We start from the raw sequence: 54,133 nt of genomic DNA on the forward strand, positions 1-54,133 counted from the left end.
ACTTTTAAAAATCAAATGCAGTTATTTTACGCTAAAGTATACGATCTCTCACTTACCCAATCCTCTCCTTTTCAATCTCCTTTAGACGCTTGTCTCTCTCTAGAACTTCAACAACAGCACGTGCCTCTTCATTGCTTAGGAAACCGAGATCCAAGTTCAAATTATACACTGTCATAGTTCCTAACTTGGCAGCAATCACTAACTGATTCCACTACAGGTGAGGTGATAAAGGAATTAGAACGTAAGTTGAAAGGAAACTGAAAATCAGACATTTAGATAACCAAGCCACTGATGTTCTACAGCCTGCGTCTTCCCATTGCAGAGTACTCCGTGTTTTAGTCTGTCCCTCCCTTCATGCTAGAAGAACAAACATAACTCTATGCAGGTGGATCCACGTCGCTGGTCAGCTGAGAAAAGAGCAGGTTACACCCTCTCACTGCCAGCACTCTATTTGTCTCCCGGGCAGTTTGCTGATGTTATCTACAATCTGCCAGATCCTTGGGCGTGTCGTCTAGCCGTGGTGAAAAGCATAGGACACATAATCCCTGTATTTTGCACCTGGCGTGCAAAGCAACACCTCTCTCAGAACAGTGACAACATACACTGAGAATACAAAACATTCAAAACTGCTCTTTCCATGACATAGACTGACCATGTGAATTCAGCCAAAAGCTATGATCCCTTATTGATGTCTCTTGTTAAATCCACTTCAGTCAGTGTAGATGAAGGGGATGAGACAGGTTAAAGAAGGGTTCTTAAGCCTTGAGACATGGATTGTGTATGTGTGCCATTCAGAGGGTGAATGGGAAAGACAAAATATTTAAGTGGCTTTGAACGTGGTATGATAGTAGGTGCCAGGCAGATTTGTGTCAAGAACTGCAATGTTGCTGGGTGTTTCAAGCTCAACAGATTGTGTATCAAGAATGGTCCACCAACCAAAGGACATCCAGCCAACTTGACACAACTGTGGGAAGCATTGGAGTCAACATGGGCCAGCATTCCTGTGGAACGCTTTCGACACCTTGTAGAGTCCATGCCCCAACGAATTGAGGCTGTTCCGAGGACAAAAGTGGGGGTGCAACTCAATATTAGGTGTTCATAATGTTTGATACACTCAGTGTATATAGTACGTGAGCATTCTAATTATTCAGTCCCAACTTTTACCATTCAATGACTTGAAAAGGAATAGGAAATATGTAAACATTTATTGACAGTAAGAAGGTTTGTCTCTGGTGTTAAGATCAAATGCATACAACATCACTGTAATTCACAAGGCATTGTGGTGTGAAAAAAAACATATAATATCCAAAACATAATACGCAAGATACTGCCATCTTGTGTCATAATTTCACAACATTTAATTTATGCTTCAGGGCCAGCCATGGGAAGTCTCATTTGTGTTGTAGGCACAGCCAGTGATTTTTTTCTTCAGGCCCAGCCATGGGAAGTATAAAATAGCATAGATTTGCAAACAATTATTTTTTACATATTTTGAATATCCCTGTAAAGCTGTGTTACACCATTGTACTTATTCAAACGCATTGATTGATTTAATAACCATGACTGCATATGATCCTAATTCAGGACTGAATATTCTGTTTCCCTGGAGCCTGTAATCCCAGTGTCCCCAGTGTCAGGAGAGCCGTCTGGTCTGGACGACCCAGTCAGCGAACTGGGAGACCAGGGCGTACACACCAGGGCGCTGGGGGCGGCCACACCCCACACCAAAAGAAATCACGCCCACCTGCACCCAGTGGCCATCCTCTTCACACATGAGTGGACCTCCAGAGTCCCCCTAAAACAACAGGATGACACAGTCAGTGGACATAATTCTCACACACTGTACATGGATATTACTAACTGTGGATGGCATTGTGTACAGCTGGCATTGTACTGTACAATACACAAATACCCAAACTTTACTATCCAGTGCTGCCTTGGGGGCAGTATACCATCTTTTGCTGCCCTGGGACAGTATATTATCTGAAAGTTTTCCTGGTGCAGTTCTTTCACAGACATGTAGCGTATTCTGCCCACAGAGGGTTACGACCATTGAAATCCATGTACCTGGCAGGAGTCCACTCCCCCCTCAGAGTAGCCGGCACACACCATCCTGGCTGTAATGTTGTACTCAGGCAGCAGCTTCTGACACTCAGAGCGGCTCACCAGGGGCAGCACTGCCTGCTGTAGCACATTAGGTGTTGCGCCTGGAGGGAATAACAACATTTACAGGCACATACATCAATTATAATGATCAATTTCAATTGTATGGCGCTTTTCATCAACCACATCCTCAGATTAACCTGTTAATGACAACTAACTCAGGAGGCTGAAGAAATTTGGCTTGGCACCTAAAACCCTCACAAGCTTTTACAATTGAGAGCATCCTGTCGTGCTGTATCGCACGCAACCGCAGGGCTCTCCAGAGGGTGGTGCGGTCTGCCCAGTGCATCATCGAGGGCAAACTACCTGCCCTCCAGGACACCTACAGCACCCGATTTCACAAGAAGGCCAAAAAGATCATCAAGGACAACAACCACCCAAGCCACTGCCTGTTCACCCCGCTAATATCCAGAAGGCGAGGTCAGTACAGGTGCATCAAAGCTGGGACCAAGAGACTGAAAAACAGCTTCTATCTCAAGATCATCAGACTGTTAAATAGCCATCACTAGCACATTAGAGGCTGCTGTCCTATACATTGACTTGAACTCACTGGCAACTTTAATAATTGGAACACTAGTCACTTTAATAATAATGTTTACATATTTTCCATTACATCTCATATGTATATACTGTATTCTGTCCTGTTCTACTGTATCTTACTCTATGCCGCTCTGACATTGATCGTCCAAATATTTATATATTCTTAATTCCATTCCTTTACATTAGATTGGGTGTATTGTTAGACATTACTTGTTAGATATTACTGCACTGTTGGCGCTAGAAACACAATCATTTCGCTACACCCGCAATAACATCTGCTAAACACGTGTATGTGACAAATAACATTTCATTTGATTTGATTGAGTGACACCAGAGTCCTAACCTTGCTCTACTTCTGCTCCCCAGCCTGCAATGAAACACTTCCTCCCAGCCTCAAACTGCTGGTCACTTGCTGGCAGACAGATGGGTTGAATGTAATCTGTAAAAGAAGGATCTGTGTGAAGATTATATCCTGTGTGTGTGGATCTGTGTGAATATTATATCCTGTGTGTGTGGATCTGTGTGAAGACTATATCCTGTGTGTGTGGATCTGTGTGAAGATTATATCCTGTGTGTGTGGATCTGTGTGAAGATTATATCCTGTGTGTGTGGATCTGTGTGAAGATTATATCCTGTGTGTGTGGATCTGTGTGAAGATTATATCCTGTGTGTGTGGATCTGTGTGAAGATTATATCCTGTGTGTGTGGATCTGTGTGAAGATTATATCCTGTGTGTGTGGATCTGTGTGAAGATTATATCCTGTGTGTGTGTGGATCTGTGTGAATATTATATCCTGTGTGTGTGGATCTGTGTGAATATTATATCCTGTGTGTGGATCTGTGTGAATATTATATCCTGTGTGTGTGGATCTGTGTGAATATTATGTCCTGTGTGTGTGGATCTGTGTGAAGATTATATCCTGTGTGTGTGTGGATCTGTGTGAAGATTATATCCTGTGTGTGTGGATCTGTGTGAAGATTATATCCTGTGTGTGTGGATCTGTGTGAAGATTACATCCTGTGTGTGTGGATCTGTGTGAAGATTATATCCTGTGTGTGTGGATCTGTGTGAATATTATATCCTGTGTGTGTGGATCTGTGTGAATATTATATCCTGTGTGTACGGACCTGTGTGAATATTATATCCTGTGTGTACGGACCTGTGTGAATATGTGAGGTACATCTACTTAATAATCCACTTTATATGAACACAACATGACCGCTTGTGCTCAGTGTCAATCTGACATAAGGTCAAACTCTCAGGCTATGTCAGACCTTCTCAAATAGTGGGGCGCGCCCCCCTGGGGAGGCTCGGAGCGATGCCAGGGGGGGCGCGTGTGACCTCGGGGAACATGCTTTTTTTTGCCGCAGGGAGTAGGTTTTTTTTGCACCGAACAAGAGCACACAGCACAGAGCAGGATATATGAAGTGCAGATAACAAACCCTTAAGAGACACCATGGAAAAATATTTAACAGGGATGAAAAGAAAGGCGGAGAGAGACGGAGATAATGAGACAAACGTAAGTCTCCCGAAAGCTAAGACGAGGAAATATGACGACGCGTATGTAGCACTTGGCTTCACTGTGACTACGGTGGGAGACGACAAAATGTTTACTGTGTCTAAAAATGTTGGCAGCGGACAGCATGAAGCCAAATAAATTAAGGCGTCACTTAAAGACATTACACCCCAATCACGCTGATAAGCCGCTTGAGTTTTTTCAGCGAAAACGTGCCGAATATAAAAAATAAAAAAAATAAAAAATAAAAACTATGACTTCCTCATTTTGATTTTTTTTAAATCAGCACAAATTGTTTTATTCATTTTTGTTTTATAGGTCAGTGTTTCATATATTGTGCTCCTGAGTTAATGTTGTTGATCAATTTGAATGTATTATTATTTATTGATTATATTTAATTTGATTTTTCAGTATCAAATGGTCAAAAAAACTTACAGTTTAAATAAGGCTTGAATTTCTTTTTAAATTTCAGGCAAATCGATGCACTTTAAGTCTTTTCTGTTACAGACTAAAAAACAATGTTAATAAAGTTATTCTTTGTTGTAAGTTGATCTATATTTCTTTCTTTTTTCTTTTTTTGTTTTCTTTAATGTTAATAAGGATAAAATGTTATGCAGAGGTGTACTTATAACAATTTTATAGACAAATGATACTATTTACAGTCGCGGCGGAGAGTTGGGGGGCGCGAAATGTTTACTTCTTCCTAGGGGGGGCGTAACAGAAAATAATTGAGAAGCACTGGGCTATGTAGAGCAGAGGTGTGTTTGATTGCACACCTGTGAAGTTGACGTTTGTTTGAAGGTGCATCATTGCGATGTCAGCATCCTTGGTCCGTCTGTTGTAGTGTTTGTTCATGATGATGTGGTCAACCTTTCGGGTCTGTGATGGGAGGACATCTACACTGTCCTGGGAGTGAAGGCCCAAAACTGCCTCCCAGTTGGAAAGGTGAATATTTTTCCTGCAGGATAAAAAGACAACCGTCAATGTAGACATGGGCTGTAAAACTCCAAATGTACGGACCAGATAAACAATGGTAGAGCTACTCTGTACTCAAATAGGTCAAACTCAGTTGAGGGTAAATGCACAGAAACATGTGACATGTTGTGTGCAGAGAAAGGTGAGGCTCAGGTGTATACACAGTGTATATTTACAGTGTAGACAAAGTAAAGGTGAATACAGGAGCATAAACAAACAGTATAAATGCAGAGAAAAATTCCTCACCCATAAACGCAGTGTGCAGCGGTAACCAACCACTCGTTGTCAATCAGAGTAGCTCCACACACATGGCGGCCCCTAAAGTACAGCGACACCATCCATGGCCACGCCCCCTTACGAGAGTCTGTCCCTCCCACCACTCTGACAGTTCCACTCTCCTCTGACTCCTCCTCTCCTTTCTCCTCCATCCTTCGTTCAGTGGACCCACTTTGATCCATCTTCTGGGAGACCATGCGAACGCCACACGCTACAATGCACAGCATAGTGTATTTTGAGTGTATTTTGTTCATTTGTCAAAACGTGTCAATGTCTATATGTGAATGAGTACTTACAGTATGTATCATGTTACTATGTTGATGCTTTATGCTTTTCATACTCACGTTGGTTGTCACATTCCAAAGATATAACCTTTTCACCCGTACATTTTTCACTATGGGAAATAGAAACAAACAGGTTGGATGTTGGTATGACTGTGAAATCAAAGTTGAATTATTAGAAGCAGGTAGCCTAGCGGTTAAGAGGGTTGGGCCAGTAACCGAAAGGTTGGATTTCCTCAATTCCCGAGCCGACTAGGTGAAAAATCTGTCGATGTGCCCTTGAGCAAGGCACTTAATTGCTCCTGTAAGTAGCTCTGGATAAGAGCGTCGGCTAAATTACTTCTTCTTTTTTTTACGTAAATGAAAGTTGTTTGTTGAATGTAGTGTACCTGGGGGTCAGGTCCAGGGTACCGTTGGCTGCCACACTCACGGTGGTGAAGGGAGAGTCTTTCTCTGTGGAGGGTATGAGCAGGGCACTTCCTGATCTAGAGTACATGTTAACACAGTGACTGACTTCCTGTCCTTCACGCTGTCAAACATACAAAGAATGACTGTTTCTCACACACACACACACACACACACACACACACACACACACACACACACACACACACACACACACACACACACACACACACACACACACACACACACACACACACACACACACACACACACACACACACACACACACACACAGCAGAGGTCTCACCTGTAGCCCAGGTAACGACACATGAAGTGGGAGAGCTGAGAATTCCAGTGTTGACCACAGGTTGTGTACCGGGTGGTCTGGACCTGGAGCTGCAGATGTCTGACACTCGTACTGTCCACTGATACCTGATGCACTAAAACGCATAGAATCATGGAGAACCACTTTACCAGTCTTTTGGCCCACGTGCCTTTAACTGGCATGAATTGCTGTATGGGTGTGAACAGGGTCACAGCTTCATTTGTTTTACTCACCACAGTCAGCTTCGTCTGAGGAGTCAGCGCAGTCTGGTTGGCCGTTACACACACTGACATTGGAGATACATTCTCCAGACTGACACCGATATTGCCCAGTGACACAAGGCTCTGGAATTTGAAATGACAAAGGTAGTTTGGTTACTTGGCTATTGAAGAACAAAGAGTACATCAGGTAAGGTTCATTCAGAACTACTAATTTTGGACTTTAGAATGTTGAACTGGTTACTTAATATAAAATCTTACTTGGCATGCCCAGTGCTAATCCAGATGTGAAGTTGGCACGGAACCCTCTGCCATACCCTGTACTGTCCGTAAAGAACATCACTGTGATCTGATTGGCTGTGGAGATCACATCTGGAAAGGTAGCATCAGTACCAGTGAAGACACCTGACAAAGAAACACGCATCAATTCACCACAGTAAACCTCACCTGCATTTTCAATAACAACTAACAGTGTCATGGTAACATGACAGAGGCTCGTGTAGGAAGGACGTCACAGTAGGCGGAGGGTCAGAGACTCACCAAGCAGTTCAGACTGTGGCCCCGCCCCATCCCGCACTTCCACCATGTCATAGGTCGATTCAACGTCAAAATCCAGGAAGTGAAGCAGGATGTTCCATCCTTCCCTGGCATGAAGAGTCCACAAACCTTGCCCAGGATAGACAGATGTATGAACACCACATTTCAACCAATTAGGGAAAAATTGAACAAAAAACTAAGTTCATACAAGAAGCCTTGTTTCCATAGGAGTGTGGGTAGTTGGGGGAGCTGAATGTAGAGTTGGGTTCCCAGAGGTCAAAAGGTCCTCCACAGTCAGCTGAGAAAGAGGAAGAAATACACGCTTTAGATGCTACCATGGAAAACAAGGACACATGACATTAACGGACAAAGAACAGTGATTGTCAGGTGAGAGAGGGCGAGTTGGTGACTCAGTGGTAGTGGGTGAGTGTGCTGGTAAACAATGAAGGGGGGGTTCTGTTCGGAATGGACGGCCTGTGTCAGAGTGTTCCATGTGAAGACTATGTGGTTAAGAGTAACATACGAGGTATTGGAGGTGGTGTTGTAGGGGTGGGAACCACTGTTGGGTCTGGTGGGTCCGCCCCACAGGGACCATTTGTCAGACTAATATCATCCAGGGCGATGTCATTCTTCATACCCCCCTTCTTCTGAGCCTCAAAAACCACCTGGAGAAGAACATCACAGCGAAGAGACAGATCCTTATAGACAGACGTAACATGCACAGCCAAGTATAACAGCGTGGCAATTACACCATGTGGGATTCAGAGCGCTCTGACCGTTGCATCAGCTGTGCTGTTCAGGGTGACCTGGCCGAAGTGCCAGTTATCTCCATAGTTCCCCTCCTTCTGGAAGACCACAATGACTGAAGCTTCTCTGACCACAGAAGTTGACCGTCTCTCTACCAACACCCTCAGCCGATGCACATTCTCTCCATACATGTGGTACCTGGAGCAACAAGTAGCATAAATGCACATCTGGTGAGAGGCTATGTGTTTAGAGATGGATATCCACAGACAGTACATGAATAGAGGGAGAGAGGGTCACTGGGTGCTGACTTGTTGCACCCTCGACAACTACTGTGATTATTATTATTTGACCATGCTGGTCATTTATGAACATTTGAACATCTTGGCCATGTTCTGTTATAATCTCCACCCGGCACAGCCAAAAGAGGACTGGCCACCCCTCATAGCCTGGTTCCTCTCTAAGTTTTGGCCTTTCTAGGGAGTTTTTCCTATCCACCGTGCTTCTACACCTGCATTGCTTACTGTTTGTGGTTTTAGGCTGGGTTTCTGTACAGCACTTTGAGATATCAGCTGATGTAATTTGATTTGACTTACCAGAACTTCAGACACATCGGTTCCTTTGAGTGAGCTAATCGGAGGCTGCGGATCTTAAAGTTCTTCTCCCACTGGCCAGGGCTTCCCGGTGTGACAATGTAGTAGCCTGTTTCGTCAGAACACAATAACAGTCAAAGAACAGAAACAAACTGCAGCAATGAGGCTTCGAAATAAAATCGTAAAGTCTCAGCTAAGTAAAGTAATGTCTTGTCACACAATGACACACCTGATTGGTTACCAAATGTATGGTCAAAGTTTGGGCCTGTGAAAGGGGGGAATGTGGGGATATTGGTGCGTATCCAGTCCCCTTCATCCTCAGGCTCCTGCCTCCAGAAACACAGGCCCTCCTCAAAGGAGCAGCTCAGCCTCTCCTCATCTGAGAGGACAGAGAGGAACACTGTCACGGTCATTTCACAGAGACCCAAAACCAAATCCTATTGCAATCTTCCTTCTAGTTTGTTTTGATAAAAGGAAATCTTTTAGTCAGGGTTTCCCAAACTCTAATTCCTCGGGACCCCAAGGGGTGCACGTTTTGGTTATTGCCCTAGGACTACACAGCTGATTCAAATAATAAACTAATCATCAAGCTTTGATAATTTGAATCAGCTGTGTAGTGTTAGTGCAAGAACCAAAACGTGCACCCCTTAGGGTCCCGGGGACCGAGTTTGGGATACGCTGCTTTAAGTTTACTAGAGAGGTTGCTGATGTCTTCTGCTGAGTAGGTGGCATTAAATCCTTGGAAATTGTTGTAATCGTCAGAAGAGAACTCAACAGTGACCTTGTCAGACAGCAGCCACACAGTGCCTGGGGAACGGCCTGACAGCAGGTCTGAAACACAGCCATAGTGGGTGGTAGGTGTGCTATTACCGTACTTTATATAGATATTTTGCTGTATAGAAATTAGTACATATTTGCTCAGGAGTGTTATATACTTACATGTTAGATTTTTCCCCTGTCCTGTGCCCTCATACAGACTGAGAGTATCAATCTCTTCTTCTGTGTCGAATGAGTGGAAATTCATCTTTATGGCCAGTCCTTTCTGAACTCTAAAAATAAAAAATATACAGTACCAGTCAAAAGTTTGGACACAGCTACTCATTCAAGGGGTTTTTCTTTATTTTTACTATTTTCTACATTGTAGAATAATAGTGAAGACATCAAAACTATGAAATAACATGTAGTAACCCCACACCATTACACCTCCTCCTCCTCCATGCTTCACGGTGAGAACCACACATGCAGAGATCATCCGTTCAGCTACTCTGCGTCTCACAAAGACACAGCGGTTGGAACCAAAAATCTCAAATTTGGACTCATCAGACTAAAGGACAGATTTCCACCGGTCTCATGTCCATTGCTCGTGTTTCTTGGCCCAAGCAAGTCTCTTCTTCTCATTGGTGTCCTTTAGTAGTCGTTTCTTTGTGTCAATTTGACCATGAAGGCCTGATTCACGCAGTCTCCTCTGAACAGTTGATGTTGAGATGTGTCTGTTACTTAAACTCTGTGAAGCATTTATTTAGGCTGCAATTTCTGAGGCTGGTAGCTCTAATGAACTTATCCTCTGCAGCAGAGGTGACTCTGGGTCTTCCTCTCCTGTGGCTGTCATCATGAGAGCCAGTTTCATCATAGCGCTTGATGGTTTTTGCGACTGCACTTCAAGAAACGTTGACTGACCTTCATGTCTTGAAGTATTGATGGACTGTCGTCTCCCTGCAAAGTTCTTGAAATTTTCCCTGTTAACTGATCTTCATGTCTTAAAGTAATGATGGGCTGTGGTTTTTCTTTGCTTATTTGAGCTGTTCTTGCCATAATATGGACTTGGTCTTTTACCAAATAGGGCTATCATAGGGCTATCTTCTGTATACCACCACTACCTTGTCACAACACAACTGATTGGCTCAAACGCATTAAGAAGGAAAGAAATTCCACAAATTAACTTTTTACAAGGCACATCTGTTAATTGAAATGCATTCCAGGTGACTACCTCATGAGAGTATGCCAAGAGCGTGCAAAGCTGTCATCAAGGCAAAGGGTGGCTACTTTGAAGAATCTCAAATATGAAATATATTTGTAACACTTTTTGGGTTACGACATGATTCCATATGTGTTATTTCATAGTTTTGATGTCTTCACTATTATTCTACAATGTAGAAAATAGTAAAAAATAAAGAAAAACCATAGAATGAGTAGGTGTGTCCAAACTTTTGACTGGTACTGTATATATACATATTTTTTTTAATTAAGGTAGCACAAAAAGTAGAGAGGTAGCACTGGTATGTCAGGTAAAAGTATATGAAAGTGAGTAGTGTGTAGTTAGTGTGAGAAGCAGGACTACCGTATGACCCAGCGGCAAATCATGCCATTGTTGTAGAGGAGAGGGAAGTTTTCAGAATGGAAGGAGCTCGTAGGACCAAGAAGAAGGAATTGGCCATCGCACTTTGTTGCTATGAAAATATGAGAGATATCCACACAGTTTAAGTCTATTATACTACCAATGCACTCATGACCACATTACCAGACCCCACATTATGCGTTGACATGGCATTCTTGTTACTCTGTACCATCTATATATTCAAGAACAATGTTTATCCACTTCATTATTAATCATCCACCAGCCGGATCTCACCTAGAGGGTTCTAAATGGAACCCCAAAAAGGATTCTACCTGGAACCAAAAAGGGTTATCCTATGGGGACAGCCGAAGAACAATTTTGGAATTATTTTTTCTAAGATTGTAGGGATAAGGTTACATAATCAGCAAACACTGAGTCTCAAACACTCACCACAGAGAGTATGGTTTTCATCTGAGCCATCAGGACAATTGTCTACTCCGTCACAAAACTGCATGGTGGCCACACATGTGGTGCCATCCCCACAGGCCATATGATAAGGTGGGCATTTCCCTGTGAACATTAATCATCATTCGCCATCAATGAAATTTTTATTTTTTTAAATGGTACTGGTACAGTACTACAGTACGACTAATCTATTGTAAGTGTTTCCTATCGATTCCGTTCTCACCTGAAGAAGATGTAGTGGAAAGATGAGGTGTGGTGGTCAGTTTGGTTGAAGAGGTCGGCTGGTATGTAGTTAGGTCCTCTTTCACTAAACAGAAACATCATATAGGTTCAAATTCTCAATGCTGCATTTCACACAAGTCTTCTGGATGAATAACGTGGTAATAGATCTAGATCCCATTTTCCTCCCAATACTATGATCATGAATCGGTATGTAAGGTGTGTTTTACACCTACAGTGCATACTGAAAGTATTCTGACTCGACCTTTTTCCACATTTTGTTACGTTACAGCCTTATTCTAAAATGGATCGAATAAAACATTTTCCTCATCATTCTACATAAAATAACCCATAATGACAAAGTGAAAACAGGTTTTAAGAAATGTTCGCCAATGTATTAAACCTAGTTACATATTACTTATTTACATAAGTATTCAGACCCTTTGCTTTGAGACTTGAAAAATTTAGCTCAGATGCATCCTGTTTCCATTGATCATCTTTGAGATGTTTCTACGATTTCATTTGAGTCCACCTGTGGTTAATTGAATTGATTGGACATGATTTAGAAAGTCTATATAAGGTCCCACTGTTGACAGTGCATGTCAGAGAAAAAACCAAGCCATGAGGTCGAAGGACTTGTCCGTAGAGCTCCGAGACAGGATTATGTCGAGGCACAGATCTGGGGAAGGGGACCAAATAAATTCTGCAGCATTGAAAGTCCCCAAGAACACAGTGGCCTCCATAATTCTTAAATGGAAGAAGCTTGGAACCACCAAGACTCTTCCTAGAGCTGGCCTCCCGGCCAAACTGAGCAATCGAGGGAGAAGGGCCTTGGTCAGGGAGGTGACCAAGAACCCGATGGTCACTTTGACAGAGCTCCAGAGTTCCTCTGTGGAGATAGGAGAACCTTCCAGAAGGACAACCATCTCCGCAGCACTCACACCAATCAGGCCTTTTTGGTAGTGTGGCCATACGGAAGACACTCCTCAGTAAAAGGCATATGACAGCCCACTTGGTGTTTGCCAAAAGGCACCTAAAGACTCTCAGACCATTAGAAACAATATTCTCTGGTCTGATGAAACCAATATTGAACTCTTTGGCCAGAATGCCAAGCGTCACGTCTGGAAGAAATCTGGCACCATCCCTATGGTGAAGTGTGGTGGAAGAATCATGCTGTGGAGATGTTTTTCAGTAGCAGGCACTGGAAGACTAATCAGGATCAAGGGAAAGATCAACGCTGCAAAGTACAGAGAGATCCTTCATGAAGAACTGCTCCACAGCGCTGTGGAACTCAGACTGGGGTGAAAGTTCACCTTCCAACAGTACAACGACCCTAAGCACACAACCTAGACAATGCAGGAGTGGCTTCGGGACAAGTCTCTGAATGTCCTTGAGTGACCCAGTCAGGGCCCGGACTTGAAACCGATCGATAATCTCTGGAGAGACCTGAAAATAGCTGTGCAGCGAAACTCCCCATCCAACCTGACAAAGCATGAGAGGATCTGCAGACAATGTAAGAAACTCCCCAAATACAAGTGTGCCAAGCTTGTAGCGTCATACCCACGATGACTCGAGGCTGTAATCACTGCCCAAGGTGCTTCAGCAAAGTACTGAGTAAAGTGTGTGAATACTTATGTAAATGTGATATTTCAGTTGTTTTTAATACATTTGCAATAAACTATAAAAAATAACGAGTCACACACTTCATATATAAACTCCCAGTAATTTATAACATTTGCAAAAAAATCAAAAAACCTATTTTAGCTTTGTCATCATGGGGTATTGTTGAGAAAAAAAACGTTTTCATCCATTTTAGAATAAGGCTGTAACGTAACAAAATGTGGGAAAAAATTAAGGGGTCTAAATACTTTCCAGATTTACTGTATACCTGTGACCTGGATGCTATTTTGGTTAACCACCAGGCCCCCAGTGCTCTGAAGCCCAGCCACCAGCTGCTGCTCTGCCTCCTTCACCTCCACACTCTGACGAAACTGCAGGTCAAAGTTCACCACCACACTGCCATTGCTGTCACATGGGGGGATTCATGGTCAGAAATGGTATAACGACATTGTCACTTTCAGTATATGTAACTATGCTACGAGGTTGTCATTTGTAAACATCATTATACACATACTGTCTCACCTGAATTCTAAAACTTCACAGGCCTTGAAGTCATTATTGAGGGAGCCACGGCTGTAAGCGTCAGATATCTGTGAGAAAATACAGTATTTATAATACAAGGCTAAAGTGTGTAGGAGAGTGGACAGGAGAATGATACGTGTGTGTATGGTATCTCGACATACCAGATGCTCTGTGTCGAAGGCCAGGGACTTGAACTGCAGACTGCTCCTGTTTCTCAGCTTCTCAGTAAACACAGCCCCCCTCGTAATGACCAGCCTCCCACTGAACACAGACTCAGTCCCACCTAGTCCACACTGGTCCACTGTGACAAACACACATACTGTAAGTGACTGACACTTGTCACTCCATACAAGACCAACAGATCAAAAACGAAACTATGGCAAATGGATATATTTTACCCAGAAGTTATATGCAGCATAGAGTATTACATTTGATTTCTATACAAACATACTGACCGTTTTAGTGACAGAAATGGGAGGAAAGAAAACAAAAGTCTGGAGTGTTTTTTCTCACAGTCAGTCTGCATGGCGAGCCAGGTGATGATGATGAGGCTGACACACACCGCCAGCAGCGTCAGACACAGGACACTCAGCAGCACCTCCGTGGACGACCAACGTCGCTTCCCACGCCACATGGCTCCCTGACGTCCTCACACGCTCACACGGTCTTCTTGTCCTTCAGCTGACACCTCAATCACTTTCACTGTCATGAACTATCACAGGATTCTGCACTGTGGAGTGAGTCTCCAACTACGTCCTAAGTTTTCTGTTGTATCTACAGCCTGCTTCTTTGACTCTCCGCCGAGGAGAATTTCTCTGCTCTCCCATGAGCAGGGCTACTTATTCATGAGAGCTTGGCCCTTTATCTATGTGAGGGGCAGCAGTAAACCTTTTATTGTGCAGTCACTGGAACAACAAAGTGATAGCCAATCTATACTGCATCACTGGTGATCTCACTAATGAGTGTCCTTAATAACAAGAGCACTGAGAACGACAAAAGAAGTAAGTTGGTTTAAAGGACGGGGGTTGGGACAGTCCCTTCTACATGGTGTCAAAAGCGTTCCACAGGGATGCTGGCCCATGTTGAATCCAATGCTTCCCACAGTTGTGTCAAGTTGGCTGGATGTCCTTTGGGTGGAGGACCATTCTTGATATATACAGGAAACTGTTGAGCGTGAAACACCCAGCAGCATTGCAGTTCTTGACACAAACCGGTGCGCCTGGCACCTACTACAGTACCATACCCCGTTCAAAGGCACTTAAATATTTTGTTTTACCCGTTCACCCTCTGAATGGCATACATACACTATCCATGTCTCAATTGTCTCAAGGCTTAAAAGTCCTTCTTTAACCGGTCTCCTCTCCCTCGTCTACACTGACTGTAGTGGATTTAACAAGTGACATCAATAAGGGATCATACTGTAGATTTCACATGGATTCACCTGGACAGTCTGTCGTGGACAGAGCAGATGTTCTTAATATTTTGTACACTCAACGTCCACGCACAAACTATCAAACACATACACACTACAAGAAAGGTATATTCTACATAATATCCATCGCAGAAGCATTAATCCACTCCTGTCTTTAAGTAGACTTTGAACACTGATATGTGAGTGAGCTATTAATGCCACCTTATCACAGAAGGTACCCTCTGATAGTGACATGACTCTTGTCGCCCTCTCTGACATGGAATTCCTTCTAGAACATCAGACAACATGCATCCTCATAGTAAATGACTAAGGCTCAGATATTGCCTAAGTCAGAGTTCGCTACTTATTTAATCTATGCGCTAAATTCAGCTTTCACTAAAGCTGTCAATCAGAGTTCCTACAGCATTGTTTATTACCAAAGCAATAAAATGAAGGAGAACCATACCGGAAGTCCTCCGTCATAAACATTACATCAGAGCTAAGGTAATTCCATCTAAATAGATCAAAGGTGATTCTAGCTAAATAGAATATTTCGATAGAATCTAAGTATAATCAGGTGCAAGTATCAACACCAGATTTGTTTAAGCCCTATTCTAAATGAGCTACATGATGCGAGGTCAGAAAAAGGAATAGTTTCTGCTACTAGAAGTGACCATCATCCTTGAATCTACCTACACATCCAACTTAAAACAAAGCAACAGTAAACATCGTCCCCCACGAATAATGCAGCCCCCCTTGGCACAGTTGAGATCGCATGTGACTATCACATTTCAGTTAATTACTATCACATTTCAGTTAATTACTATAGCTCCCGCCTTGGGCCAATCAGTGTAATTTTGTAAACGCCAGATCTCTATGGCAAGACACATCATTCAACCAAGTTTGGTCCAAATCAGGCAAGTGCTGTCTGTGATATTGCGTGTAACTAACGTACTAACGGACGAAGACACATCCACAGTCCCCTCCCCGATTTCATGGTGGGGACAATGAGAATGATGACAGTTATGCCTAATTCTGTCACACAGTTAGAAGTGCTGCTTGCGTTCCAATAATCTGTGTGCAAAAATCACGTGAACTCATAAATCAAATTGCCAAACATTTAAGTTCCTTTTCCTTCAGGAAATGTGCAATTTATTTGGTGTAAACACCAGACGACCAAACAGAAAAACAGTCAGAGCATATGAAACAAAACTGCGTAAATAAATAAATACATATATTTGTACAGGAATATTCAAAGGAATACTGTGGGCTATATTTAAGAGCAGCCAGTCTTTAACGGTTGTACAGTGTTTGTGCATTGGTAAAGCTGAGAAAATGACCATCCTCACAACCACACAGCTTGTGGGCATCTTAGTATATTAGGGTCTTGACTCTTGAGCGTATGCTACACGTTTAAACTTGTATGTGGATGATCAACGCCAGTCGTTTATTTGGGTGTATGTGCTCCCTGTTTGCATCTGCTCCTGTGCCTCTGCAGTCTGCTCTCCCTGCTTCTTCTGTGTTTGCGTAGCTTCGCAGGCGCCACTTCTCCTTGCTGAGCTGTCTGCCTCTTAGGCCCTTCACTTTGGTGAGCTGTCTGCTTGTTGGGCTGGGTAGAGCTGGGAGGCAGGGGGAGCAGGAGGGCCTGACCCTGACTGGGACAGGGGGGTCGTGTAAGGGTCCATTGGGGATATCCTGGCATTGGCCAGGGAAGCAGGGGGGCAATAGGGGGACACAAGGGTGACGGGGGGACATAGTAGTGAGGCTGGGGAGGGATGATACTCAGAGGGTACTGCTCAGAAGGGTAGCCACGCACCTACAACACACAAAAAAAACTGCTAGTCAAGCACCTAATTTGTTTTACAAGGAAAGGGGGATATCTAGTCAGTTGCACAACTGAATGCATTCAAAGTACTGAATGTTGAAAATATCTCCCTCTAATTCCCAGTGAGTCCTCACCATGTTGCTCCAGTGTAACTTGTCCTGGCAGGAGACGCTGCCATCAGCACGCCCTGTGAAGTGGAACACAGATGACTCTGGGAGGCCTACGTTCATACTAAGAAGAATAAACAGACGGTCAAGCATTAGATACAATCTGTTCATAACATTAGCCAAAACGAAGATGCTCTGAAATGACATGGTCTGGCCCGATTCACCTGGGTGTGTCATGTGAAGGGTCATCACGGTCATCCTCTGTGCCTTGAGGTCCAGATCCCCCATCCTGGTGGGAGCTACCTACAGGGGGGCAAGGGGGAGGGCCTAAAAACCTCCACCCTACCTATCTACAATGCACTGATATCCCTAAGTAGCTGAAACAACAGTTACTTTAAGAACACAACCTGCTTCATGTACAGAGCAAATTATGAATTAATAGGTTTTGGAAACGTCCTGATGCTAAATTGCTGCTCTGCAAACTTCATAAGTCCAAATGGGTGAGTTGAAAGCTGCAATTCTTAATGATGATACAAAACACTGGCCTACCGGTGCCGTACTGCAGCCTGATTTGACGGCCAAAGAGCCAAGTGCCATTCAGCAAGGCAATGGCATAGGGTACAGCTTCAGCATGCTTGTAATACACAAACCCATATGACCTTTGGCGACCCTCGCGGTCTCGAGCGATGGTGACCTTCTTCAGTGGCCCAGCCTGGTGGTATGAAACAAGGCACGATGTAAACGTGAAACACCAGATGCAGATAATGATTTATTTTTTTACAGATAAGACATTATATTGCTGTGCAACTTCCTTTTTGTTGCATTTCACCTGTGGCCACCAACATCACTGGATGTGGCCTTATCCTGATTCTCAATCTTATCATCTCTGTATGTTTTTCACATTTAGTGTAAAAAGTGCTTTGGCTTGATAGAAATCAAACCAATGACACTACCGCATGAAACAGATGACAAAGGAATTTGGCCAACATGTATTTTAAATTGAAAACACAAATTAATTTCCACCCACAGAGAGCCAACTGCAAGACCTGCTTAGTTGGGCTGCAACCACCGTCACCAGGGGTGTATTCATTATGCCAATTCTGTTGCAATCGTTTCTTAAACGGAAGAAACGAAACGGTGAATGACATAACTCAATTTGTCGAATAGAAACTCTCGTTTTAGTTGCAACTGCTTGGACTAATGATTACACAGACAGGCAGACAGCTCAGCTGGAGTAAACGCCAGTGGTTTTATTTCACACACACAACCATTACCATGTATTTCGTCAAGTTTTAGAGCCTGTGGAAAATAGGAGCCTACCTGCAAAAATAGCTCGAAAAGAATTTCCTCATTAGCTGAACTGCCTAAATTAGCCACAAAGACAGTTTTGTCTGCCTCTTTATGGATCTGCATAATGGTCCTCGGAACTTGTTGAGTTATATTTCACCAGCTCTGAAGACCACTAACCTGCTGCTAGATCAAAATTACATTGATCGGCGTTTGCCGTAAAAAGGATGCCAATAATAGTACATTGCGACATCTGAGGTACACAATTTGTAACACTAGGGGACGCTGTTGCTTATCCGAAGGTCCAGGTGACATGCTGACCATTAGTAGCGAAAGTTTTCAGAGCGCAAAAGGTTTATCCTGTGCTAAACATTAGATTATACTTTATTGATCAAAAGTGAAAGTTGATTGCAAACAAAAATTATAACAGAAAAACCACAGAATTACTCCAGAATAATTCTGTGTTCCTTATGCTCAATGTTCAACTTTTGACAAGAGTTTTAGGATGTGGAAAATAGAACTCAACAACAGCAGTAGAAAGGTAAGTCAAAATGTCAAGAACAGTTCTGATTGTTCTACTACCTGCTTGGAGAATAACTGACTATCAGCCCAGCCAGAGTAGGAATTTGTCATTTATATTCAAGATGTCCTGGGGCAGGGGGGTGTGGTCAGGCCTGTGGGAGTAGAGAGAGGCGGGGAACAGTGGGAGTTTACTCTGATGTCTTACCTTGTCCACTTCCTGGAATGAGCACCGGCACACAGCTATGCAAACATGAAGAGTCTGGACCTCTTGACACACTGAGTCCGGGGAACTAGTGCTCTCAAGGTAACAAGGTAAGACTTCCACAATGTCAGTTCTTCTCTGCTTGTCTCTCCCCCACTCTCTATATGTCTTCCTTTAAAGCTTCTTCTGAAGTATTCTTGTGTAATAGAGAAGATTGTTGGCAGGCTACAGCCTGTACAGTATGGAGAATGGCATTTTCTCAGTGTTTTTATTCCTTTATAAAGACTTGCAGTCTAATAATAGAAATAAAGATGTGTCTGTGAGCAACATGTGACAGGGATTCGTCTTCTGCTTGTGTGAATTATTAACTTTTTGTTTTGGTGATAATATAGTTCAGTGCCAGTGGAGGCTGCTGGGGGAGACGACTCATAATAATGGCTAGAATGGGAGTCAATGGAATGGTATCGAACGTGATTTCCATGTTTGCCGCATATGACAAATACATTTGATTTGATACCATTCCATTGAATCAATTCTAGCCATTACTATGAGCCGTCCTCCCCTCAGCAGCCCATGCGCATTTCCATGCGAGTTTTGAACGCACCCACAAGGATTCACACTGATAACCAAGCAATCATTGTCACAGGGTTAACGGTGTCATTGTCGGGAAACCTGTTTTTCCTCTCTTGCTCTCTCTCTCTCTGTACAAAAACAAAGATTATATGGCATTCCCATGCACACACAAAGTGAAACTGTAAAGGAAGGGTGAGGCAACTTGGAAGAAACTGAGTTCCAAAGAATGCAATGATAATGTGCATGCATCCATGCTGCTAATTGGGAAGGTGTCTGTGCTGATGTGTATGCCAATTAGTGGTGGGCACCAATATCAATAATTGGATATGATATCGTTTGAGCATGGCATATCATGATATCGGTTTATCCTTGCTTTAGAAGACTGCCTCTCTCGAGCTGTTCTCACTCTAGATGTGACGTCACTTCATGCACAGCACACACGCAAGTACCTTCCGACATCCATAGTTATAGATCAGTGGTACAATTTGTAGGCTTCCTAGCGATCAAGCCATATCCCTGTATATACTGTACCTTTATCAGTGAAGCAGCTTAGCAAATCAATCATGCACTTTGTGATAAAAGCACCACATTTGGCACAAATGTAGATTTATATACCCTGAAAATATTTAGATATGGAGCCACCCCAGATTTGGACCCGGGGGGCGTGGCAACTATCTTTCAAAATAGTACCATTATTTTACAATTCAGAAGGACTGTTTTGAGATGATGGCACCACATTTGGAACAGAGGTAGATTTATGGAAACTTAGAAGATGTAGGTATCGAGATACCCAGATTTGGCCCCTGGGGGCCAGTGGTGGCCATTTTACAAAATGACAACTCTGTAATGCAATGTTACATTTCTTAAGGGCTTTTTTTTTAGATAAATCTACCTCTGTGCCAACTTTGGTGTATTTATGTAGCTTGAAAGTTCTGCAATTGGAACAAATTAAAGGCACAGTTTAGTATGTCAGGGACTTTTGGTGGTGACTGTTGATCTGAGGCAGCATCGGGTAAAGGTGTACTATACACCCTTTCAGAAGAGATGAGTACAACATCAAAAGCCCTGGAATTAACCAGCTAATTTACTAGTGGCTATAAAGCAAAGGTAACTCATGGCCTTGGATCGGATCTGACATCCTGTATTCATGTACATAAACCAATGCTGTACATCAACCAATGGCAGGCATGTTATAAAAATGTTAGGATATGTACACAAGGGTCTCTAAACTATAACATACATTATAACATCTAGCCTAATTGGGTGTCAATGGCATTTTGTAAGATGGCTGCCATGGTCCCCAGGGGCCAAAGCTATGGTGGCTCCATGTCTAAAAAAAAAACATTAAGGACACCTGCTCTTTCCATGACAGACTGACCAGCTGAATCCAGGTGAAAGCTATGATCCCTTATTGATGTCACTTGTTAAATCCACTTCAATCAATCACATCTACATATGTGTCAGGCGGTGGGTGTAGCTGGTGCATGAAGTCAGGCGCAGGAGAGCAGAGATGAGTGAACAACGCACTTTACTAAACGACCAGGATCGTGGTGTTACCCTGTGAGGGAGGTAGATCGGTCAGGAAATCTACCGACAGGTGCGACCACGGCCGTAAGGGTTGTAACTTACCTCTGGGCAGGTGCCTAGGAGCCTTGCACTGGGTGCACACCGTGCAGGAGGAAACATAAACCCTCGCGTCCTTAGCCGAAGTGGGTCACCAGTACTTCCCACTAAGATAGCGCACGGTCTGACCGATAGGACACTGGAGGGGTTCGGGCTCTGTACGTAACGCCTGCTCAATGTCCACGTCCAGCTCCCATACGACCGGCACTAACAGGCAGGAGGCCAGGAGTATGGGAGTATGATCCATGAGCCGCTCCTCTGTGTCATACAGCCGGGACAGTGCGTCTGCCTTCACATTTTGGGAACCTGGTCTGTAGGACAGGGTAAACACAAAACGGGTAAATAACATGGCCCACCTTGCCTGACGAGGATTCAGTCTCCTTGCTGCCCGGATGTACTCCAGGTTGCGGTGGTCAGTTTAGATGAGAAAAGGGTGTTTAGCCCCCTCAAGCCAGTGTCTCCAAGCCTTCAAGGCTTTGACCACAGCCAGCAACTCCCGGTCCCCCACATCATAGTTCCGCTCCGCCGGGCTGAGCTTCTTCGAGAAGAAAGCACAGGAGCGGAGCTTCGGTGGCGTGCCCGAGTGCTGAGAGAGCACGGCTCCTATCCCAGCCTCGGACGCGTCCACCTCCATTATGAACGCCAAAGAAGGATCCGGATGGGCCAGCACGGGAGCCGAGGTAAACAGAGCCCTTAGGTGACCAAATGCCCTGTCCACCTCAGCCGACCACTACAAACGTACAGGACCCCCCTTCAGCAGTGAGGTAATGGGAGCTGCCACCTGGCCAAAACCCCGGATAATCCTCCGGTAGTAGTTGGCAAACCCTAAAAACCGATGCACCTCCTTTACCATGGTGGGAGTCGGCCAATTACGCACGGCTGAAATGCGGTCATTCTCCATCTCCACCCCTGATGTGGAAATTCGGTACCCTAGGAAGGAGACGACCTGCTGAAAGAACAGGCATTTCTCAGCCTTGACGTACACGTCATGCTCCAACAATCGTCCAAGCACCCTGCGCACCAGGGACACATGCTCAGCGCGTGTAGCGGAGTACATCAGAATGTCATCAATATACACCACAACACCCTGCCCGTGCAGATCCCTGAAAATCTCATCTACAAAGGCTTGGAAAACTGATAGAGCATTCATCAACCCGTACGGCATGACGAGGTACTCATAATGCCCTGAGGTGGTACTGAATGCCATCTTCCACTCGTCTCCCTCCTGGATACGCATTGACTCAATCTCCGTGGCGATGAGAGGTAGCGGGTAACTGTACCTCACCAAAATTTGATTTAGACCTCGATAGTCAAGACACGGGCACAGACCTCCCTCCATCTTCTTTACAAAAAATAAACTTGAGGAGGCGGGTGAAGTGGAGGACCGAATGTACCCCTGATGCAGGGATTCGGAGACATATGTTTCCATAACCACCCTCTCCGCCTGTGACGGGATATACATGACTCCTAGGAAGTGCTGCGTCTACCAGGAGATTTATCGCACAATCCCCCTGTCAATGGGGTGGTAATTGAGTCGCCTTAGAGACAAATCGGCATATTCTGGGGGAATGCGCATGGTGGAGACCTCGTCTGGACTTTCCACCATAGTACTGATTCTCTCCTTATGACCCTCCTGCGTCACCATGCCCAGGGGCGCGGTGACCTCCCTAATCAACCCGGACCCTAATGGTCGACTGTCTAGGGTGTGAACTGGGAAGGGCATATCCACTGGAACAATGGGGATCCCTAATCTATGGGCAAATGATCTGTCAATGAAATTCCCAGCTGCGCCTGAATCGACGAGCGCCTCATGCTGGGAATGCGGGGAAAACTCAGGAAAAGTAACATTCAAAAACATGTGGTTAACAGAGAGCTCTGGGTGAGCATGGTGCCGGCTCACCTGGGGTGATGCAAGAGTGCCCTGGCTGCTGCCTCAACTCCCAGAGGAACCTCCCAAGCACCGACTGGCAGTGTGCCCTCTGCGGCCACAGATGGTGCCTGAAACGGAACCTCCTCCGGTCTCCCGAAGCGCAGCCCCTCCCAGCTCCATGGGCGTCGGAGCGGTGGTACTGGGGGATGGAACCGACAGACCCTGATCTGGACGTTCGCGGGTAGCCAGCAGGTTATCCAACCGAATGGACAGGTCCACCAGCTGATCGAAAGTGAGGGTGGTGTCCCTGCAGGCCAACTCCCGACGGACGTCCTCACGCAAACTGCAACGATAGTGGTCGATCAGGACCCTGTCGTTCCATCCCACGCCAGCGGCCAGGGTCCGGAAGTCCAGAGCGAACTCCTGGGCGCTCCTCGTCCCCTGCCTTAGATGTATAAGACGTTCACCCTCAGGCGGGTGGTCGAAGACTGCCCGGAAGCGGTGGGTGAAATCTTCGAAGTGGCCCAGTGCCGCATCTCCTTCCTCCCACACGGCGCTGGCCCACTCCAGGGCTCTCCCTGAGAGGCATGAGACGAGGGTGGACACGCTCTCTCGGTCCGAAGGCACAGGGTGGACGGTTGCTAGGTAGAGCTCCAGTTGTAATAGGAAGCCCTGACATTGGGCAACCGTCCCATCATACTCCCTAGGGAGGGCCAGACGAATCCCACTGGGACCGGGTGAAAGAGGGGTGAGTAGTGGAGGCTTTGTTTGCTCTGGCGGAGGCGCTGGAGGACCTCCCTTTCTCTCCCAGCGATCCATAGTCTTTAGAACGCGATCCATGGTGGTGCCGAGACGATGGAGCATCGCCGCTTGCTCCTGGATGCGCTCCTTGACCCCAATAACAAGGGTACCTGCTCCTGCTGACTCCATTACGATTGAGTGCGTGTTCTGTCAGGCGGTGGGTGTAGCTGGTGCATGAAGTCAGGCGCAGGAGAGCAGAGATAAGTGAACAACGCACATTAATAAAGGCATATGCACAAAGTAACAAACCCAATGTGCAAACAAAATAACGGTTGCCACTAAACACGGGTAAAACAGCACCCGGGAATAAACCAGCCGGAAACGTACTGACATGGGGGAAACAGAGGGCTAAATACACAACACATAATGAGGGAAATGAAACCAGGTGTGTGGGAAAACAAGACAACACAAATGGAAAATTAAAAATGGATCAGCGATGGCTAGAAGACCGTTGACGTCGACCGCCCGAACAAGGAGAGGCATCGACTTCGGTAGAAGTCGTGACAAGATGAAGGGGAGGAAACAGAATAAAGAAGGATTTTTAAGCCTTGTGACAATTGAGACATGGATTGTGTATGTGTGCCATAACAGAGGGTGAATGGGCAAGACAATATATTTAAGTGCCTTTGATTGTGGTATAGTACTAGGTGCCAGCGTAGGGCTGTTGCGGTGACCGTATTACCGCCACACTGGTGAACATGAGTCCTGAAGGCAGTCAAATTCCACGTGACCATTTAGTCACTGTAATTGCGCTTTTCCAAGCTCTGATGCTGCTGATGGTCATTAGTAGCATACCAAACTTGCTAACTGCCTGGTACTCAGCACTCTATTGTCCCTTTAATCACTCTGACATCAATGCAAATGTAATCGATGAGCTCATGTTGTGCAGCATTTCTATAGGCTATGCAATTGTGTGAGAAAACAAAGTGATGGCCTCTACTAAAAATAGGAGGATCCCATCAGCTTTCTATAGACTAGGCTTACTATATTTATTTCTCAACTTTCCTAATATTAAGCACATTGTTTATCTTTACAACAGGAGTATAGCCTACCTGGCTGGCATGAAAATTAACCACAGGAAAAGCAACTTTTTCTAATCATAGTCGCACACCTCATGTAGCCTAGCCCAAAGTGGCCAAATAACTTCTTAAAATGAAACACATTAATCCGCTTACAAGGGATTTAGAGCCTAACTGGCATACATAAGCAGCACGTGAGTTTCAGGATTGGGAAATATATTTTTCACCCTAAAAATTAACCTTTATAATAAAAGCATTACATGCATAATCGCATTTGCAGTCACTTTTGATGATGGTGTTTTGGGATATGTCACGATCGTCTTGAGGATAATGAGTGGACCAAGTCGCAGCGTGATATGAATACATCTTCCCTTTTATTTATAACGAAGATGAACACGAAACAAAACACTTTTACAAACTATACAAAACAACAAACGACCGTGAAGCTACAAAACGAAAGTGCACACACAAGCTACTAACGTTTAGACATAGACAATTACCCACGAAAGCCTACTGTCTATGGCTGCCTTAAACATGGCTTCCAATCAGAGACAATGAATGACAGCTGTCTCTGATTGAGAACCATTCAGGCAACCATAGACTTGCCTAGACAACTATACTAAACCCAACCCCATACACTCAACAAAACCCCCTATACAATACAAACACCCTAAACTAGACAAAACACACAAACATCCCATGTCACACCCTGACCTAACTAAACTAATAAAGAAAATCAATATAACAAAGGCCAGGGTGTGACAGGATAATGGAACATTGGCGCTTATAGCCTACTGCCATGTTCGCATTGTTGCGCTTATAATGTCAAGAAATAGCCTAATGGTTTATCAACATTTGAAGTTAAATGTTCGGATCTGTTGCGTCGGCCACCTTGCGTAAAACAATTTTTTTTATGCTAGTGGTTGTATTAATTTGGGATTTATTGCACCCCACAACTGTCTCAGACTATGTTTGGAATATTTATTTATTGCACAGAATAGAATAGGTCAACTTTTGTACTATGGGGGATAGTAGATTGACATAGACTAGTGCTTTTGCTGTTCGTTAGGCCTACTCATCTTGTTGGCTGAGGAAATCTTCAATATGCACCTCGGAATTGGATAAGGACGTGTGCAGTTGCGTCCCCGATGTGTCTGTCTTCACTTGTAGCCTGTGAGAAAGACCCGATCATGTGACAGAACCATGTGCGTGAGAGGCGCTTCGAATTGTGCAGCACTGAGGGAGGAGAAAGGCATGGACTTTTTAGGGTGCATTATGGCCACAAAGGGGATGCCGCCGTGAAACTCAAGGCATTATCAAGTGCTTGTCAAATTGTGAATGAGAGACTATCGGAGTATTTACATCCTGCACAAAAAAACAAAGCAGAGTTCATGCCTTTCAAGCGACTTTAGAGTCTCATCATGCAGCCTTACAATGTATGAAAAATCAAAACATATAGCCCAACCTTTGTAGAACAACTAAAGTTACATTAATAACTCTAAATTAAGTATTTAGGAGTATCTATTTATTTGTTAACTGCTCAACACAGAATAGCCACATGTGCACATAGAGATATATTTTATTCAGCTTCGTTCAATTGTATTCTTCATACTATAAAATAATATAAAATAATGCCACGGAATTATAAGGAAATATTGTCTGCTAAACTATTAAGTGTACCCCACAGCCATTTGGCATAGCCACATCAGGACCTAACATAAGGACAAGCGAGTATGCTATTCTGTTCTTCTGAAATAGACTACATTTTCTTAATATCATGCTTCTTTAGACCTGTCTAAAATAAATAATGGATTTATTGTGAAGGTGTAGGCTATATTACATGGATTTCTTAGACTTTTTAACATGCAAATGTTGCAAAGGTCGCCATCAGTGGCTTGTAGGCCCTGTGTGGAAGCCAGGGGATGCTAAATGTGTTTATGTTAATTAATGGTCAATTACCGTGAGACTGACAGTTATTTGCTTGACAATCACCGGCTGACAAAATTTCGGGACCGCCACACCCCTAGCCTGGCGTACCGGTTTGTGTCAAGAACTGCAACGCTGCTGGGTTTTCACGCTCAACAGTTTCCTGTGTGTATCAAAAATTGTCCACCATCCAAAGGACATCCAGCCAACTTGACACAAATGTAGGAAGCATTTGAGTCAACATGAGCCAGCATCCCTGTGGAACACTTTTGATGCCTTGTAGAGTCCATGCCCTGGCAAGTTGAGGATATTCTGAGGGGAAAAGGGGGGGGGGGGGCATTCTTGATGTTTTGTACACTCAGTGTATCTTTCTGTGCTAAATTTGGTGTGTTTATCTGAAAATAGGCCTTCTGAACTGAACTGTGGCCATTTTGTAAGATGGCTGCCACGGCCCCCCGGGCCAAATCTGTGGTTGGTCCATATCTAAATATATTTGATTTATTAAGTGGAGCCCAATTGAAACCAGGGTCTCATTCACAATGGTGCCCTGAGAACAAACAACTCACAACATGATGAATCAATAAAGCAGCAAAAAAGTAACTATAAGATACCACAGATACAGACACACCACATCTCAACAACACTAATAAACCACCACAATCAACCAAAACACACTTGCAGGTCTCAGTAAATTCATCCCTCATCAGCATTCTAAACTGCTCTATTGGCACTAGGGATTCAAGATTTAATGAGATTTCTAAACTATTCCAAACATGGGGGCGTTAAAACTAAAGGGTACCTAGGTTGGTAGAGACCTCAAGAGTTTTTTTTATTTAACATTTATTTACCTAGGCAAGTCATTTAAGAACAAATTATTATTTACAATGATGGCCTGCAGTGGCCTGCCGGGGAACACTGTCTTGTTCAGGGGCAGAATGACAGATTTTTACCTTGTCAGCTCAGGGATTTGACCTTTCGGTTACTGGCCCAACACTCTAACCACTAGGCTACCTGCCGCCCCTGTGAGAGGGTTTGGTGCCCCGTATTTTTATACTTTAACAGGGAAGTGAGATATGTTGGAAGCTTGTGCAAAATAGCTTTGTAAACAAAAAAGGAAGAGATTGGGTGCTCTACGGGAATTAAGAGAGGTCTAGCTCTGTGACAAATTTGGTGCCTTCTCAAAACAGTCCTCCTGAATTGTAAAATAATGTTATTGCCTGCAGTCTTTTTGAAAAATGTCTGCCATGCCCCCCGGGGCCAAATCTCGGGTGGCTCCATATCTAAATCTTTACAGGGAGCATACATCTACCTCTGTGCCAAATGTAGGGTTTTTATCACAAAATGCACGATTGTTTCAGATTTTTCAGCCATGATAGGCTACTGCTTTGTGTTTTGCCATCATTGCGTTCTGACCAACTCCATAAACAAACACCCAAACCACAGCCACACAGAAGTTGATTGACACTCAAAGCTGTCAATCAAGCCATTAACCCTTAAGTGCCTACTAGACCCATGTTACATCCTACACTGCGCTGTGCTGTGCTCTGCCCTATGCTGTGTGAATCCTTGTCTTAATTAAACCCAACTCAACGGTAATCCACCTGTCTTTCATCTGTGCCCTGATCAGCACCTGGGAGCGAACACATTAAGCAATCCCAAACCTACGAATATACAGTCCACCAAGTCAATTTACATTTACATTTGAGTAATTTAGCAGAAACTCTTATCCAGAGCAACTTAGTTAGTGCATTCGTCCCGTGTGGCTCAGTTGGTAGAGCATGGCGCTTGCAACGCCAGGGTTGTGGGTTCAATTCCCATGGGGGGACCAGGGTTCAATTCCCACGGGGGGACCAGGATGAATATGTATGAACTTTCCAATTTGTAAGTCGCTCTGGATAAGAGCGTCTGCTAAATGACTTAAATGTAAATGATGTAAATGTCTTAAAATAGCTAGGTGGTAACAACCACAAATCTCAGTCATAGTAAGTACATTTTCAGTCCTCCATTACAGTTAACCTACACTTTTATGTAAAAGAGCATACATGACTGTTCCAGCAGGCACAAATCCTCTCAAAGGCTCTTAATTTAGTATTTTTAACTGCCTGCTGATGGGCTATCAACAGGCTTCCCATTGTATTCAAACTGATTAGGAAGGTTAGGCCTCCAAAACATTTGATACCTGGCCCAGAGGGCAATTAGCAAACAGTTGTCTGAATTTCACAAGCTGTGGATGTGAAGTCTATACAGTTGTAATGTTATTCATTCAAACCGATATGATCAAGAAAATTCAACTGATATATAGATTTTCCTTATCATTTCCCATCACTAACACCTATCACTATTTATAAAAAGGGTTGAATGCTGGATGAGTCTGAAAAAATGCCTTCCTTCTCTTCAGTCACTTTATTGTAACAACGAGGAAAGCCACACACTGATGGTGATCACACACTACAGAAGACAACCTAGTAAATTACCTAGTGCTAATCTGTAGTCAATTTACATGACCAGAATACTGATTTGCTAATATCCATGACCTTTTCTGATGACAGGGTGACTTTCCAAATAGAGGATACTCCTCATTTCTCCAGTTCAACTGAAAAACACCTCACTTGCATTAGAGAACTCCCCCATCTTGAATGCATCTCCTTTGCATACACTATTAGAAAAAAAGCTATCTAGAACCTAAAAAGGTTATTCCGCTGTCTCCATAGGAGAACCCTTTGAATAACCCTTCTCCCTGGAGTATAACATTTGATTTGATTTGGAACCAACAAGGATTCACTTATGGGGACAGCTGAAAAAACATTTTGTAACCATATTTTCTAAGCGTTTACTCTTTGAGTTCAGACCCTTATGCACCTAGTACTGCATTAACGCAGTGAAAGGAATGCACCATATCGTGTCCAGTAGTACACAAACACACCATAGTCACCCAATGGGGACACAGAGAGGGACAGAGATATTCAGCTCAGTCAACTGGTCTCAGAGCATAACCCTCATGTCAATGTACAATCAAGTAGTGTTGCTTTAAAATAGTTGGAGAAAGATTCACCCTGTTTTTGTAACATTTTGTAACCACTAAACATTGTAACAATAGTCTTATAACTGGCTCGTTGCAGGTCTGAAGGATGTCCTTTTGGTGGTGCCTGGCACTGCTGCTGGGATCTATTGCAATATACAGCGGTATGGTGACCTTACACACACACTTTAACTGCGTCAAACATAGGGTGGGGACATCAAATAATACTCCCCCAGCTGTTGGAAGATCTTTCGGGAAACTTTAAGACATCACAAAAATAGGTTGTTTAGCCAGAGTGGTTTTTGGTGGTGATCATACACACAGTGAAAGCAGTCACTGACAGGAAATACTACTTCTGGAACTTCCCATTCAACAATGACTGTGATTTTCCTTTCTGAATCTTTTTCTCTCTCTCTTTCCCTTTGACTTACTCCGTCTTCAGCCCATGAATGTGATGTGTTCACTGATCTGGACCTCCATCACTCTATCATCGGGACCAGCCTGTATGTGAAGCTGTTGCTGTACACCAGAGCTAATATTATCTGTGGTCACGAGCTGTCCCACCACAACCTGTCAGCCCAGCCCCTGTTCAACGTCACCAAACCCACCACCTTTATCGTTCATGGCTACCGTCCTACGGGCTCTCCACCCGTCTGGATCCATAACATCACACAGCAGCTGCTGGCCCGCGGAGACATGAACGTCCTGTTGGTAGACTGGAACCGCGGAGCTACCAATGTCAACTACATGAAAGTTGTGACCTACACACACGATACAGCAGACAACCTCACTGCCTTCATCAAAAATATGCAGGTAAGAGTGGGTGCTTAGTCTGAATAGTGTATCTCACATACTTATTTAGGGCCATACTTAGGGCCACATGTATTACTATGTAATAAAAGCTTAATATTTATTTTGTCTATTTTTGTCTGTTTCAGGAGAAGGGTGCCTCTCTTAGTTCCATCCATATGATTGGAATCAGTCTTGGAGCTCACATCTCAGGCTTTGTTGGAGCCAAATTCAATGGAAAAATTGGGAGGATCACAGGTTAGAATCAGTGGAATGGATTTTCTGCTCATTCTTCCCTGCTTTTATTATAAATACTGCAAGCTAACACATTTATCCTACAAATGTACTGATCTGATGTTGACCTGATCAGCTCTAGATCCAGCGGGGCCTATGTTCACTGGGAAACCCCCAGAGGACCGTCTGGACCCCACAGATGCACAGTTTGTGGACGTGGTGCACACAGACATGGACGGTATGTATGGGTCTCTGCTTGCATGTTTGGATTTCACTGAATACCAAGGGAATTGTGTATTATTGTGTTTTCTGTTGTGTATCTTCATGTGTTCATTTTCTATTACCAGCATTTGGGTTCAGGAAGCCTTTGGGCCACATTGATTTCTATCCTAATGGTGGAGCCGACCAGCCTGGCTGTCCAAAGACCATCTTCTCAGGTAAGTCTCTTGGTAAGACAGACATAACAATCAAACTGGTTAGCCAGAGAGATCATTCAAAAATCCCAGTTGCACAAGATGTCGTCCTTCAAATAAGACATAGGACATGTGTATCACATAATTAATATGTTTACCGTCACATGAATAAACTATGTCCTCTCCCCTTCCCACTCTCCAAGGGTCCAGCTATTTTAAGTGTGACCACCAGAGATCAGTGTTCCTCTATCTGGGCTCCATTAACCGGACCACCTGTAACATCAGGGCCTTCCCATGCTCTTCCTACACCGAATTCCTGGACGGACGCTGCATGGACTGTGATCAATTCAAACCTGCCGGATGCCCAGTCTTTGGTTGTTACTCTCTAACTCCCATTAGATTCATGAGTTTCTCCATTAGATTCAAGCTTTTTTAATCACACAAACAAAAAGTTTGCCAACTCCCCAAAATCTGTGTCTTAATTGAGCTAATGTACATTCCTGAATCACACACAGTTCTTTCAGGTGAAGGCCAATCCATCTTTGGAAGACAGTGTCCCTTCACATTGACATAACATGGCTGTTTTATCTGTTGTTCCAGGGTATGATAGCATTGAGTGGAAGGACACTCTTGTGCCTCTGAATCAAACCATGGCTTTCTTCACCACCAATAAACAGACTCCATTCTGCAGTAAGTGGACAATCATTGGCTTACATACACATTTGACCTCTATAAGGAGAGACTTGCTGGGAATATTGCTTTGGCCCGTCCTTTTTATCTTCTAACCACTTATTGTCAATGATCAGGCGAAATATACAAGATTAACTAGAATGGAAACATAATGAGATCTCTAAATAGGCCATTGGTCGGAGGAAATTACGCCTCTCTCTCTCTCTCTAAGGGACGAACTATAGGGTGGACGTTGTAACATGGAACCATGATACTCGCTGGGGCTACATCACCATCAAACTACACAATGGTAATGAGGTGACAGAGGCAACAATAAACCAGTAAGTTACAATTTTCTCACCGTATCATTCTCAAAACTACACATTTACACTCTCTGGGGGAAGTAATTAACACTTCACTCTCTCTCCATCTTCAGTAAAGCATCCAAGTTTGAGAAGTACTCAGAGACCAGATTATTGGCCCAGTTTGATAAGGACATACAGAAGGTCTACAAGATCTCAATCAAATTCTCTACAGGGAATGCATTACAGCCTAAACTCAAACTACGAGTGCTCCGCATCCGTCTCACACACCTGGAGCGTAAAGACAGGTCAGTGTTCGTTTGCACCCTCTTTCATCTAGAGCTTCTCTATTTATAAAAAATATTTATACCCCTTGATTTATTCCACATTTTGTGTTACAGCCTGAATTCAAACTGGATTAAATAGGTATTTTTCTCTCTCAGTGAAAACATGTTTTTAGAAATGTTTGCAAATTTAATGAAAATTAAGGAATCTCATTTATGTACATAACGATTTAACACCTCTGAGTCAATACTTTGTAGAAGCATCCATTCTGTTGCTTTTTTATCCTGAAAAACTCCCACATTCTTAATGATTACAAGCATGCCCATTGGGCTTCCGAGTGCATCTCAGTGCAAGAGGCGTCACTACAGTCCCTGGTTTGAATCCAGGCTGTATCACACCCGGCCATGATTGGGAGTCCCATTGGGCGGCGCACAATTAGCCCAGTGTCATCCGGTTTTGGCCAGGGTAGGTCGTCATTGTAAATAAGAATTTGTTCTTAACTGACTTGCCTAGTTAAATAAGGGATAAATATATATATAATGCAGCCAGCACTATACTTGAAAATATGGAGAGTGGTACTCAGTAATATGTTGTATTGGATTTTCCCCAAACATAACACTTTGTATTAAGGACAAAAAAGTTAATTAAGTGCCTTGTTGCAAACAGGATGCATGTTTTGGAATATTTGTATTAGGTACAGGCTTCCTTCTTTTCACTCTGTCAATTCGGTTAGTATTGTGGAGTAACTACAATGTTGTTGATCCATCCTCACTTTCCTCCTGCTTAATGGCTGCTATCACAGCCATTAAACTTTAAAATCACCATTGGCCTGGAGCGATCTTTCCTCTCTGGCTGCCTGTATCTTTGTAGTGACTGGGTGTAATTAATAACTTCACCATTCTCAAATGGATATTCAATATCTGCTTTATTTTGACCCATCTAGCAATAGGTTCCCATTCTTTGAGGCATTGGAAAACCTCCCTAGTCTTTTGTGGTTGAATCTGTTTTTATATTCACTGCTCGACTGAGGGACCTTACAGATAATTGTATGTGTGGGGTATAGAGATGAAGTAGTCATTCAAAAATCATGTTAAACACCATTATTGCACACAGTCCAAACTTTTTCCTAAACGTTAGGCTTGAATACATGACTCAAGACATTTCAGCTATAACTTTTTTATAAAAGATTAAAAAAAACAATTCTTTGACATTATGGGGTACTGTGTGTAGGGCAGTTACAACAAATCTAAATTCAGGCTGTAACACACGTGGGAACAGTCATGGGGTGTTTACTTTGAAGGCACTGTACATATGCCATCTTCACTTATACTTTGCCCTTTGTGTCAAGTCACTGTTTCCTTGTGTAATTTTGCATGAAAGTCTTACCTCTTATCAAACTTCTCTTACACTTTTACTGTCACTCTCTCACACACACAGGCCTCTCTGCCGCTATGACGTCATCCTGGAGGAGAACAAAGAGTTGACCTTCAGACCCATCCCCTGTGAGGAGTCCAACTTCTGAGACAATAGCAGATTTATGATGTACAGAATCAGCAGCGGCCATATAATGGCTCTTCGGGTAAATAGTGAGGCGGTTGACCCGGATAGCTACTCACTGTCAACTCCTTGTATTCAGTGGCTTAAGTCTAGTAAGAGTCCAGAGCATTTTAAATAAGTGCGAGGGTGATGATTTGTATTTATTACAAGAATATTGAAAAGTACTATGATTGTGTCTGTATCACTGTGTGGAATGATATCTGTAGAGGAACCATACTATAAAACACAATATTTTAGGAATGTCAATAAATTCAACAAAAAAAATGGAAAGAGAGCCACGTCAATAGAAATTAAAATGTAATTTAAACCACTGTTGCCTTAAAATTAAAACAATCATGTTCTTTAATTTAAAAAAGTAAAATAAGCAAATATAAAATGTCTCTGTACAAGATGCTCATGCATTATCAACTTCTTAAATAAACAAAGATTATTCACTATAGTTTTTCTGTTTCATAAATTATTGATAATTCATTGTGGGCATTGAGGACAGTGAGGCTTCTTTTCAATCATCTGTCCACGAACGCATCACAACAAACTGGTCAAACAATTGATAGTCTTTAAACCAACACAGCAGAGGCTGAGTCAGATCACCGCTTGTTCAAACTTTGTTGGGGATGTCATGCTGTTTGAGCCTGACGGCTCATTTGGAATTGCGCTTCTTCATCTGTGCCACCTCCATCTGACACACAAGAAAACACACAGACATGAGACCCAGAGGTAACATCAATTGGACCACAGCAAGCAAGCACTGCACAATGATAAGAAATCATTACAACCATTTACATCAATCTGGACTGTAATAAACAGAGCTCGTCTTAAGTCAGGAAAAGTTGCGGTCATCAAATGTATCTAGAAGGCTACACATTGTATTAGGTGCCATCTAGAACCTAAAACAGTTCTTCGGCTGTCCCTATAGGAGAACCCTTTAAAAAACTACTTTTGGTTCCAGGTAGAACCCTTTTGGGTTCAATATAGAACTCTTTCCACAGATTTCTACACGGAACCCAAAAAGAGTTATGGGCACAGACGAAGAACCCTTTCCCCCCCTAATAGTTTAGGTAAACATCTCATCTCTGTTAGGTACATCTCCGATAGTGATATATTCAGTACTTGGATCAAATGTAGATGTCTGCTGACAGACACACAGTACCTGTACTGACAAACGAATCCTTTTCTCCTCATCCAGCTCATTCATCAGCAGTTGAATCTCTTTGCTAACAGAGAAGATAAATCCTAAATCAGAGGCACACTTGGAAAACACAATACAAGACATACTGTAGTTACACGCAAAGATAAAGACTTACTTGTGCTGGCTCTTCATCATTTCTACCTCTTCCCTCAAGTCGCGGAGCTCTGTCTGCACCTGTTCTAGGGTCAGTGCGCCCTGGGCACTTGGCTCCCTCCTGGGCTTGGGGTTAGAGGTGAGGTGAGGGGGCAGGGTCACACGCAGGATAGCAGAGAGAGCCCCAGGGAGGAGGGTGGAGAAGGGGTGGGGAACACTGGCAACAGTGGATGATGAAGAGGAGGAGAGCTTTGTGGGCCTTGGAGGGCGGTGAAGCTTCTTTTCAATCACCTGTCCACCAACGCATCACAACAGCACAAACAATTGATAGTCTTTAAACCAACGCAACAGAGGCCGAATAAGCAATACTATATACCACATCGGGCAGCAAGCACAGTAAGGTGAAAATGGACTTACAGGCAAAACAGGGGTGTTTGTAGGTGCTGTCTGGGTGCTGATGAGTGATATGACAGAGGAGAGGTCCAGCTCCTCTTTCTCTTGTGTCTCTCCCTCCTGTGTAGGGGCTACCTGCACATCTTCCTGTAAGTCAGGGTTAGACTGAGCAGCCTGAGAGGACAACAGCAAACAGAGAAAGAAACATGACTATTGAAAGGAGACGAGAAGGACTTCATCATTTTTAAAATGACAGATATCCTGTTATGCGTACAGGTGGTTATTGTAATTGTGTCCCTACAGAATATTGAACACTTCAGTCCCTTTATGAATACTTAGTAGCACATGTCAAATTTACATGTGTGCATGCATGCTTGCTTGTGCATGGGTGTTCGGGTTGTCTGCCAGCTTAAATGTTAAATTTAACTCAAGGACAAATGGGACACAAACAGATCTGTGAGTAGTTGACAAGTTCCTCAGAGACTCAACAACCATATCACATGCTGCATTACTCTACAATAATAACCATATCAGATGTCGGTGTTCAGAAATATACTCACCGATGACAGAATCTGTGACCGAAATCTTTCGTCTTCCACATGTGCTGCCAATTGATTCAGCGTCTCTGTGACCGAAACGATAGCATCAAAATCTTCAATGTCTTAAGGAGAAAAAAAAAACAAGACGGCATTAGACACTGTTTATTTGATTTAAAGGCTCAATTGAAGGTGGGGTCATTGAAATAAAATAACAGTATCATAAAAACACGTTGTCAGGCATTCTTCAATTCTTGAGCCACTAAAATCATTAAAACGAGTTAAAAAGGAACGTAAGAGAAGATTGGAGAAAGAACGGTTGATTGGCTTACCCGCGGTGAGGGCAGAGCTATAGTTGCCCATGGTGACACAGAAGAACGCCAAGGTGATATGTAGAGTAACAGAATGAAAGAGAGAAAAGAGCTCCAGAAGCTAAGAAATACTATCTAAAATGATGACAGAGTGGAGTGAATAAAGTCAGTGGAGTCTGGTATTTCTCCAAGCACATTTGTCAATCAGAAAATACACTTGCACGTGTTCAAGCCTATTTTGGAAAGCATCACAATTTTACACTTATCAGATACCAAGAGGATAAGTAAATGCATGAATCATTCTTGCCCAAGAAAATAAACAAGGCTGCCAAATATAACATAATTGTAGATACTGTGCACACTGAAAAATCTAAATGAAGAATCAGTGCAAAACATTTGCAGTAACCGTTTGCTACAGGAAAGAGACCAATCCATTGACACGATAGCTATTTTAGTAGGTGTTCAATTTAGGATTTATATTGTACATGCTCACCTTGTTTGGCCAATGTTCCTATCGCAATACAGCTCCATTGGTGGTAACTCTACACCATTCACCTGTTCCATTGTAACCCAAAAGCATGGGAGTGTGTTAGTGTGATGAGAGGAGGTATTGTCAGTGCTAAGTTTAGCACAGGATAGTGGAGCACTCAGACAGGCTCACTACCAGTATCATTGGGACTGTCCACAGGGGCCGTCCCTGAGGACGACAGAACTACTGATTGCAGGGCTAAAGATTTGGGAGCACTTAAAGGGACAGACTACAGGCCATTTGACACTCACGCAATTATCCAGTATCTTCAGAGTGGAGAGCAGGGTGCAAAGATCAATACAATTTCAGTTTGAATGGAACAAGTCAAGAGGAATCTTCATTGTATTTTGAATCAGGAATAGGAAGCGCTGCCAGTTTATCATTACATTTTTACAATTTGATTATATTATTCAGAGACTAGAAAATATAAGCGGAATTCCTGTCTGCCAAAATGTGTGAAACGTTGATTCAAATAATCAAAGCTTGGTGAGTTTGAATCAGCTGTGTAGTGCTTTTGACCCTGATCTTTAAAAAAAAATAAAAAAAACTTGAAGTCTCTTTCTATGAGAAGTTGTATTAGTATAAAATAAATTTTTTGGGGTGGGGGGTATACAATATAGGTCAGTATCTGTATTACTTATTTCATGGTCTTTTTTTGCTGCTTTATCAAGGATGCCAATAATTATGGACCTGACTGTATAAACTTGTCGTGTACTTTCGTCTCCTTTATATATGGTTCTTTCTCACTGACTTATTCTTACCTTTCTACACCGGTTATTCCCCCAGGGCTTCCTTTAGCTGTCAAGCCTTTGTGACAGTTCTGGAATGCAGCTGGACCCCTGCAATCCCCTCCTTTTAAGGTGACGGCTGTAACCAATCACAGGAAAGGACATGGCTAGCCTACACTGAAGTGGCAACAGCTCGTCTGACAGGTGATCTCCAAGGAATGCAAATGGCACACCCAACAGAACAGTTTTCTCCACCTCTCAAACGAGTGCAAACTTTCCCCTTCTTTCCTTGTGGAGTTTGTGTCTTTCACATCAATGTTTTAAATGGTTCTTTATTTTCTTCAGATTGTACCCCTATTTTCTCATCTACAGTGTTACAGGAGTAGGGGGAAGCTAATTTGGCAGATTAAATTATCTACTCAGCCATAACACACAAGCCAAAGTATTATCTCATACAAAACGAAATCATACAAGCCCCATATCATTTTCAGCAAGACTCAATTTACATACAAACCAGCTACACTATTGAATCCATAAATCAGAATCAGTCTAGAATTTCCCAGCTATAGACTGTTCACCGCTTATTCATGTTTTTCCTTTTGCAGTAAAGGGACAGTGTTGATCAAGCCTCTGTATTTCACATAAACCTCAATACTATGAATTTTTATTTTATTTTACTGTTATTTTACCAGGTAAGTTGACTGAGAACACGTTCTCATTTGCAGCAACGACCCGGGGAATAGTTACAGGGGAGAGGAGGGGGATGAATGCGCCAATTGTAAACTGGGGATTATTAGGTGACCATGATGGTTTGAGAGCCAGATTGGGAATTTAGCCAGGACACCGGGGTTAACACCCCTACTCTTACGATAAGTGCCATGGGATCTTTAATGACCTCAGAGAGTCAGGACACCCGTTTAACGTCCCATCCGAAAGACAGCACCCTACACAGGGCAGTGTCCCCAATCACTGCCCTGGGGCATTGGGATATTTTTTTTAGACCAGAGGAAAGAGTGCCTCCTACTGGCCCTCCAACACCACTTCCAGCAGCATCTGGTCTCCCATCCAGGGACTGACCAGGACCAACAATGCTTAGCTTCAGAAGCAAGCCAGCAGTGGTATTGAGTCACTTCAGTTCAAAAGGAATTTTAGTCAATGTGAAATGATAACTAGATCTCCCCAGTCCCATGGACGGGAACATCCCAAAAAAGTACTACGGAGCCTCCTTCGGCACAAGAGAAAATACCACACAAGGCATGTCCAGCCAATTATTTGAAATAGCTTAAAACAAATGTTCAAATGAGCAGGACATGCAAGGGGCATCAGTAGTTTTTACAAGTTGAGAATTATAAAAACTTGACCACACACATTTGACAGAGCATCATATTCAACAGCCCCCGTGGAATAGTCTTTACGGCCACTTTACAGCAAAAACATACACAAAAATCTAAGCATCGGAGAAAAAGTGGTGCTGGAAAATATAAAAAGAAAAGTCACCATTACCTAATTTACATATTATGAGAGATGTAACACGGTTGCGAAATCACAAAACCATGTCCATAATAACTAGTCAGGAAGAATAGAAACAGATGGCCTATTCTCTATATTTAAAACACATCTTATGTAATAAAAATCAACATTTTATGTCTGGTTTTTCTGATGGGCACAGGGACAGTTCCATCTGGGGACCATCTCCAAGACAAAGAGCCAGCCCAAAGCACAAGGCCTGGGGGTGTAACCCCGATCTGTGCAGTCAGTCCCCCCTGTTTGATCACCAGCGGCGGTAATTCGACCCTCTGTTGGGTGGTACACGTTGACGCATCGTCGGCATGTTGCGGTATTTTGATAGGATGCTCTGGCTCTTCCTGAACACTGGCCTCTGAGAGAAGGGACGTGGCACAACGCCTCCCTATAAAAAGGAGGAAGAAATTATTTCAGCCAGACTAGTCAGAAATGCAGTCTTTCAGTGACATACAGCTTAATCCACCTGACACCACCACCTATATTTTCAAAAGGCCAAGGAGGCCCACAACACGGTCCGTGGGCTAAGATAAGTCATACTGACCATAAGTTATAAGAGCTGAATTTTATTTTATTTTTTTAAAGAAGCTTCATACCATGAGTGGCTTCCTAAAGGGACCAGGCAGATCAGGGCCTGGCTTTCTCTGGGGAGGAGGACCTGGTTTATGATTTGGGCTGCTGGGACAGAAGCTGGGTCTCTGTGGGACATAAGAGTAAAGCATGTGCATATATTGTGGAATGGAGTTGATCAAGAAATGGAATTGCACACTGAGGTTTCCAAAATTATGGGAGGCAACATTCAAGGTATTGGCATCCCTTGACAGTTTACGCTCATTACAGTAAGCATGTTAGCACTCCCAACACTAAAGCTATGAACATTCAGTTTTCTAATAGCCCAGTCAAAACCAGGAAGTGCTCCTCACCCGAGGTGGTCTTGGATTCCTGAAGGGTCTTTCAGGCGTGTGGTTCTCCTGTGGCTTGTCCGTTTGCCTAAAATGTGAAACAAGACAAAGTGAATTATCTGGCTAAATAATCCTGACTAAAACTACAGTTATTGCTGTGTGAAGCCTCATCCATTGTTATGCATCATACCATGTAACCCATAACCACAAAGATTTTACACCAACAAAATGGTTCCAGTTATATTCCATTCATAACAATATATTCACTTTACGTCAACTCTTTTACAATAATCCTCATCCAGTTTCTTATATTTAAATTGGCGGATTACCTTTCTGCATATCTCCAGTCTCTTGGAGAAGGGGAAGGACTGGAGTCATGAATTTTAGAGAAGCGTTCATTCAGCGTAAGTTGTTCATCTGAATTGTAATAGGGCTCTGAAAAGTCAGGCGAGAGTAAGAGAAGTCGCATTCTCACAATGATTCATGAATTATCTTTATTCACCAAGAGACGTCACATTCCTGTCGAGGGGCATCAAACAAGCTGTTAGCCAACTATGACTAAACAAAATCTCACAGTTCACTTACCTGTTTTGTTCTGTGGTGGTCTACTTCTATCCCTTGGGGGGCTGTCCTTTGAGCTGGAGTTTGTCCCAGGCGCTTGCCACTGGGACACGACGACTAGGTCACGAGCCAACCGTCGGTCTATAGAGGAAGAGCTGGAGAGAGACCAGCCGAGGTAGAGGATGACAAGAGATGAGCATCCTATTCAGTACAGCCTGAGAGGCCAGGTTTAGTAGGCAGTCAAGCAGAACATTATTACTAGTAGCCTCATCACCAGATGTTGCCCCGTAAGGGACAATTCCGTCAGTCTAAGTAATGCCCTGAAAAGTTGAAATGGTGTCATTCTGTAGAACAAAAAATGTAATATGTAAAAACAGACTAAAACAGATATTGGGGGACATGGAATGACAGGAAGTTACATGGCGGATGAAGGGAGTTAAAGGGCAGGCGGCTAAAGATTCATCTATAATCACTGAGAGTGGAATAATGGTCATAATAAAAGCTGATCGTCACTCGGGTACTTACAAAGAGCATGTAATGTCCATGGTTTCCTAACGCTGTTTTTCAATGAACCCTTCACCGAGTGAAAACTGACGTGTATGAAGTGGACAAGTGATGCTGATCGCTTTGATGACCTGGTCTCTTGGGGTCCACATTTTTACTTGAAGTTAAGTTCAAAGTCTGTCAATCCTCTCCAGCTCATTACTATTAAAATAATGAGGGGGAACAAGAGATTAAAGTATCTAATCAGTTCAGCGAAACGAGCCATTCGTCTATGATCAGTGATCTTCGGTTGATCCTTTTCTTCTCTTCGTTAAGTCTCACTTTCCAAATCGCAACTCTCCTGCAATCATTGGACATTCAATTTCAAAAGGGTATGGTGTTGTGATCTTGCTCTCCTGTCTGGTACAAGCAGTGTGATCAATTCAACTCGAGATCGTCCGTCTTCGGTCAGAACTCAGCAGTAGGCTTCAATAAACAAGCAATCTACAGAGCACGGTGTGAAGGAGCTTGCACTTTGTAGGAATGGATCCCATTGTGTACGTGTAGACATCCAATTGTACTTGTAATGCCACCATCCACTGAAAAATTGCTGCGATGAGATTCAGTGTACTGTACAAAACAGTTTCCCACTGCATATGTTCTGCATAGATGCAGATTTGATGTATTCTTTCATGCAGGAAAAGTCCACTGTTCACTGGCTTAGCCAGGTTCCGTATGATGTTAATGTAGAGGTGTGGTCCATTATCGCTTCGTTTGTTTCTTGTAGGTCTTTTGTGCATTTAATGAGTAATGATTCTAAATCACTTTTTAAATAGTGAGTCAACTGCATGGCTGCATTCTGTCTCTAAGAAATACAAGTAGTATTGTATGCATCTATGTATTGCCAGAGCATAAAAGGGGCCAACAGTTCAGGAACAGCAGCACACGTTGACCTCATCTTTGGACCATTGAGTAAATATTGATATGGAGATTCCTCAGTGGTAGTGTTCTCTCCTCTTGATGCTGTACATCCTCAGAGCTTCTGCCGCATGTTGTCAGTGGCAGTGTACTATCCCCAAAAGTCCTCTGGATGGCATCTTCAAGGAAGCTGCTGCATATTACAATGCCATTTGAATGTTATTGCTCAAACTGACTTCCTGCGGGCCAAATATCCCTTTGTCAACTGGCAGATCGTGTAACCCGAATTAGTATGACAGCTGTCCGTTTCAGAGTCTCCTCCTATATAGGTCACTGCTCATCCAGGATAAGAAAAGCATCTCCTTTCCTACGAGTCATGTTGGTGTGCAACGACTGTGGCATTTCAGCGGATTTAAGGGTATGGTCTTGTCCGCAGTCCTCTTCACAGATGGACCCTTCTGAACTTCTGTTCTGTCTGGGGGGGGCTTGCTGCGTGAGTAAGTTTCTTCAACTCATCCACTTGGTCAGTGAGGGACAGCACCACTCTAGCTTCAGACCCCAATAGCATCACAGAGGAACAGGCCTCCCATCAACAAATATGGATATGGCTTTTCTAGCATCTTTCAATCACATCTGACATTAATGAACAGGCTGATATTAATTCAACTTTGAATGACTGGCACCCAGAAGAAAGAAAAAAACACTTGTGAATTATTCTGTTCACTGCCAGCACACTTGAAAGTGCAACCCCAGAGGACTTTGGACATTTGATTTCAAAACGTAACGGATTCAGGACATCGCCGTAACTCCATTTCCTCCGAACATCATCACGCCCCAGCTCCCAGAGTGAGAAGGAAGATACCGTACCTGTGTGTGCTCAAGGCGCGCTGAGAGTCCACATGTTCCTTGTGTGACTCAGAGTTCCTGGATGACTTGGCAGGTGACTGATGAGGTATGGCTCTCTTCCTCAGCGGCTCAGCCTTTGCTTGGAAACGCTCCTGCCGAAGAGCGAACTTGGATTGTGCATTTTCTCTGGACGCATGCGGAAATTCCTCTTCATGGTTCTTGATATCTGCTCCTCTGGGTCGAAGTGGAGGTGCTTTGAGCCGCATCACCGACTCCGCTCTAATTTTACGCCCCTTCATCAAGAGACTCTTGTCCATGAGAGACAAGGGACGGCCGCCAAATCCCCTAGAGAAGTATTGTGGGATCTCTCTCCGAGGGCACTTTGGATGACCATGCTCCAGACCAAGGCCTGGTCCGCACTCCTGAAAATTCCGCTTGTGAGGTTGTCCACTTGGTCTTCCCTGCGGGCTGTTCTGGTAGAAAGAAGATGAAACGCCTTTCCATGCGGGGGATCTGTGGGGAGGGTGCCGAGAGCTGCCTTCCTGTGCCCACTCAGCGCTGCGGCGTCCGCTGCCCTCCCTCTCCCTTCCCACCACTCCATGCTGTTGCCTGGGATCTCGCTCAGCAGACCACCTGCACATCCATCACAAACAATACAACAAATGATTACATTGGAAGATCCATTATCGGGTGAAGCAGGAAACGGAGGTTTAGCGGTTCTTTATGGTGCCCCTTCACTTTAATGCCATGATACAGGTAAGCGTAAAACCTTCAGTGAGCATATACAAACTCTTTCCAGTGGCAGGCGCATTAACACCAGATCACCAAATTTTACCGTTTATTAGCATTGTAACACTGAACGATAATTTTGACCTCTGTGGTGTAGAGGACTACGTGAGGTTACACTTTCTCTTCATTTATTTTACCCAGCCCATACTGCCTCTTCACTCCTGTACCTCTCTGGATATGGGCCTCTGCCATGAAACTCCCGTGGATTTTTCTGGGTGGTGCCAGAAGGTCCACGTTCACTATTGTGTGGGTGGGGAAAGGGCCCTGGCCCATTCCAGCGCTTCCCCCCACGACCTGGGCCCTCAAACAACCTCTTCCCGGGGCTATGGTGCGGCCGGGCACCCCAGCTCCTATCCTCTTCATGGAAAGGACCTGGGTGCTTGTGGGTGCCCATGAAGGAACTGTGGGGGGATGGTGAGGGTGGTGGCCTCCTGTCAGGGGGTTGGTATGGTGAGGGTGATCTGTGACCTGGGTGTTGTCCATGGATAGGTGCTCCCCTCTGGCCCTGGTGCCATTGTGCAGGACTGTGTGGGGAGGACCTATGCTGGGCTTGGGGAGGACAGTTTGGCCTGGATGGGGGTGCCCTCCTGTGTCCATGATGGGGCTCCGATTGAGAGGGACATGTGTTGAAGGAATCCTGGTTTTGGGACCTCCACTGATTGAATTGTCGCTCCCGCCGTTCTCCTATCAGTGTGTGACTTTTGGCAAAGTGAGCGTGTCCTCTGCCTCTGGAATCTCTCCAGCTTGGAGGGGCCTTTCCTGGGTGGCCCCGGAATCCTCTCTGACCCCTGAGATGAGGGCTGTAATGCTCTTCGTGTGGCATGTTGTTGTAGCCATCCGAGTAGGACCTGTTGAATAACAAAACAGTCTTAAGAATCCATCCACACAATTCATGTTTTTTTTATCATTAGCCATGTCTACACTTAAAATAGTGTTACTTAACCTTCTCATACATGACTTCCAAACCTCTCTAACGGTCACCCCAGCGTGAGAGGTTTTATGCACGTGATGTCAGAATGCACTCACTGTATGTATTTTTGTATTTTTTAAGTTTGAATTGAGGCGTGTTCCCGCCTCATTGATTCACATAGAAGTAGCCTATTTCAGCGCTGCGGACAATTTACGTTTGAGGATTTATCGAGACGGACAAACTTCTCTCTTCGAGGAGAGCCCACGCACTTCAATATGTTTGCGCAGATCAAGTATGGAGATAGTTGGACAAATTTGAACATTTTCTGGCTGACGCTCACATTGCTTTGTACTGGTGAAAAATACATTCCGATTTTTGCATAGATTGTAATGGACAACTACGGAGGTGTGAAAAATACTTTTTAAAAAGGTTGTACTGATTATAATGAGCTAATGCTAAGCTATTAGCCAGCTATGTGTGGCGCAATGTTTGTTGACATTATACAATGCAGTCTGGGTGTCAGACCAAAGACGTTATAATGCGGTGAAGGAATGGTCCACAACATGCATACTATAAACAGACTTAACTCCTCCAATTATTTTTGGTTGATGTGAAGAAAAAAAAACTATGGTGGCACGCACAAACTACGTCAGATTACTTTAGATTTCTTGAAAGTGTTTTACTCAATTATTTCTTTCAGTGGTGAGCTCACCTGTGATGTGATTAATTTTAAATAGTAATTGCTATTAGCTAATTCATATTGTATTGGGAAGGCAGGCAACCTAGTGGTTAGAGCGTTGGAATTGTAACCGAAAGGTTGCAAGATCGAATCCCCGAGCTGACAACGTAAAAAAATGTCGTTCTGCCCCTAAGCAAGGCACTGTTCCTAGGCTGTCATTGAAAATAAGAATTTGTTCTTAACTTCACTAGGGGGCACTATTTTCCCTTTCGGATGAAAGGTTTGCCCAAAGTAAACTGCCTGCTACTCAGGCCCAGAAGCTAGGCTATGCATATAATTGGTAGATTTGGATAGAAAACACAAGAGTTTCCAAAACTGTTAAAATAATGTCTGTCAGTATAACAGAACTGATTTGGCAGGTGAAAACCTGAGAAAAATCCACCCAGGAAGTGGGATTTTTTTATGTTTGTAGTTTTCTATTGAATGCCATTACAGTATCCATTGACTTAGGACTCAAATTGCACTTCCTATGGCTTCCACTAGATGTCAAAAGTCTTTAGAATTTGTTTCAGGCTTGTATTCTGAAAACTGAGGGAGTATGACCTCTGAATGAGTGGACACTACAGTGTCCCAGAGCTTTTTCATGCGCCCGACCAAGAGCGCGCCTTTCTTGTTTACCTTTTATATTGACGACGTTATTGTCCGGTTGAAATATTATTGATTATTTTGACTAAAAACAACCTGAAGATTGATTATAAACATCGTTTGACATGTTTCTACGAACTTTACAGATACTATTTGGATTTTTCGTCTGCCTGTTGTGACTGCATTTGAGCCTGTGGATTGCTGAACAAAACAAGGTTTTTGGATATAAACATGGACTTTATCGAACAAAACTAACATTTATTGAGTAAATGGGAGTCTTGTGAGTGCAACCATATGAAGATCAAAGGTAAGTGATTCATTTTATCACTATTTCTGACTTGTAACTCCTCTACTTGGCTGGTTACTGTTTGCAATGATTTGTCTGCTGGGCACTATTCTCAAATAATCGCATGGTATGCTTTTGCCGTATAGCCTTTTTGAAATCTGACACAGTGGTTGGATTAACAAGAAGTTCATATTTAAACCCATGTATAACACTTGCATGTTGCCTAGTTAAATAAAGGTAAAATTAAAATAAATAAAAAAATAGTAGTTTGTCTGCCGAGAGTTATAAAAATTCGACCGCTTATGTCAATCTTTCCTCAGTTAGCACTAGGACAAATGCAGCCTACATTTTCCGGTTTGGATGATTGTGTTATGCTGCAGCTACTTCTGTGAATGTCTGAACATTGCATTCAAAAATGAACTGGTCTCATTCTTGACATAACTTTGTAAGGACTGTGTTTGTGAAAAATGTCTATGAAAAAATTGTGTGGCCAGCTCAAATGCTGATTGTTGCGTCATTCGAAACTGGACGTTCTAAACAAGTGTTCTAATCATAACGGTTTGAGCGTAAACTGCAGGGACCACTGTAGAATGATCACACCCGTGTTTTGTTGTTATGTGTGAAAAGGTTAAAACCAAATAAGTTAGTTTACTATTAGACTAAACCTTGTTTGTTGCAATATAACTAATATTCTGCAAATACCTGGGCTTGAACCGAGGAGGTCCGGAGTGATGTCTGACCATCTTTGGCATACACGGAATAATCTGTAGAAAAGAAACGTACTTGCATTGACAGAAGTTACAGCGAGTTTTAAACAATAAAGCCTAGCTAGCGGATTTGGCGAAACTACAGGTAGCTAACGTTAACCAATTTACAGATTTAGTTACTACCAACACAAAGTTCTTAACCCCAGAGACGTAACATGGCAAGACTTCCAGGAACCCTTGCGAAGAAGACCAGGGATTGAGTTCGGCGTGAGACGACCTTTAGACCAAATTACGTATTTCTGCGTTTAGCCAGCCAACGTCGCCATGACACCTACAAGCGTGATCGGAGACTTTTATTGGATTAGCAGTTTCTGCCTATCTTCATACTCTACTGTCTTTGCTACGAACTACACCATCGAAATAAGTAGCTCGCTAAATTAACAAGCTAAAGCACATCGACATATGCAGCCATTTTAAAAAGGCAAACATGTTAGGAAGTAGTTGCTTGCTAGGTACATGGGTGTCAGAACAATGCGACTAACTAAGTTGTAGTAACAGTTACTATAAAAAGTAGCTAGTTGCTAGCAGTGCAGCCTAACTATGGGGGAAATGTGGGATAACGTTGACTAAACGCAGCGTGCCAAACAACCTCGACTAGCTAGCTAAAAAGTTGTTCGCTTGTTAGCATTGGCCAGATATCACTAACGTGTTACCTAGCAATCTTTTAAACGATATAGCTAGACAAGTCTCGCCAAAGGCAAGTCGATCGCGCTTGTTGGCAAACGTTAGTTAGCATCTAGCTAAATAACCAACATGGTGCAGTTGAAATTATTTGGTTATGTGTACACTAAACTGGCTAGTCTAACGTAATGGTGTAGCTATTGTTGGCTAGTTAACGCGTTAAACTCCCAAAATCTGTGCTGATGTTAGCTATGCCGCTTAGAAAGGTGACCTATTCTTGGATACATCCACATACGACGAGTTGTTTTTAAATGGGACCTTACAATAAAAACCAAATGAATAATAGCAATAACTTACCTTTCAGTTTGTGTTGAAATGACGTTACTTTCAATCGCCTTCGTCATGCAGTCTGGTCCGTCGAATCTGTCCGGTACAGGGAGGGCAAAGATCTTCTAAACCAAAGATAGACCAACTAAACCAAATATAGACCACAGCCTTTCGTTTCAAAGGGAACAAATGACCCAAAGTGGGCAGAACAAGCATCTAGCGAGATCCTATTGGCGCGTTCTAGCGTCATCGGTATATTTCCGTTAAGGAACGCCTACGCGGTGACGTGCGCGTGTGCAATAACTCCAAACAACGCGATTTGTAAACAACTTTTGCAAAGGGTAAAATCTACAAACCTTAGTCCACTCTGTTCATAATATACTAGTTTTGGGAACAGAAAACTGTATTGAGATTAAATGTTTCAGCAATGAGAGCATTTGCAAAATCTCGTTCCATCTTCTCGTACTGCCCGCCTGTGGGGCTTCCTCTCACTACCATATTTGGTAGTGAGTGGAAATGCCTAGCGGATGCTTCACATTTAAACATCCAGTGAAATATCTGTCTCATTGTTCTATCTATGGGGAGGGTGTGCTGCTGCAAACACTTGAGCTGTCGCTCAGAGCCGTCTTCTTCTATGGTATCATGGCGGTCCCATGCCACCACCTTCTTCTTTTGGGGATTTGGTTGGGGGATCCGTCCAACTTTTAGGTGCATACACCACCATCTACTGTACTGGTGTGTAAGGCCATTCACATTATATTATATTATTAGATACAACAATACAAAATTGGAATTAAGGAAAATTACCCTACCACCTATTAGCCCTCTCTAAAAACCCACCCACCACCCATTCCACTACCACTCAACACCCCCTGCAACTGTTCTGCAGTAAATCCTCTCAACCCCAAGTACTTCTCTGGCGCTGCCACTACAGCCTCTATTTTCTGTGACTTTCGATTAATTTCTGCAGTACAATTAACAACCATGGCTATAAACGCTAAAAAGCCCACCTTACTGAAGCACATATTCTTCCCATCACTCTCTTGCTGGTTACAAGGATCCCTCACCTTGTACTCATCTTCCTCATTGTAGGAAACTGGGAAAAACCGACATCATACAAAAGAGAAAAATACATGCACACACACAAAAATAACATCCCATTCCTTCAGTCACATTCCAATTCAAGTCACATCCCTACAAGGCTCAGGAGCCTGTGAGGGCAGAACATCCTTTGACAGGATTTCTTGCAATGCCTCGGCTGTAGCCCAAGATGTACTCTGAAGGAGCCTGCCAATACTCATTTAGGTCCAAGGATCCAATATACAGTGCATTCGGAAAGTATACAGGCCCCTTGACTTTTTCCACTTTGTTACGTTACAGCCTTATTCTAAAATTGATACAATTATTTATTTAAATTGTAATTATTATATATATTTTTTACAGTCTAGTTTTAAAAAATTGTGAAAATTGACAAATTATCCAATAGATTATGATACATTTCTGGTAAGAAAAGTGGATGTGGCTTCCCGAGTGGCGCAGCAGTCTAAGGCACCGCATTACAGTGCTTGAGGCATCACTACAGACCTGGGTTCGATCCCAGGCTGTGTCACAGCTGACCCATAAGGTGGCGCACAATTGGCTCAGCGTCGTCCGGGTTAGGGGAGGGTTTGACCGGCTGAGATTTCCTTGTCCCATCTCACTCTAGCGACTCCTTGTGGTGGGCCGGGTGCTTGCAAGCTGACTTCGGTTGCCAGCTGGACGGAATTTCCTTTGAGACGTTTGTGTGGCTGGCTTCTGGATTAAGTGATTAAGTGTGTCAAGAAGCAGGGCAGCTTGGTAGGGTCTGTTTCGAAGGATACATGGCTCTCGACTTGCGTCTCTCCTGAGTCTGTTGCGGCGATGGGACAAGATTGGAACTACCAATTGGGTAGAAAAAAGGGGTAAAATAAATAAATAAAATTAATTTGGGTTTGGCTCATCATCACGAAGAGGAATAACTTTGTTTATTACGGTAGTCAGAAATAGCTGCAATGCCATGCTGGAGAGTGGTAACATTCAAATAAATCCCAACCCTTAAACAAAACGTAGGCTGAAAATAATTTGTATGTCATATCATAGGAAAAGACACCACATTCACATGGATTTGCACGAAGTGGCCAGTTCAGATTTGTCACTTAAAGCCTAAATATATCATACTTTGACTAAGACAATGACTTATTGAGATTTGACAATGACTTATTGACAATGACTTATTGAGATTTGTCACTTAAAGCCTAAATATATCATACTTTGACGAAGACAATGACTTATTGACTTAAATCGTTATGCAACATTATGGGTAAGCTTTGGCCATCGTCTTTCAGCTCGAAAAAGTGTATTTTTACTGGTGTGGATGTTTATGATCCAAGACTGTGTCTTTAAGACATTGGCGTTTAGTATTATTTTGGACATTTCATCTTCAGATTTCTATCAGTTTTTAAACCTCGCTGGACGCACCAGTTACACCAGTTACACACAAGTTACATAACAAAACATCTGCATCAAAAAACTCAAATTTTCAGATTTTTTGCATTGGGTGCTTCTCAATCCACCACACTTCCGCATCTGCGACATCCCAAAAATCTGTCCTCCCACAAAAACGTCTGAACAGTTTGACCTAGAAACTATTACCACTCTATGGAAAGGGACAGTGTTGCCAACTCCTCAGTAAGGAAAGTAGCTATTGGCTGTCCTAAAAGTCGCTAGAAGTCGCTAAATGACGTCATCACCTAATTTGCATAATTGGCCATGTGCATGTAATTGTGATGGACGCTGTAGGAGAGAGGAATAACGTCGTGGGAGAGACATAAAGTGAGTAAAAAACACCCTAAATATGTTTAGAACTACAAATTAACTTTCTTCTGTCGATTCTTTTTTTTTTTTTTATGTCACAATTCCAACTCTCCTCCTTTATCCGGGCTTGGGACCGGCAAAAGTGACCCAAAAGAGACACTCTGGCGGAGTTACTTATTTTTTATTTGAATTGTTTTTGTTTTTTTGTTTAGTTTTCTTAATTTGGTTTGGTTTTTAACCTTATGGTCCACTTAGGAGCCTACAACAAGTCACAGTAAAATATGACATTTTTTAACCATAACAGTTTTTACATTTTTTTGTATACAATCTACATTAACAATCTAAATGGACCAAAAAGAGACAATACTAAAAACTGTCAATGGCAATGTGAGAAAATGATGGTAACTAGTCTGGCCCTAATTCAGGTGAATTGTTTTCTTTTCCAGACCCCCCTCCACACACACACACAGGCTGTGCTGACTCACAGAAAGAGTGGGTCATCGTCATTTTGGTCAAGGCTCTCTATGGCAGGTTCAGAAACTGAGGGAGCTGACTTAAATGAGTAAGCAGCTGATGTGCCAAAAAGTTGCAAAACATTATCAGGCATCTGGCATCTGGTGTTCAGTCCATATCGAATGTACAGGATGGAGTTAAGGGTCTGCAAGGACGTCCGATTTCTAAGTTTGCTTTTTACCACAGTCATCTGGCTGAATACTCTCTCGACTTCAGCATTCGAGGGTGGTAAGGACAACACAGACACAGCAGCCATGGCAAGTTTTTGAAACGGGTTGATATCAGCTGCATCCCTGAACTTCCAAATCTCACTCCAGAAGCCCCGTGTGTTTTTTGTCTCATTCCATTTACTAAGATGGATGGCACGCCATTGCTGGACAATCTTGTCTATCTCTGCAGGGGTGTAGCCAAGGAGCTTGGCTATTTTTATATTTCTCCAGGGCTCTTATTGAGATTTTTTCTTTCACCTTTATTTAACCAGGTAGGCTAGTTGAGAACACGTTCTCATTTGCAACTGCGACCTGGCCAAGATAAAGCAAAGAAGTGAGACATAGACAGCAACACAGAGTTACACATTGAGTAAACAAACAAGCCAATAACACAATAAACAAGTCAATGACACAGTAGAAAAAGAAAGTCTATATACAGTGTGTGCAAAAGGCATGAGGAGATAGGCTATAAATAGGCCATAGGAGCGAATAATTACAATTTAGCAGATTAGCACTGGAATGATAAATGAGCAGATGATGATGTGCAAGTAGATACTGGTGTGCAAAAGAGCAGAAAAGTAAATAAAATAAAAACAGTATGGGGATGAGGTAGGTAGATTGGGTGGGCTATTTACAGATGGACTATGTACAGCTGCAGCCATCGGTTAGCTGCTCAGATAGTTGATGTTTAAATGTTGTCCGGCAGTCTCACCCTCATCTCATTAGTGAGGGAGATGGTGAAGGCTACACATCGCTTTCGAACATTGTTTTCATCCTCAGGCACATGGTGGAGCTCAGCTGCCTTTGACCCAAAAAGGTAACCAAGGTACAGTTTGGGACTGATGTATCCATCTATTGGCCCTTTGAGTACATCAACATTTGCCAGTGGATTCAGCACCCTGCTGCTCACAGACTTGATCAGGCTAACCAAGCTGTCAAGTAGCTTAAGAGGATCTATCTGCTCTCCCTCAAAAGCCTTGATGGCCAACTGTACCTCACCCAGCACTGACTTCACAAAAGTCAGATACAATATGATTTGAGGATCACTGTACATGGAGTATAAAACCTCAGCCATGTAGCAGTGTTCAATGGACTTGGTGACTGCGAAATGCAGCCATAGCTCCTCCCACTGGTCCAAAATGTGTGAAACCGCGGGTTCAATGGAGAGCCAACGTATGGCACACACCGTGGTTATCTGTAAAGGTTTCTCCCCACAGTTGATTGTCTCATATATGGCCTTGTAGGCCTCCCTGTGATTTGGAGACACTGAAAACCAGTTATAAGTCTCTCGTACCAAGTACTCCACACTACGGGGGATGGTGTCATTGGAAGCATGACTTACAGCAAGCTGCAGAGAGTGGCACACACAGCAAATAAGAACCAGATATTTGAGCCCATGCTCCTCTGTGCTGTTTTGGCTACAAATGAATGGGAATGGGGAAATTCTCACGAACATGATGGTGTTCTCTGTTTTGCTCATGGGACTCGTCTGAAGGTAACCAGCACTGGTTTAAAAAGTTAACATTTGTGGCCTGCTGGAGGTAATTTTGCAGGGCTCTGGCAGTGCACCTCCTTGCACAAAGGCGGCGGTAGCGGTCCTGCTGCTGGGTTGTTGCCCTCCTACGGCCTCCTCCACGTCTCCTGATGTACTGGCCTGTCTCCTGGTAGCGCCTCCATGCTCTGGACACTACGCTGACAGACACAGCAAACCTTTTTGCCACAGCTCGCATTGATGTGCCATCCTGGATGAACTGCCCTACCTGAGCCACTTGTGTGGGTTGTAGACTCCGTCTCATGCTACCACTAGAGTGAAAGCACCGCCAGCATTCAAAAGTGACCAAAACATCAGCCAGGAAGCATAGGAACTGAGAAGTGGTTTGTGGTCACCACCTGCAGAACCATTCCTTTTTTGGGGGTGTCTTACTAATTGCCTATAATTTCCACCTTTTGTCTATTCCATTTGCACAACAGCATGTGAAATTTATTGTCAATCAGTGTTGCTTCCTAAGTGGACAGTTTGATTTCACAGAAGTGTGATTGACTTGGAGTTACATTGTGTTGTTTAAGTGTTCCCTTTATTTTTTTGAGCAGTGTATATATACACATATACACATTTACACATATACACACGCACACAAATAATATATGTACAGTACCAGTCAAAAGCTTGGACACACCTTCTCTTTTAAGGGTTTTTCTGTGTTTTTACTATTTTCTACATTGTAGAATAATATTGAAGACATCAAAACTATGAAATAACACATATTGAATCATGTAGTAACCCAAAAAAGTGTTAAACAAATCAAAATAGATTTGAGATTTTTCAAAGTAGCCACCCTTTGATGACAGCTTTGCACACTCTTGGCATTCGCTCAA

General features: G+C 43.3%; 5 protein-coding genes across 6 annotated transcripts; 1 reads left to right on the top strand and 4 right to left on the bottom strand.

Moving 5' to 3' along the window:
* Window positions 1-1,633: 1,633 nt before the first annotated feature.
* On the bottom strand, window positions 1,634-14,369 carry tmprss15 (transmembrane serine protease 15). The gene is made up of 25 exons (XM_055943421.1): window positions 14,249-14,369; window positions 13,897-14,036; window positions 13,736-13,803; window positions 13,482-13,618; window positions 11,598-11,681; window positions 11,360-11,479; window positions 10,913-11,021; window positions 9,514-9,623; window positions 9,268-9,405; window positions 8,804-8,953; window positions 8,578-8,683; window positions 8,014-8,182; window positions 7,761-7,902; window positions 7,446-7,535; window positions 7,241-7,366; window positions 6,962-7,105; window positions 6,716-6,826; window positions 6,465-6,597; window positions 6,142-6,237; window positions 5,816-5,865; window positions 5,442-5,682; window positions 4,997-5,178; window positions 3,047-3,142; window positions 2,068-2,207; window positions 1,634-1,795 (listed from the first exon to the last, which is right to left on the bottom strand). The coding sequence occupies exons 1-25, from the start codon at window positions 14,367-14,369 to the stop codon at window positions 1,634-1,636; spliced, it is 3,165 nt and encodes a 1,054-aa protein (XP_055799396.1).
* A 1,896-nt stretch (window positions 14,370-16,265) lies between these two features.
* On the bottom strand, window positions 16,266-18,600 carry rbm11 (RNA binding motif protein 11). Its single transcript, XM_055941313.1, has 5 exons — window positions 18,399-18,600; window positions 17,628-17,790; window positions 17,303-17,381; window positions 17,106-17,202; window positions 16,266-16,962 (listed from the first exon to the last, which is right to left on the bottom strand). Exons 1-5 carry the CDS (start codon window positions 18,489-18,491, stop codon window positions 16,594-16,596), a joined length of 801 nt encoding a protein of 266 aa, XP_055797288.1. The 5' UTR covers window positions 18,492-18,600; the 3' UTR covers window positions 16,266-16,593.
* A 488-nt stretch (window positions 18,601-19,088) lies between these two features.
* Window positions 19,089-34,611, top strand: LOC129869002 (lipase member H-like). The gene is made up of 11 exons (XM_055943423.1): window positions 19,089-19,199; window positions 30,021-30,084; window positions 30,363-30,733; window positions 30,859-30,967; window positions 31,080-31,181; window positions 31,291-31,380; window positions 31,560-31,730; window positions 31,957-32,046; window positions 32,258-32,366; window positions 32,462-32,635; window positions 34,050-34,611. The coding sequence occupies exons 2-11, from the start codon at window positions 30,030-30,032 to the stop codon at window positions 34,132-34,134; spliced, it is 1,356 nt and encodes a 451-aa protein (XP_055799398.1). The 5' UTR covers window positions 19,089-19,199; window positions 30,021-30,029; the 3' UTR covers window positions 34,135-34,611.
* Window positions 34,450-38,177, bottom strand: si:dkey-71d15.2 (SH3 domain-containing kinase-binding protein 1). 2 transcript variants are annotated; one of them, XM_055943426.1, is made up of 8 exons: window positions 37,982-38,177; window positions 37,185-37,246; window positions 36,713-36,729; window positions 36,405-36,505; window positions 35,869-36,018; window positions 35,474-35,742; window positions 35,320-35,383; window positions 34,450-34,848 (listed from the first exon to the last, which is right to left on the bottom strand). In XM_055943426.1, exons 2-8 carry the CDS (start codon window positions 37,220-37,222, stop codon window positions 34,810-34,812), a joined length of 678 nt encoding a protein of 225 aa, XP_055799401.1. In that variant the 5' UTR covers window positions 37,223-37,246; window positions 37,982-38,177; the 3' UTR covers window positions 34,450-34,809. The 2 variants fall into 2 exon arrangements, with proteins under 2 accessions (XP_055799401.1, XP_055799399.1); XM_055943424.1 differs by having other exon boundaries at window positions 37,185-38,177.
* An 87-nt stretch (window positions 38,178-38,264) lies between these two features.
* On the bottom strand, window positions 38,265-48,390 carry LOC129869001 (serine/arginine repetitive matrix protein 1-like). The gene is made up of 9 exons (XM_055943422.1): window positions 48,234-48,390; window positions 47,191-47,252; window positions 44,136-44,816; window positions 43,201-43,812; window positions 40,957-41,087; window positions 40,701-40,806; window positions 40,393-40,459; window positions 40,066-40,167; window positions 38,265-39,857 (listed from the first exon to the last, which is right to left on the bottom strand). Exons 2-9 carry the CDS (start codon window positions 47,238-47,240, stop codon window positions 39,720-39,722), a joined length of 1,887 nt encoding a protein of 628 aa, XP_055799397.1. The 5' UTR covers window positions 47,241-47,252; window positions 48,234-48,390; the 3' UTR covers window positions 38,265-39,719.
* Between the last annotated feature and the right edge of the window lie 5,743 nt (window positions 48,391-54,133).

Source organism: Salvelinus fontinalis, chromosome 13 (assembly GCF_029448725.1).
Source record: "Salvelinus fontinalis isolate EN_2023a chromosome 13, ASM2944872v1, whole genome shotgun sequence".
In the NCBI taxonomy this organism is placed as follows: Eukaryota; Metazoa; Chordata; class Actinopteri; order Salmoniformes; family Salmonidae; genus Salvelinus; species Salvelinus fontinalis.

Excerpts from the sequence above, each read along its gene's own strand:
- tmprss15 (XM_055943421.1), bottom strand. The coding sequence starts at position 14,369 with ATGTGGCGTGGGAAGCGACGTTGGTCGTCCACGGAGGTGCTGCTGAGT. Across the intron at positions 9,406-9,513 it reads ACAGGGGAAAAATCTAACAT|ACCTGCTGTCAGGCCGTTCC; the intron begins GTAAGTATATAA and ends GCTGTGTTTCAG. Across the intron at positions 5,179-5,441 it reads GCTGCACACTGCGTTTATGG|GAAAAATATTCACCTTTCCA; the intron begins GTGAGGAATTTT and ends TTTATCCTGCAG.
- rbm11 (XM_055941313.1), bottom strand. The coding sequence starts at position 18,491 with ATGCAGATCCATAAAGAGGCAGACAAAACTGTCTTTGTGGCTAATTTA. Across the intron at positions 17,203-17,302 it reads CCTTCACATGACACACCCAG|TATGAACGTAGGCCTCCCAG; the intron begins GTGAATCGGGCC and ends TATTCTTCTTAG. Across the intron at positions 16,963-17,105 it reads AGTTACACTGGAGCAACATG|GTGCGTGGCTACCCTTCTGA; the intron begins GTGAGGACTCAC and ends TGTGTGTTGTAG.
- LOC129869002 (XM_055943423.1), top strand. The coding sequence starts at position 30,030 with ATGTCCTTTTGGTGGTGCCTGGCACTGCTGCTGGGATCTATTGCAATA. Across the intron at positions 30,968-31,079 it reads AAAAATTGGGAGGATCACAG|CTCTAGATCCAGCGGGGCCT; the intron begins GTTAGAATCAGT and ends TGACCTGATCAG. Across the intron at positions 31,381-31,559 it reads TCCAAAGACCATCTTCTCAG|GGTCCAGCTATTTTAAGTGT; the intron begins GTAAGTCTCTTG and ends CCACTCTCCAAG.
- si:dkey-71d15.2 (XM_055943424.1), bottom strand. The coding sequence starts at position 37,255 with ATGGAACAGGTGAATGGTGTAGAGTTACCACCAATGGAGCTGTATTGC. Across the intron at positions 36,019-36,404 it reads GGTCACAGATTCTGTCATCG|GCTGCTCAGTCTAACCCTGA; the intron begins GTGAGTATATTT and ends TTGTCCTCTCAG. Across the intron at positions 35,384-35,473 it reads ATGATGAAGAGCCAGCACAA|CAAAGAGATTCAACTGCTGA; the intron begins GTAAGTCTTTAT and ends CTTCTCTGTTAG.
- LOC129869001 (XM_055943422.1), bottom strand. The coding sequence starts at position 47,240 with ATGCCAAAGATGGTCAGACATCACTCCGGACCTCCTCGGTTCAAGCCC. Across the intron at positions 40,807-40,956 it reads ACCACCACAGAACAAAACAG|AGCCCTATTACAATTCAGAT; the intron begins GTAAGTGAACTG and ends CTGACTTTTCAG. Across the intron at positions 39,858-40,065 it reads CCTTTAGGAAGCCACTCATG|GGAGGCGTTGTGCCACGTCC; the intron begins GTATGAAGCTTC and ends TCCTTTTTATAG.